Genomic DNA, 50,866 nt, shown 5'->3' with positions numbered 1-50,866 from the left:
TCCTTCCTCCCCCACAACAAACACTCTGTGAGGTGAGTGGGGCTGAGAGACTTCAAAGAAGTGTGACTGGCCCAAGGTCACCCAGCAGCTGCATGTGGAGGAGCGGAAACGCGAACCCGGTTCCCCAGATTACAAGTCCACCCCTCTTAACCACTACACCACACTGGTTCTCTATAATGACAGTTTAAGTCCCATCAGTATTGTGGAAGATCCAGATCTTTAGGACATATTAGTATTGATTTCAACTGGTCCTTGTCAGACCCCATTGCCTCTGAGTCCTACAGCTTGAATGAAAGATGTATGGAAGGCAGACGTTCTGCAAGCTGAGCCTTGGTTTCAAACTGAAAGTAAATAGACCCCTAAGATTATGGGTGGCATGCCACTGTATATTTGCGCTAGCATAAGGTCTAGCGCTAGCGCAAGGGTTTTTTATCTCTCCTCACCACCACCCCCAAGCACACCCTGTGCCATCCCCGAACCTGCCCTGGAGGGTTAGGGGGAAACTCCAGAACAGATTTAGAGAATGCAGAGGGGGAACAAGGGAAGAGATCATTTTGTTGCACTAGGAGAAATCATTGCGCAGACTGGATTTCCTAACACACCACTGAATACAAGCCTTAGGGGGAAGGAATCAAATATGCTACTTGGAAGATGGGCTAGTGTGTTGGCGCTGTTTGCATGGTAGCATGTTCTTCAAGTTTCAGTTCCACCAATCAGCATTTGCCCTGACTGATTAATATGAAATAAAGCAAGACTCAGCCACCCCAAGAGTTACTTACATCTAGTCCAGGGGCTGGGAGCCTCCTTCTTCTTAGTCTCTGGGTTGCCATTGCAGATCTCAGTAGGGAGGAAGGCGGCAGCAAAACCAGAAGGAGTTGGCTCTGCTGTGACTCTGCCAGCTGTTATAGAATCATAGAATCATAGAGTTGGAAGAGACCACAAGGGCCATCGAGTCCAACCCCCTGCCAAGCAGGAAACACCATCAGAGCACTCCTGACATATGGTTGTCAAGCCTCTGCTTAAAGACCTCCAAAGGAGACTCCACCACACTCCTTGGCAGCAAATTCCACTGTCGAACAGCTCTTACTGTCAGGAAGTTCTTCATAATGTTTAGGTGGAATCTTCTTTCTTGTAGTTTGGATCCATTGCTCCGTGTCCGCTTCTCTGGAGCAGCAGAAAACAACCTCTGTGCTTCCTGCCCTATCAGTCCCCTCCTCCAGTTTTCTCAGCCTTGATTTTAAAACAAGAATAGGAAAAAATCTGGTTATTGAAAGAGCCCATTTTTCTTACCTTTTGCATTTTAAGTTGGTAGCAGAAGACATTTTTTTGGACAAGGCAAGAGAGTTCATCCATCACAAGCTGACTGGGATGCCAGACCCAAAAATAGTCAGGGTTCTTCCTCCCTCCCCTTTGAGGTGTTAATGTAAGTGACTCCGTAGGATTGCAGCCTGTCATCCAGCTTGGCTTGGGCCAACGCCCAGTTTGGGATTGTTGCTTGTTGGATCGGGTCTCACTGTGTGCCCAGGCATGAACAGGTCCAGTACCATATCAGGTGACTGGCTGTGGGCACATCCTCCACACAGCAAATAATTTCAAATGGAAAGAGACAGAAGAAGGTGAAGAGCCAGGGCAATAGAAAGGCTAAGGACACAGACTATAAACAACCAGGACAGAACAATTGCACACCAGGCTGCCCCCCCCCCCCAAAAGGCAGCATATTGCTGGCTTGTTGCATATAGGTAAATAACCTAAGAAGTGGAGGCTGTCAGCCAATCAGGCTACTGGTTTATTGTGCCTTATGGTTCAGATCCATGAGGAGCAGTGACTGCTTCCAAACAGTTCTGCAAGCCCAGTTTGAGGTCCAGTGCTCTTGACAGGTGAATCCTTTTCAAACCACCCCCACCCACTTTTCTTTTCTCCCCCCCCCCCAAGGATGTAATGCAGGTAATATAGATGCACTCCTTTAAGGCATAGTGAAGATTCAGCAATAACAAGAGTATTGCATTATAAAATAGATGAAAAGGGGTTTGTGTTCGGTTACAATGCAAACAGTTGTACATCTGTATGAAATTCCTTTGTGTCAGGTGTCGGGTTATCTAGTTAAAAAGCCATCCCTCTCGCCATCATGCCAGCTTTTCACATGAGCTTTAAAGAGCTATTTCTACCATGCAAATTAATCATACTTAAATTAAAATAAAGTGTGAACACATACAGGTAAATGTGCAAATTTGCTATTTTCACCCATCTCTTCCAGGGCTCTTCCATTTGGCTCAGGTGTGTGTGTGTCATGTATATATCTGTCAGATGAGCTGAATCGGGCTTGCTCTTTACTGCCAAGAAAGAATTAAGTACAAAATCTTCTGTAGGAAGCAATTGTGAAGTGTGGAAGTTTCTAGTCAGGCAAATAAATTGGATTTAAGTATATTACAGTCATAATCTTTTTCTGCCTCTCTCCAGACAGCCTTTGTACATGGAGAAATGAGAATGTATTCGCAGACAAATCTTGACCTGAGGGAGAAGGCTGAGGGAATCTGGATTTTCAATAACATAAGACAATAAAGCTCAGACTTCTAACCTGCTGCAATATGGTAAAAGTATAAAGAGCTTAGCAACTAATAAAAGGAAAGGGTCTTCCAACTCATATTTGAAGATCTAGACCCCAAAAGGACACTCCATAAAGATCATAATGGGTTAGTCAGTATCTAACAGATACGATGTACCTTGTTGACCAATTGTCTGACAGTTGTCTTTTGTAGGGTCTGGATATTAATAAGTCTCGGGTTGATTTCCTTTGGGTATTAGGCCTCATAATTGTACATCTACTTGTTGTGACACTGCAGCTTGCTATATATTTATTTAATGTGATTCCTGCAGGGATTCAAGAAGAAGAAGAAGGAAGGAAGACAGAAATGGAGGAATGCTGTTGCATTTCTGTGATCATATGCACACATTGCAAATTTTATCTCCCTCTGAGGTATTGTGAATCAAAGTGATTATAGTGTAAGGGAGAGGACATGATCTTGGGGGCAAAGAGGAAATCCAGATGTTTTCCCCTAAGGTCAGAAACCATCTTCCTCCCTTTCTGTTACATGGTGACTATAAAGAGATTCAATTATCACTACATTTCCTTTACTTTTTTTTATTAATAAAGCTTGCTCTAGAAGGCATACAGTAGCTAAATAATATTTTGACAGTTAATGCTAGTGTAAAGCAAGTGTCGCTCACACAGTAAGATCAAGGGAAAACAGATGCATAAGAGATCACCTGCTGGTTTATTCAGTGAAAATGAAGCCTGCTTAAAAAACGGCTCTTCTTGACGAAATAAAGAGCCACTCTCTCCAGCTTGATCTCTGTGTTGATATACAGGCCCTTTATATAATGCAAATATTTAAAGATTACATACGCATGCATAAAACTGCAGCTCTCCTTTGTAATCTGAGACAAGCGTTGCACTTTTATGTATGCATTATGCATACAGAATCTTATCAGCAGGACCGATATACCACACCTTTGAAAAGTTTTGATGTGCTAGTTCTAGGGATAGATAGACCTGTCAATTTCAATTCTCCCTTTCCCCCCATTTTTCTAGTTAAAAACTTAGCTCTCCCCATTTTCGCATCAGTTTGTGTGTCGTTTTCGAAAGAAAGAAAAAAATCCCCATGGAAATTCACCAGCATTTTAAAGGTGCATTTTTCCAAATAAACTTGTATGCAATTTTGCCTAATATACATGTTTTTGCAAAGCAGTTTCTCCTAACAGAATGCTTTTTTGTATGTTTTTTTTACACCCATGTATATGCATTTTCAATACATTACTTAGTTGAGAACTAAATTGCAAAATTTAGGGAAGTGCAATTTTGCAAGGGTAGCTGGGTTTCGGTTATAATGTTGTTCAGTTCTTTTGTTTCAGAAAGTGAAAATGCCTTTAAATACAGTTTCTCCCCCACTTCCCTATATAGGACTCACACCAGCAGACCCACACCCAAACTACTGTCCACCCCCTTGCCCCTCGTCTCATACCAGCCAGGCTGATCTGTCCAAATCAATCTGATGAACAGAGAGGGAGAGATTTGCAAGCACAGAAGGGTTCCAACCACCCCAGAAATTGTGCTTAAACTTTTTTTCCTGTTTAAATAACTTGGACTTGAGGGGTGTGAGAGAAAAAATGCTTAGAAGTCAGATAAGGCCCCTGAACTAGAGATTAGCCACAACCACAACAGACCAAAAAAGAACTCCCAATGTCCAAAAAAACTATAGAATATGTGTACCATGGATAAACATAATCATTAGATATGTGCAGGTCACAGGCTGTCACATAGCTTAGCATCAGAGCCTTGTGGTATTTGATAGAAGGGTGTCAATAATTACTTTTTGTAGCACTGGAGAGGAAGACCAGTAAAAAAAGACCAGAGCTGCCCATCATCTTAATTAGCTGTGAGACAGCCTATACCTTTATGCAAATTTGTGTAATGGTCCTGTGTTTGAAATCCTTCAAGTGCCTGTGCCAAAACCTATTCTCCAGCTTCTCAAAACTTTTCTTTTCCTGGAAAACATGCTTCCATTTTTCAGTCTCAATCCCTGGGCACTTTAAAATTTCTTTAGAATTTTGATGGGTGCAAGTTTGAGGTTGTGGTCTGTGTGTTTCCCACTCCATTAAAGCTTTCTCCAGCACTCTGCAGCCTCCCTGGCTGCCTACACCTACTGATCTAAAAAGTTCCATGGGAGAAGTTAACTTGTGGTGCCTTCTCCTAAGAACAGGAAGCTGGGGGGGGGGGGAGGCTGACTACTGAGCGTCTGAGTTCGCTGCACTCATTAGGCACAGTATAAGTAGCCTCCCAATCTTCCCATGCTGATAAGAAAGCCCAGCTGAGGTTGTCATGGGGTTTTCAGGAACTGCAGGCACCCAGGAAGGCTGTAGGATACTGCCCATTGGAGACTTTATTTGTAGAAGGAAAGAAAGGACATTCACAAACACAACTTGGTCACCTTAAAATTAAGCTAAAGGTTAAAAAAAAAAAACCCAAACCCCAATAACCCTCACACTCATGAGAATTTATACAAAATTTCAACTAGATAATTTTCACATGCAATTACTTGCTGAATTAATTGCTGGGGAATAGTTGAGGGGGGAGGGACACAGAATGAATTTTTGGCACAGCACTTCCAGCAACACCCCTGCTCCCAAGTGAGTGAGTGTAGGATTGCAGCACTGAGGAAATAAATCTTCGTGAATTTAATGGGATTTACTGCTGAGTGGACATGCATAGGAGGAGTGCACTGTTAATGTAGTGGGTATCGCTCAAAATTACTGAAGTCTTCAGGTGATTTTAAAAACTAGATTAAAATGGAGAATTTTATCCAGAGGAGAAGGTGAAGAGATGGGAAATGCAACCTGACTGCTGGGGGGTGGGAGAGATAATGAAGCCGAGATGTGGAGTGCAGAGGTGAAATCAGAAGTTGGGTCTGTCATTACTCATGTTTATAGTGGTGATTATGGGAAGGTTTATTACTTAATTAATCTCCTCAATTGTTTTTCTAGCGAGGAAGAAACACTGACGGTCTGAAGATTTGCTAGCTTTTTCTGTTGACGATCTTTTGTTGATGAACTTTGAAGAAACAGGACTACATAAGTAATTGTCAGACTAAAAGTTCTTTCTTTTTATACCTGAAAGTGTTTGGACATACATTCTGAACAGATGAAAAATCCATATGAATAATTCCTGGGTTTTTGCATTAGGTTTCTTGGCTATCACGCTAGCACTTCTTTCCTGGTTTCTAACATTTCTTTTACACTGCATTACCTGTTGCATTACCTCTGGCTTTTTGATCGATATACTGCCATGTCATGCTAAATTTCATTTACACTCGTGGGTGTGCAAATGGCAATAAACAGATTATTTATATGGTTATAAGATTGAACACATCAATATGTGCTATTTCTCTCTGTTCCAGCACCCTACTTCCAAAATACATGCAATGTATTATTTAAGCTGCCCCATAGGTATTAATGTGTACAACATCATGACACAGATGTAAATATTGTTGCACCAGCTCCCATATATTTCAAAGGGGACTACCACACACACACACACACACACACACACACACACGCCATTGATGAGCTGTGTGTATATTATTTTGTTCTTGGGTATCCTTACCTGAGTTCAAAATCTGTGAAGAAATACCCACAATGGCAAAGACACACAGTAGTGCAGTGAGCCCATGGCAAGTCTTGAATGGGTGAATTAAGGAGTCTCCAGTGAGGCTTCAACTCATGTGCCAGAATCATACAGCTGTGGTGGGCAAAGGAATGAACTTGAGTGATACCATTCAATAAGTCAGGCCAGAGCAGATCAGATGATATACCACTGAGTCCTATAAAATGCTTCTGGATCAGACTGGATTGCTGGTCAGCATGAGCAACTGGGAGACTCGGTGTTACTGATTGCTTCCTCTCCCTCTTACCTGCCTCTCTGTTTTCCTGCCCTCTCTCACCTTGCCCTCAAACCGCACAGGAGGAGCTAGACCCAACATGCAAAGGTAGAAGCCAGAGAAATAAGTACCACTGTGATAGCGGGAGCAGGGTGGGAAAAGATCGGGTGGGGGAATTGACTGTCTTTGGAGTTTGGTCAAGAACCAAGCTATCGTACACACAAAGTTGGTCCCAAACTTTGTGTGTACAGCACATGCCCAGTGAATCATATCTCGGGTGTGCTATATCCATAACACACACACCCAACATCAGTAAAATATTCTGCCTTCCCAAAATGTGAAGCATAGACCTTCCTGTTAACAGCTTAGAGTTCCCCCTGGGATCCCCCAACTCCCAAATGCTTTGTTTCCTGACTTATTCCAATCTAGTCTATAAGGTCAAACACTATAGAGTAGAAAAGAAATGCATTGCCATTTGGCAGCCTCCTTTAGCCTTTACTGTGAGCTGTAACTTTGGACACTTTTCTTGGGATAATGGCCAATAGGCTTAGCTGGTCATAATTTCTCCGCAACCAAGTCTGCAGATTCAGGATTGCAGCTGTTTTGTGAGTGACAATGCTCAAAAATATAAAGATATTTAAACATAGCACACAAAATAAAAACATTATTGTAGCCTCATGTCCTTCACCTTTCCTATATTTGCTTTCTAAAAGGAACTGGTGGTGAGAACCTACTGCAGAGAGACTTGAATTGCCCAGTGATTGATAATAATGGACTGCTGCTAGAATGTAAAACTGTCTAATGTGATCTTAACATTTTCCAGACAAATGGGCAGTTGCTTCCACCGTCCCACTGTCGAAGGTCAATGATCCATATCATATGCACATTTAAAGAAGTACTTCCTTTCCACACTCAATGGACAATGTTAACTGCTAGCCAACACGTAAACATGCAGAACCAATTGCATTAGTAACTTTGAGACAACCTGCCCCCTTCTGCAGAGAGGTTTCCCCCCACCCTTCCTCCTGGCAAATTTTAATTTGGCAGAATGTCCTTCCTCTCTCTCAGTGCCTCATCTTCCCTTGCCATCTATAGTCAAGTCTTTGTGTTCAGTCCTTCTGGTACATAAATGGCCTGGCCAAGAAATGTAATTTGGATGCAGGAATGGGATTTCTCCCATCAGATTTCATAGAATCATAGAACTGTAGAGTTGGAAATGATTATGAGGATCATCTATTCCAGCCCCCTGTGATGCAGGAATCATCAACTAAATAACACACGACAGAGGTCAACCAACCTCTGCTTAAAAACTTCCAAGGAAGGAGAGTCCATGTTCATGTTCCTTAGAAGCCTGGGAGCTTACCCTTGGGGGGGGGGGGAAGATGGGTAATGGCTGACAAGCTGCCTGGACTTTTGCCCATCTCCTCCCACAATCACAGGTGAGTGTCGGGTACCTTGCAGAGGGTGCTCTGAGTTGCTGAGAGAAATAGCCCCAACAAGATTGTTCAGAAAATTTGGCCTGGTAACACACTGTAGGTACCCTGCACCCTGCATGTGTGGCCCTCACAGGCCTTCCATGTGCTCAATGCAACCACCTGCTACCACCTCTCACCCTGTGAGAGAGGATGAATGTGTGTGAGAGAGAGGAAGGTGGAATGTGTGGGTGTGCCCCAAGGCCACACCCACCAGCAGCTCTGGCCACACCCACTGGCCTGCAGCCCACCCCCACACTGTTGCACATAGTGCTTGAGGTCAAAAGGGTTCCCCACTCCTGAATAATTGACCATGCCCTAGGATGCTGTGCAAAGAAGCACTGTAAGGCCCCGGGAGACAGATCAATGTGGGAAAGGTTTCCTGAAGGGAAGGAGAGGGAAGCTGCTAAGTAGCATATTTTGCACAAGTTGGTTTGTTATGTGCTCTCTTATACGTGGGTGCCGCATTGTGTGGACCAGCTCCTGTATTCCTCAAGAGCAGGATGATTGCCGCTGCTTTTCCAGCTCATTTTAATGTCCTTTTTAATATTGTATCATGATTACTACTTTGTTCCCTTCTTCCAGCTAGCTTTTTCTTTCAAAATTCAGACACTTGGCTACTCCACAAAGATCCTCTAAGGCTGTAAGTAAAGAGGAGAAGATTCTCTAGTAATTGGAGGGGGGGAATGTGAAATCCCAGGTGATTTAAAAACATAACCATTTCTAATTGCGTTCAAAGACGAGAAAGTGCAGAGGAGTTCTCAATATGCATGCGTTATTTACAAGGGCTCTACAAACACCAACCCAGGAAAAAAATATATGCAGTGCGCTTATTATTGGAAAGAGGATTCTGAACAATACACAGACTGAAATAAATGTTTTGTGTAATGAAGTGTGCCTAGAAAGGGGGGGGGGGAGTAAGTACATTACCGCTTCATTGGTAGCGCTGACGGAGGTGTGGGGGTAGGGTGGGGAGTTGGATTTTTTTGGTAATTATTTAAATGGACTGCAAGCAAAGATAATGAATGCATGGTATTTTACAACATATTGATACTTTAGTAATTAACAGAGCAAAAATCAATACAAAAGTGTGCCAACATAATTAAGAATATGCCAAAGTCACTCTGCCGCTGCATTTACATTTCCGTCCCTGGTTGCAAGCCCTAGGAATGGTAACTTGCCATTTTCTGTCTGCGCTTATGAAATGTCTCTATGTAACAACAAAATATAAACTACACAGGTGCCTTTAGTCACATAAATGTTGTAGATCTTTAACGATAAACACAAAAGACCCTGGAAGACTTTTGTGATTTCTGGGGGGAATACATTAAACCCGTAGTGGAGCTTCCCTTGTGGATTGTACTTCTGTTCCAGTCTCAGTTTACTGCTGCTTTCAGTCATCATGTGATAGACAGGCTGCCATTTCATTCTCTTGAAATGAAGGTGGAAACATCAGTAAAGAGCAACCTTAACAGTGGTGGAATACACCAGGGAAGGCTTTTCTGAATGGTTCAGGAACCTATTCCAAATTTTAAACAGACTTGGGGTTGTTGTTTTTTTGGCTAAACAAAAAAAAAAAAGTGCCATTGCTTGAGATGTTACACATTAACCTTCAAGTATAAATGTAAAAAAGAAAAAGAAAGAATTTATTGCTACCTCTGGCAACTCTATTCCTAATGTTTACCAAATGGATTACAAGAAGACAGCTATGCTCGATCTGGAGCTCATGTTTTCTGACTGTTTTGGAGGGCGGGCACTCTGGAGATAGAAGATGCTGAATTGGTTGGTTTAGATCAGGGGCAGGAAAGCTCAGAACCAGAGGCTGGATGCAACTCTCCAGGACTCTCTCTTTGGCCGTCAGGGGTTAGGTCAGGCCCCTCAGGCTATGTCCACTCTCCCTAGGTCACACTCTTTATTGCCACTGCCCCCCATCTCTCTTCAGGTGCTTTAGCCATGCTAGAATGTGTCCTTGACACATTTGATAATGCCTCTTGCTTGCCTGTATGGCAGAAAGAAAATAAACTAGCCTATTGTACAGAGGTAAAATCTTCCCACTTTTGCCTCAGACCCTGCCCACAATGGGAATGTGTCCCTCTGAAAGTTGCCCAGAAAGGGAATGTAGTTCCCCAACCTTGAAACAGAAAATTGTTCTCTAAAAGTCCTTCAGATAAAAGTGTTGTCCTCTGTATAGTAGGACACTTGGCCACCTTGTCTGGTCTGCAGGCAGTATAGGAGAGATTTGCCCCTGTTGATGTTTTTAAGACTGGCTATGCTCCCCACAGGCCTTTCTGACATCTCTGGAGTGAAGGGGAGCATGGAACTACTACAGTCTCCCTCATTACTGTAATATCTCAGCACCTAGCAATTTCTATTACATTTCATGCTCAAAACAACCTTCTTAACTAGGGCTCCATTGCAGCAGAGAAGTATTAATCCCACTTAATTATGAGTAGGGATATTGGGGTTTTATGAGATAAATTAAAGAGCGACTGTGGCCAAGCAAGGAAATGAAGCCACGTATCTTGCGTTCCACCCACCCACCCTTTTCATTCAAACAACCCATCCACATCCTGGTAGGATATTATAAAAACTCACTCATTCAGCCGCACACAACACATTCTTAAATGGAAATGATTTTATTTAAATAAAAAGAGAGTCTAGAACTGTTCTCATAACAAAAACTTCTGGTTGCAGCTGGCTTTTTGCTAGATGATATGATTTTAAAGATTTAGGCTGCAATTTCATACACATTCCCTTAAATGGAAACACTATTGAACTCAGTGGGAATTACTTCTCATTCAGCATGCAGAGAATAAGCAGGCCTGGCCCTCTCATGAGCCACACACACAGAGTCACTTGGCTCAGGTGGATTGTGGCCCACCCAAATCTGCCACCTGCAGGGCTGGTTGCCCACCCAGCTGCCTACTATGACAGAATAGCCAATATGGTCTACTCACAAGAAATCTACAATGGCTCTCCATTAATGGCCACCAACTTGGATGGCTTTAGAAGTGCATTGGACAAATGCATGGAAGATAAGGCTATCAACAGCTACTAGCTACAGTGACTATCTTCTGCCTCCATGGTGATCCAACAAACTCTTGTTATTTTCTCCAGTTGAACGCTTTGTGTTTCCAATTTCCAAGGGGGAGGTGTGGAAAACCTACGCAGAATGAATCTGTTTTATTTCTCAGTACATATGGATTTCATAATGTATGGACAATGTGGACATGCCAGTTCTGCTGTGTTTTCTCTCTGCAGATGAAATGGAAAACCAAGATCTCATTTCGTGCTGACGATTGCTCCCTGACTGTGCTCCACTTGAATTGTTTTCTGCCTTTTTTTGAAAATAGCACATGCCGAGGTAACTCCTGATGGTTTCATTTTGTTCTGTACTCTGCACAAAAAACAATCAGTGGGGTGGGGACGGGGGAGCTGTAAAAGCCACATGAGAAAGCACCGCATGTGGGAATACAGGGAACATATGTGTGTGTGTATGTCTAGCAGGGAAGCTTTTATGCTACTCATGTTTCTCTGTACACAGGTTTCCTCAAGATGGTCGTGACATCCAAAGTGGTCCTAAGTCAATAGCCATATTTGAAATCCATTGAAAGGTGTTAGGAAATGCACACAGCATATCTGCTATACCTCCAGGAAATGGAAAAGTGAGGCACTTGTTCGCAATGTGCTGAATGTCTCCATTAGTACAGTGATAAATAGGCCATTTGGAGATCAGGTGCACATACTTCTCGGGTGACATCTGGATATGATTAATTCAATCATTGTTTTGGGGAAAGCAAGTAACTCAGGCAGGGATGGAGGCTGCTTGTGGAGTCATATAGAAGGTGCCTATTACCCAGGTCATCTTAGTCTGGCCTTTGTTTCTTTCAAATTATTGTGGCGGGGGCATGCTGAATTCAAAAGAGAGAATTACATTCGAAAGTAAACTTTTCAGAGAACGAAGCGGGGGGTGGGGGATGAAAGCAGCAAAGTTTTGAGACGTTTTCTGTGGTATGATTTCTGTTCCTAAGAGAGTGCTTTCATAAATATGGTGATAATTATACAGGTGGGAAGATCCTGAATTCTCAGCATTACTAATGTATTACATTTTATCTTGCCTTTCCTCCTCCAAGGCGCTCCAAGGCCTTTCTTCAAAACAACCCTGTGAGGTAGATTAGGTTCAGAAATAATTAGGGGCCTAGGATGAACCTAGGCAACCCTGATCATCATCAAGGCACTGTGTCCGCTAACCACAGCCTACACAAATTTGACCCATCTAGCACCAGAGACCTTCCACAAGCCTTTGGTGCCTACATTCAGCCTTTGAACATGTTTAAGCTGGATCCTGTGGAACTGGATGTTTGGTCTCAAGAAGCAGGAGTATCTAACCGGTGCAGCCTGTAATGCAGTAGCAATGTGTTTCTTATTGATGTATTGTATATTTATATCCTACTCTTTTCCTGCAAAGATGATTAAGGCAGTGCACATGATGTTCCCAGGCAATCTTCTCTACAGGGACTAACCAGACCCAGGTCTGCTTAGCTTCAGCAACGTCATTTTTCCAGACTGTGGCCTTAATGTAAGATCTAAAACTGGGAGGTTAGAATTGTAACAATAAAGAAAATGGAGAATGAGCTGAATTTCTGGTGAGCTTGAGAGTTTCCGGTTGACATTTGATGAGGAACAATGGTGAAAATTCTTCAGGCAGCTGTTGAAAGTACGACCAAAAATATTTTTCAACAATGGTGAAACCAAAGTGGAATTGGCAATTTCTAAACTGAACCACATATGCACAAGGATGAGAGCGATAGTATTGCAGCCTCTTTAGCCTGCCGCTAATTCCCCTTATAAATAAAGGCTTGTTCACTGAACCTCTTAATTTGTCTCCTCTTATAGTGAGGTTAAGGCTGGTCATGTCTGCTTCCTGTGTTATGGTTCTGTTCAAAGGAATGCTACTGCATGTCCTTCTCATGATGAAAATCGTAGCACAAGAAGGATTTATGATGGCCGCATTTGTATTCCTATCTGTGTGTCTTTGCTGCCTAACAGACTGATGGGATTGGTTGAAATCATAGCAAGAGATATGGCAGTGTCCATGTGAACTGGTTCTCAACCAAGCCAAAGGTGAGAAACAAATAGATAACACTTGTAAGTATTTCTACATACAAAAACACTTGTTGAAGAAACATGGAGCTATTCGGTGTTGGCAACACCAGGTCACAGAATATTGCATCATCTCTTCCTTTGGTTTTTACATGGTGATTCCAGGAAACTGAGCATTCATCCTGATTTGTTTCCAAGGAGATTAGATGAAGTTGGCTATTTAATGAATATTCATTTGTTTGCAGGGAGGTTAGATGATGTTGCTTCAAAGCAAGTGTTATCTCACACTTTCCAGTGCATTTCCCCATAACTTTCCTTATCCCAGGAAGCCCGATCTTTTGCAGAGGTGTTTTTGTTGCACAAGACCTCCCAACTGCAGCCTGACTTTGCCAGTTTGTAATCAAATCCCTCCTGAAAATAGCTGCAGTCTAGAAGCACCCACAGTTGCTTGAATTTCTTGAACCAGGCAGGGAACCAGGCAGAGGGCCTTTTCGGTAGTGCCGCCCGCCCTGTGGAATGCCCTCCCATCAGATGTCAAAACGATAAACAACTACCTGACATTCAGAAGACATCTTAAGGCAGCCCTGTTCAGGGAAGTTTTTAATGTATGATATTTTAGTGTTTTTTTGGTTTCTGTGGAAGCCGCCCAGAGTGGCTGGGGAGGCCCAGCCAGATGGGCGGGGTACAAATAATAAATTATTATTAATTATTATTATTATTGATCACTTCAGGTTGCCTCCAAACCATCTGTATTTTATGAGAGGGATCCAAATGCATAATGGCAATTTAGGAAGTGGATTAAAGCACTCTGTCACCTGGTTAAAACAAATCTACTTTGGGGAGAAGCAAACTTTTTGCAGTTAGTTTCCTAACTGCAAATGTACCAAAAAGTGTGGAATGAACGCAGTGGCGTAGCGTGGGTTGTCAGCACCCGGGGCAAGGCAAGTAATTTGCGCCCCCTAACCCGTGGATTTGCGCCCCCTAACCCGTGGATTTGCGCCCCCTAACCTGTGGATTTGCCCTAACCCCAGATGTTGCGCCCGGTGCGGCCGGCCCCCCCTGCACCCCCCACGCTACGCCACTGAATGAACGGCTGACTGATGAGGAAATTAGAAAAATCAGACAAGAAAACCTGGATGAATGCTCACTGTTGTATAACCTCCTCCCTGCTAACAAAATCAAAACAAACACTCAATAAAGACCAAACGTAGTATAACCTCTGCGTAAACTTGGTGCAAGGAAATCAGGTGTGGATGCTCAATAGCAGGTCATCTGGAGGAACCTTCCACTTTTCAGACTTCTAGAAGTGTGTTCCATTCCTTGTCAAAGCTTTAGTAGCTTTAGTATGCCTTTCCTTTATACACCAGCTAAACAGATTTCTGTTGTGGTGATTATGTAGTCATGTGCCATTTCAGAAAACTTCATTAAAAATAAGTTCTATTGTGATTTAACTGTCCCAGTGGCTTCCGGTAAATTTCAAAGTTCCAGCTGGCCACACAGGGCTTACTTTAGTAAAGTATAACACATTGTTAGGTTTTCCTGATAAAGTCTGCTCTTTGTGATTCAGCAAACCTCTTCCTCTCCACGCAACTGGCATCTTCATTGTTAGGCACCCCAGAGGTACACAAATCAAAATGGAGTGCACTCAGATGAAAAAGGTATTCCCAATCATACATGCAGATTACACATTACTCATGCAGTAAAAGAAACAAACACTGTGAATTACACAAATTTAAGTCTGAAGAGTGAACTGTGCCTTATTTGCAGCTTTAAAAACAATTTTGCTATTGTTGCTAGATTCTGCGGCCCTTCGCATCATCCATCACATAAGGCTGTCTCTAGACTACAATAATATAATGTAATATGATCTACATCCTAAGCCCATTTACTTGAAAGTAAGTTCCATTTAAATCAAATATTTACTTCCAAGAACGATGGAGATGCCAGGTGCCTGTCTTGCAAAATTATTTCACATTCATTCTCCCTTAAATATTGAAACATAAACGGCAAACAAAGAAAGGTCAGACAGCAGATGGGAAGGAATGCACATTCATGGGCCAATGGACCATGTGGAAGGGCAGGTCCCACAATAAGCAAAAGCAATAAGATGAAGTGTTCATCTACAGGTGTCTCCCCAGTTACATGGGGGTTATGTTACCAGGTACTGCATGTATACGTGAAATTGTGTATAGTGGGGAACACCATCTAAGAAGCCTGTAAACACCCTCTAAACCTCTGGAAACCCTTGGAAACCCCCTTTAAAAAGCAGCAGCACTTACCAGACTGGCATGAATGGTGGCAATGGTGGTTCTCAGTCTTCCACATCTCTGGTACCCTGATGTGCTTAGCTGTGGGTCAGATTCCAAATGGGACATATAAACATCAAAAAGGAAGGGGAGATCCCAGAGGGCCTGCTCCTTCCATCTTAATTTTTGTTAACGATGACCCAGGCCTCCAAACAGAAGCACCATTTGAGGCAGCTGCAGCCACCACCATCTTAATCTCCCCAGAATGTCTCTGTGCCTCATTGTACAGCCAAGAGACATTCTGTAGAAATCAAGATGGCAGCTCAGGCTATCCCCAGTGCGGTCAGATCTGTTGCCTTCTAATAAATACACAGTGGAGGCCACCAGGGCAGTGCTGAAGAGGCCAGAAAGCACCTTACCCATACATCCGTTAATACTTGGCACTGGTCCTGATGTTGTGGTTGGTCTTCATTAACCAGTAACACTATGGTTATGCCAACATTATGCCAACGGAACTTATGTAAACCACATCAAAAACAAATGGACAATGCAAAAACAGTCACAAAAAAGGCCCACCAATTGATTTTTGATTTTTTTCCCCTTGCTGCTTTTTATAGAAGGACCCTTGCAAATAGTGAGAAAGAACTAACCCAACCTCTCCAACCACACTGTCATTTCATGACCACTCATTTAAATGTCATAGACAAGTGTCAAGATCAGAGCCTGGAAAACAATGAAAAATATATTACAACACTGTTTGTCTTGGCCAGACCCCTATGCCAAGGTAAGGCATTCTATACCTGAGCTATTACTCACTCAAGGTGCCCTGCCTAGTCTTTTCCTGAAAATCTTCAGGGATAACAATTCCACCTAAGCTGCTGTTGTTGCTGCTACTACTACTACTACTACTACTAATAATAATAATAATAATAATAATAAATTTTGGTTGTTGTTTAAATTTATGTCCTGCATTTCAACCCAAGCACTCCCAGGATAGTAAACAACAATCCATTCAAACACAACAAATCAATAGAATATAAAAGTAATGCCAACAACAGCGTTATAAAACAGCAAAAATAAATAAGTGACTCTTTATATCTAGCAGCTAATCAAACTGCTCTTAAGTGACCCATCCCATAAACCAGCTAACGCAAACGAACAGTCATTTAAAAAAAACACAATTATTTTGGACAATCGTATGCACTCGTTTGAGTCATTGGGATTTGTGGCTGATGTAGCCAGCTATCTGTCTTGTGTTTATTCCTATGCCTGTGGGACCTGCTCCTGATTAGAGCAGAACAAGCCAGATGAACCAAGCTTTGTGTGGCATTGCAAACTATCCCAGTGTGGGTTCTGCTGGTGTGTGCAAAATATAACTTCTGCTCATGGTAAATGAGACGAGTATCCCACTTGCCATAGCAGGGAGACACCACAATAGTCAGGGGTGGGGAGAAGGACCAGGAGAAACCATATGAAGCTTCCTAATCATGAGTCAGGCCAACAGTCTATTTAGCGCTGCATAATAATATATACTGAGGACGCAGGTGGCGCTGTGAGTTAAACCACAGAGCCTAGGTAAGACTTGCCGATCAGAAGGTTGGCTGTTCGAATCCCCGCGATGGGATGAGCTCCCGTTGCTCGGTCCCAGCTCCTGCCAACCTAGCAGTTTGAAACCATGTCAAAGTGCAAGTAGATAAATAGGTACCGCTCCAGCGGGAAGGTAAGCGGCATTTCCGTGTGCTGCTCTGGTTCACCAGAAGTGGCTTAGTCATGCTGGCCACATGACCCTGAAGCTGTACAATGGCTCCCTCGGCCAATAAAGCGAGATGAGCGCTGCAACCCCAGAGTCAGTCACGACTGGACCTAATGGTCAGGGGTCCCTTTACCTTTACCTCATATTATATATTAAGCATAAGCAAAAAACTTTAAAAGAAATAATGTTTATATGTCCCTTAACCTCCCCACCCAAAAAAAATCTTCCCTTATCATGCATTTCATATGTATTTTTTTACTCTAGCTGTGGCTCTCTGTGATTACAAGCAAAGTGTCTCTCCCAGTTCTGCTACCCAAGGTCATTTAACTGGAGGTTATAGCTGAAGATCTCTGCGTGTGCTTGACCATGACAACACAACCCTATGCATGCTTACTTGGAAGCCCAATCGCTTTCAATGGGACTTACTCCTTAATAAGTGTCCTTAGGGTTGCAACCTGACTTACGGTCTCTCTAGTGAGACAATTGTGATCACCAACTCTCCATCTATTTATTTAGATGAAACTAGATTGTAGATTGGGCAGATAGTGAAGAACTTCTTCCTAATCTTTTAGCCGGCCTTCCTGTTCCCTGACACTTTTCTCAGGAGGCTATCCTATTTTCATTTCTACTATTTATGTATTTTATACAGCACAATTAATGCTGGTGGTAATTCATGTCCATGGGAGAAATAGCCGTGGGGGTTAACACTGTGAGCCCCTTCATCATATGTCCAGGTTGTACTTATGTGTAAATAAAGGAAATATCATAAAGACGCCACAATCTCCGCTGTCCCTCGTTCCAAGGAAACCAAACCCTAGGTTAAGTGCCTAGAACCCTCGAATCTCACACCACTCTGAGATTGGGTTGGCATGCAATAATACTTAAATGGTCCATTTTAGCAGGAAATGGTAAAGCATATGCCTAGTTCTCCCATATAAATCAATGGGATGTGTATATGCTGGACTTTGGCTGTTTTGTGCCCAGAGTAAACAGTTCCATACATTCACATAGACGTCGCCATCAATCTCTCTCCTGAAAAATAGTCATAATGATAATGTGATCTTTATAGTGACCACTAACCCCATTGTTAAGTGATGAACATGGGGTTGTTTTTGACCTGTGCACTCTTAACATTTTTCTTTGCTCTTATTGGTTCCTTGTTTTCACACCAAGCACTGCAAATGCTCATTGTTCTGGAAATGATCCTATAGAAAAAAATATAAATATTAGATGCATCCATATATTACAGGGTATACTATGCTCTATGGAACACTGTATTATGCTTATTGCTGTTCCTGTGATAAATAGACCTACCTTAAGAACAATTTATTCATATATTAATGTGCCTTGTGGGATACATAATCAGCTTCATTAGAGGACATTATTATGGTAAATCTCTGCAAAAACATCTTGCATAACAAGACAACAAGATCAATAAAAAACCTCATCATATGTGTATAATATTGGTAAAAGGCCGCGGATTTTACAAATGTTAATACTGGGTTCTTTTTAAACTGTGCTCACAAAAATGCTGTGGTATTCGATTGCAATTCAGGTTGTAAAAGGATGTTAAGAACTTGCACCTCAACAGCATCCCTTCACCAGTGCACTATATCAAGGAACCCACTTCATAGAGCAAGTATGTATGTGATTCCCTGCTGGTCTTCCCTCCTACCCACCCCACCCCCAACATCTCATACTTGGTAGATTAGTAGTTTGTTTGTTTTTTAACCTTATCTACTAGTGCAAATGTCCAATCAGAGCCCTTCTCTATTTTAGGCAATTTCAGATGATGTGTACCACAGTAATTTTACTAGGAAGGTAGTTAAGCAAAGTAAGCACGAATATATCAGGTTATCTACATGGCAATCAATCCAGTCTCCAAGTTGCCTTCTTGTATGAGGCTTCCTGGCACAAATGCTTCTTGGCTTCATCATTCTCTGATCACATTACAATAGGGACTGAAAGTCATGTGATTCATTGAACACATATTTTCCATAAGCTTGTTCCAGTGCCTTGAATCATGTATACATTCACAGTTATTCCAAAACAACCATCCATTATCATCCTTCACTGGTGTCTGATGTGATAGTTAACAGCTTTCTGCATTTTAAATGAAGTTCTACATGAAATCTGAATTATTATTGGGCTTAAATATCGTAACATATTATTTAAATGCAAATTCCACCTGAAAAATTCCATCTTGTTGCTACAGTCACTAGTAAACAGCCAGAGACCAAACAACCTGCATTCCTAACTCTTTTTAGACCTATGGTTGCTGGCAGTAATTTCAACCTTAATGTCTATAAACCATTAGTACCTGCAATAATCTCTGCCCTAGCCAGTTGATCCAATTGCTGATAGGGCAGTTCAATCATAAAAACAGGACTGGGGAAACTCCAGATGTTGCTGGCTTACAAGTCCCATTATCCCTGGGCCATATTCAGTGGTGGGTGGAGCCCAGTAGGACCAGAAGGTAGGTAAGTCAACAGTAGGTGGAGCCAGTGGCAATGACAGGTGGAACCAACTAATTCTAATTCTGTCTCTCTAGTCCTTCCTGCTAAGTTCCACTAGAGCAACACTGAGACTAAGATGGAGGAAGCTGACAAGCAGTGCGTTCACCCCAATGGATCAGCCTCCATTGATCATACTGACTAGTGGAATATTGGGAGTTGCAGTCCAAAAACATCTAGAGGGTTACAGTTTCCCCATTTCTGCACAAATGCTCTCCTAATACAACTCCATGTTTGCCAAGCTGTGCCCCATATCCTCCTTGCATCTCCCAAACTCTCCATATCTCCTCAGCTCATGCCTAGCCATGCCCCAATTTGCTTCATGCCACTGCTGTCTTGCATTCCCTTCCTCTTGGCCTTTCCTGCACCACCAGTCTCCTTATATTTGACTGGAACCTGATCCCTGACATTGCTGAAACATTTTCCCTTTGAACATTGGGGCTTGGTGGGAAGATTCTTTGGGGCAAAATTTTAATGTGGTGCTAAATTTGTTGTTGTTGTTGTTTAGTCGTTTAGTCGTGTCCAACTCTTCGTGACCCCATGGACCAGAGCACACCAGGCACTCCTGTCTTCCACTGCTTCCTGCAGTTTGGTCAAACTCATGCTGGTAGCTTCGAGAACACTGTCCAACCATCTCGTCCTCTGTTGTCCCCTTCTCCTTGTGCTTTCTGATCTTTCCCAACATCAGGGTCTTTTCCAGGGAGTCTTCTCTTCTCATGAGGTGGCCAAAGTATTGGAGCCTAGAAGTATTGGAGCACCAAAGTATTGGTGCTAGATTTAGGTCTAGGCTAAATCATGCTGTTCTACAATTTACCACTTGTTAATTCCCCTTTGCAAAAGCCAACTGGAAAACCTTCCCTTGAGTCATTCTGGCCTGAAAAATTTAAAACCATTTGCAAAAAAACCCCTAAAACCCACTTTTAAAATGACCAATCAGGTTTTGTCTTGAACCCAGAGGACAATCCTCAGCATGAGCAAAACTAACACACACACTGAGTTACCTAAGAAAAATTACCTGAAGGGTTAAGTCTCAGCCATTCAATATATGGTCTGTGGCCAACTGTATTGCCAGAAAAAGCCCCAGATCCCATTTTTTAAAGCAACTTTTGCTTTTCCCCATAGAAAGTTGCTTAAGTCTCTTGTCTAAGTCATCTGGAACTATTTACTCTGTTGGAATGTTTATGCATTGCACCTGTTCTCTTATTGTGCCTGTCTGGACTCAAGCCCACAGTGAGTCTTGAACTGGCAACCTCCCGAATCTCTCTGGCAGGGCTTCAGTTTGTTCTTCACACACCCACTCAGCTCTGGCCAAAATAAGAAACTGATATGAGTCCAGCCACAATAGTCAAGGAAGCCTCTTTGTACCATTAGGTCAGGCTACATACCCTGCAATGCTTATAAAAACCTCTGGGTCAGGTTTGCTTGCTGGCCTGAACAAATAGGAAACCTGTTCTGGCTAGAGACTGTTGTCACTTGGTTCCCCTCGTCCGTCTCGACTTTTCCTGCCTCACTTTCAGAGTTGAGTCTGACAGCAGCCTTTTGTGTGAGAAATCATAATATACAATGTGGCCTTTGGGCCAAATGGATTTCTTGCCCCTTCTAGTACCATGGCATTATGAAAAGGGCATCCTAATACAGCAAACCAGGTGTGACTCCTGTGTGAGAACTCTTCTAGGGCAAAATTATTGCTATTAAGAAACAGTTCAATTTGGACACAGCGCAGCAGCTCTACGGATCATCAATAAATGTCCTGTTTTTGCAACTTGAACAGGCCTGGAATAAGCAAAACAGATCTGTAGGCTGTTTATATCTGTATGGAATATAGAGACACTGCCTTTGGCTTAATGGCATGTGATCTGAATAAGACCTCTGCTCTGCACATTGTGATACCAGCACCCAGATGGCCTAAATATCAAAGCCACCTGAGCTCTTCACAGTCACAGCTTAGATGCTGGGATGCAACCTTTATTATGTCGTGAAGTTGTATCAAAGCAGATGCTTGTCTGTCCTACACAGTAGTCTCCTGGTTGGAACAAGCCCTTCTGTGCAATAAGCAGATCCACATTGATTTCCACACAGTCCTTCTTCCTACCCCCACCTTTTTAACAGACAGGCAAGACAAAGTAGGTCAAATAGATTTCCAAGCACAAATCCAAATAGAGAAGCAATTTGTGTATCAGCCGCTTCCAACAGATTCTTTGTTATTTTCATACACCTGGCGCATTGCAGCTGAATGGAGGTTTCAAACTCTTCTATCAATACGGAAGATGCTTGAAGTTTGATGGGGAAATAACTGATGATTTGCCAGTTAGGTCTCCTAACAGAGGTAGACAAGGATGCTGAGTGCCACGGATAAAGCCATTCTTTTAAAAAATGGATTTGGAAGAAAGGATTTGTTTCGTTAAATGTTTTAATGAATTTCCCACAAGGTATAGGTTAAAACAAACAAACCCTGTGGCCTACGTTAATGATCAAAAGTTAAGAAACTCTTTGGAAATAACTAAGAAAAGGGATGATAAATTATACCAAAAGACCAAATCCCTATTGTTTCGCCATTTATACACATTTAAAATGCAATTTTATATGTCATTAGTAACACGCGTGTACCCATTGGCTGTCAATGGGATTTGCCAAAGCATAACTGATGACAGGTTTGCATCCTTGGAGACTGAAAGTGTTATCAGACATGAAGTTTAAATAGTTGCTTGTGCTTCTCTCATGCTATTTATGTGAGAGTGTAATCCTTGTTAAGTGCAAAACGGGAAGGAAAAGAGAGACATTTGTCATTTGAATGAGCATTCTGGCCAGCACAGGCTTCACATCTGCATTACAAAGCAATATTTTAAAAAACACTACAAGTCTCATGTGTGAAAAGACCCAGAGGATGGAAAAGTTTTCAAGCATTGACATCTTGCCTCCAAGGGACACCGCCAGCACAAATCCTGTTGACTTCAGTGACACCGCCAGTTGAGGGCATTGTGAGGACTAAGCTGTTCTTTATGACAATTTGTATTATGCTCTGCATTCGCTTTGTCATATTAAAATAGGTTCAGTATTCTAAACGGGATATCCATTACTAGGGCATTAGGGCACTACAGCTGAAGCCTTCTGAGGCAGAATGAAAATGGCAGTGCACTTATACTAAGCTGTTTCTAGCAGACATTCAAATGTGACTTACAATCTAAGCAGTATTAGAAAAAGATACCAGTGCTCTCTACAGGAGTCACAGCAGAGTCAAGGATGTAGAGTCCACACACTTTCTCAATTAATTACCATATTTTTTGCACCATAACACTCACTTTTTTCCTCCTAAAAAGTAAGGGGAAATGTCTGTGCGTGTTATGGAGGGAATGCCTACGGGTGGCATGCCTACGGATTTTCCTCCTCTAAAAACTACGTGCGTGTTATGGTCGGGTGCGTGTTATAGAGCGAAAAATATGGTAATTTTAGTTCTGGTTTGGATTATAGGGCTCCTAGAGTTAAGGTGAGTAGCAAAAACAAAGTGCCTTCATGATAACCCTTAATGAGCTGCAGCTTATAAAAATGGCGGGAAAATAATTAAGTAGGAAATGGCGGGATGGGAATTGGGGCACTCAGTAGCACAGAACATCCCAGTTTCCCAATTTTCGCCAACAGATTGTGTGGCTACTGTATCTTGAGTGCAGCCTAACTATTCAAATTAGATCATGATAGTAAAATCTATTACTAGTCAAGTGAAGAAATGTTATGTTGGATCTTTTTACCATATGTCAAAAGAAGATCAGAGTACACAAAACTTTATGTGTATTATGATTTAGATTCATAAATCATGGAGAGGGAGACGGATTGTGAAATTTTACCAATATTGTTCTCTCTTGCCTTTGTATGACTATCTGAAGTATTAGAGTGTCATATTTAAGATATTGTTAATAATATCTATTAAAGTCTTGTGTGAGTAAGCTAGTTGTAGGCTTCCAGTGCAAACTAGGATTTAAGCATGCCTTCCAGGGAGGCTTTTATTACATCCCCAGAGAGGTCTCCGGGGTAAGAGACAGGCTAGTATTCATAAGCCAACTGCAGATAAGGGCGCACTTTTTCTACTTCATGTGATAGGCATGGTTGTCAGACAAGCTGTGCATTGTTTGAGTCTTTTTCTGTATTTGCGTGACTTATAATACTGCGGGTATTTGTGTGAAGCCCACAGTGTACTGCCAAATGATCTAGGTTGCACTGTACATGCTATGCCTAATACCAGAACTGCAGCTTGTCCCAGAATTAGGGAACCAACAGTTCCACTTATGCGAATCAAAGGATGTGGGGACAAAGCATCTCGGTATCACTTACAAATTACTGAAACACAGCGTTGAAGAGACTTGTGGGCATCAGCTCTTAGAAAAGAATTTGGTCAGCTATACTTTCCATTCACAACACAGTAAGATGACTCTTCTCTTGGCGACAACTCCTTTCCCCTTCTGCAACTCAAGTGAGCTTTGGGTCTGTGCCACAGTTTGAACTAGCCACTTAACATAGTCACACAATTTATTTATAGCAAAGTAAGCCCTCCTGTGCTTTCTGCTGAATAGAGCCGGGGCAGTTCATCTGCATGATGGAGAACCCATCAGCTGCAAGGTAGATTAGGTTTATTATCCAATGAATAGGTGACTTTGCTCTGAACATGCGAAATGGCAAGCTGACTGCAGTGCGGGACTGCTGGGTTGCCATACATATATATTAGAATATATATTGAAGGAAGAACAAACACTGCACCAGTGACAAATCTTTAAATAAACTTGTACTTGTGTTGAGCTGTCTGTTTCTTTAATCTACTTAATACATTCCCCTTGGAGAGGGAGAATGGAGCTGAAACCTTTTTAGTTTAAAATGTGCACATAAAAACACTGAATGGAGAGACATCAGTGGATCACAGTAAAGAATATTTTCATCTTCCTGCATTTTGATTGCCAATGAAATAACTAGATTTGACCCATTTTCCACAATCAAGTTCTCTTCTCAGTAACTGAAATGGAACTGAATAAAGGTTATTGGTTTGACCCAGCTAAAAATTGTCGTGCTTTCTATAGACACCATAGTCACAACCACCACTATTTAGGGCCCAGGGTCCATAGAAACTTCCTAACAAGAATAACTGTTCAGTTGTTGAATGGAGAGGTGGTGAGTTCTTATTTATTGCAGGGCGTTGACAGCCATCTGTCAGGGATGCTGTAGCAGCATCCTTCGTCCCAGACCTGCATTCAGCAGCGGGTTTAGCTAGATGATCTCCAAAGTCCCTTCCAACTCGATGAGTCTACAAAACATAAATGGCGACATCAGAAAATTGTCATTCCTGTGCCCTTAGTAGTAAACCTATGAATCACTAAAGGGAAATTATGTACTGATCCATTTAGAAGTGGAAGCTGTAACTATTTCCTTTCCTACACCTAGTATTTTTGGTACGGTCTGTCACCACTGTAGGTCAACCATGACTAATTAACAACTGTTGGGATTTTAGATCTGAAGAGGTAGCATTCATTAAGCTTCACTCAGTGGTTTAAAAATAGTAAAACGTAGCTCTCGGCTATTAAGATTAACTAAAAGGGGAGAGGAAAAACAAACATGGTATTAGACAATCAGCAAGATACCCAAACTTATCCCTTTGGTCATCTATTGTCTATTTGGTCCCCCTAACATTTCCTATCATGTCCATGCATTCTGTGGTTGCTATGCATTCTTCATAGCCATGGCTTTGTCAACTCTAGAAAGCAAGTTTTAAAAAACTTGTGCATATGTTTCCAATTAGGAAGCTTTTTCGGTCCTTTTGGAAAACTTACAAAAGTCCAGCCAGTAGATGGCAGGCCGACAAAGCCTGATAAGATCATCCAAAACAATTTTCCTTTAATCGAAGAGGCGAAACAATAATTTCATTCAGAATTTTCTCATTTTAAAAGTTAATAAACATTTCTGTATTTTAACTACTGCAACAGGAACAGTTTAAAGTGCTACAGATATAAAAATATATATGATTAGACCCTAAATGGCCCAAGCCAGACAATTCCACTCTTGCCAAAATGTTCTGTTTTGCAGAAGTGAATAAAACAGGACATAATAAAGTGCAGATAATTTCCTTTATAATAATATTCTGCTTGTCTAATAATATTCAGCTTAGCCAAGTCACATAAGTCATTATTATTGCCACCAGTATAGTCTTTACAGGAAAAAGCAGGTACTAATAAATTGTATTCTGTCTTAACCTGCTTTCTGATTATTCTTCCAGGGGTTATATATACTGTATATGGAACTATAATACACCAACTTTACAATTATATTGAACATGTGTAACATGACTATGTCGTAATGCTTAACAGCTCAGGAAGTGGTGAAGAAATGGTTCTATTTAAATAGAGCTCTTTCGGTTCTAATAATCTGTAATATAACTTTAAGTATCAGTTTCTGAAGAGAGCAAGCTAAAGATTCTTATGGTGAATTCAGATGTTTGTTGAAGTGCTGGTAAGTTACCTCCCTTGCAAGGCTGTTGTATGTTGAGTGCTGTGAATACTTTGAATGTGCTACATAAATACAAAGGCTGAAATTCTATACCAAGGGAAAAGCCACATGGAACTCGATTGTTTTATTTATAATTACTGCATTTAAATCCCACTATTCCTCCAAGAAGCTCAAGGTGGTCTATACTGTTCTCCTCTTCCCCATTTTATCCTTACAACAACCCTGTTAGGTGGGTTAGGCTGAGAGTGAATGACTGGCCCAAGGTGTACCCAATGCAACACTAAGTAAGCTTCTCTTTGGCACAAGGATTTCCACTTGTGCTACAGGACTTTGCACCCTCTCCTCTCCTCGTGCACATTCCCTGTTGTGTCCCTCCTCAAATCTGCTCCAGAGCGTATGGGGAAACCCAGGACAGATTAAGGGGGCATGTAGGGGGCATGTAGGGGGAAGACGGGAAACCACAGAACCTAGGACTTGCCGATCAGAAGGTCGGCGGTTTGAATCCCCGCGACGGGGTGAGCTCCCGTTGCTTGGTCCCTGCTCCTGCCAACCTAGCAGTTCGAAAACACGTCAAAGTGCAAGTAGATAAATAGGTACCGCTCCGACGGGAAGGTAAACGGCGTTTCCGTGCGCTGCTCTAGTTCGCCAGAAGCGGCTTAGTCATGCTGGCCACATGACCCGGAAGCTGTACACCGGCTCCCTCGGCCAGTAAAGCGAGATGAGCGTTGCAACCCCAGAGTCGTCCGCGACTGGACCTAATTGTCAGGGGTCACCTTTACCTTTACCTAGGGGGAGGACAGAGAGCAAAGCCCCATAGCACTAATGGAAACTCTTGAGCTGCTGGAGCATTTACTTAGCACTCCGTTGCATACAAGCCAGTGCCTCTTACTTCTGCACAGACATGTAGAGGATTGTACTACAAGTGTTATTTCTCCATCTTTCTCCATTAACAGAGTTGCCTACGTGGGTCCAGGGGTAGATGGCAAGTCATTCAAATAACTAGCAGTCCTATCTCTTCTCCCCAAATCCACTCATGGCAGCTTACCATGTAAGGCTGACTGAGGAAGGAGGGGGATCCTGTGTTTCCCCTGTACCAACATCAGGTGTGAGAGGAGCAACAGAACCAGAGATAAGGAGCAGGGCAGAAAAGCAGCCCTTCCTCTCTTGATATGGACAGTTCCCCTCAAAGTTCTGAACAGGCAGGAGCTGGGCTGTCTTCCCATTGAACATGAAGCCAGTATCTTAGAGTCTAATCTATGAGCTGGGATGTGCACAGTTCAACCCTCTGCTCTCAGTCATGAACTCAGTGGGCAGAGCTAGTAAGCCACTATTTTATCAGCCCGAGCCACAACCCCCAGCCTGCAAAATCGGCATAATAAAGGCCTCCTGCGCAAGGTTATTGCAAATATCACTGAGACAATGTAAGTGAACACTTGAAATGTGTTACAATCTTCACACCCACTTCCCTGGCAGAAAGGTCCATTGAATTAAATGAGTCTGAGCTTCTGAGCAGACATACAGAATTGCACTGTTATCATCCCATCTTCCTCCACCTACAGAGCTGATTCATTACTGGCTTGGAGCAGGAGCAGATGAAACATACACTAGGTTGGCGGCACAGATGGAAGTAGCTTGGATGACCAGTTACAGAAGAATACAGGCCAGAGAGAGTGCATAATTTTGGCAAACACAGTTTGCCATCCAAGGGTGAGGAAGGTTTACACCTGCACTTACACGAGTGCTAAAGATAGCAGAGCCCTGCTCTCCTTTGCTTCTGCTCACCCTAGAAGCGTCTGGGAAATGGTATGTGCTTCAGTGACTTAACTTCAGTGCTCTGGTGTAGACTGTGGCAAAGGTCAGTTTGACCCATGGGTCGCTGGTGAAGTGCAAAAGCACCCTAAGACCAATTGTGTGAGAAATTTGAGGGTTTCTTCATAGTAGATTCCTACTAGAACAATATAAAAACAGTGCTGGGTTTTCTTTCTCACACTGTATAAAGGTCATATTTCATAGCTTATGGCCTCACAGCCATGAAATTACAGCCCTCTCATTACAGCTTCAAGGAATTCCAGCTATAATGGCTACCTATCAATCTGTGGTTTGGGAGACAAAAGAAACACAGCATTGTGGGCAAAACCACCATTAGCTGGAATGTTCCTTGGAAGTGACGAGTCTCCAGAAAAACTTCTTGCTCCTGCACTGATGGAAATATAGAGGCTTGGTCCTTAAACTGCTTCACCCAAGTAAGCGCTATTCATTTCAGAAAGACCTGTGCCAAGGGAGCATTTGAGTATAGGGCAGATAGTTAAAAGGCATTAATCTTTTCTGGTCAACAGTGAGAATTGTGCTATAGCCATTTTATACATGTGAATTTAAGCAGCCCATGTATAGGCAGGGCAAGAGTTTAAGGAAGTGTACACTTTATGTTTTCTTCCAATATTGCATGTACACTAAAGAAAATTAAAGCTTACTCTTCTTGTAATAATAATTTGCAATGAATTTGTATCACTGCAGAATCACATTGTAGCAATCAGTTACTGAGATCAAGAAAATGTAAAGGTAAAAGGTAAAGGTACCCCTGCCCGTACGGGCCAGTCTTGCCAGACTCTGGGGTTGTGCGCCCATCTCACTGAAGAGGCCGGGGGCCAGCGCTGTCCGGAGACACTTCCGGGTCATGTGGCCAGCGTGACATCGCTGCTCTGGCGAGCCAGAGCCGCACACGGAAACACCGTTTACCTTCCCGCTAGAAAGCGGTCCCTATTTATCTACTTGCACCCGGGGGTGCTTTCGAACTGCTAGGTTGGCAGGCGCTGGGACCGAGCAACGGGAGCGCACCCCGCCGCGGGGATTCGAACCGCCAACCTTTCGATAGGCAAGCCCTAGGCGCTGAGGCTTTTATCCACAGCGCCACCCGCGTCCCTAAGAAAATGTACGTCCTACTAAATGTCTTTAAGGATGCAACCGAACACTTCTAGCACATACAAAATAATCTCTACTTCTCTGAGAAGGACTTGGGGAACTGCCTTTCACCCCTTCCATCCCTCTTTAAAGATGTTATATGTGCTTCAATTCTTAGGAGAAAAATGTTGTGTTACTAAACCAAGGTTGCATCTGTAGTACGTTACAGTGTACTGACCCAGGATATCATACCAGTGCTGCTCCCTTCATTGAAGTAGTACAATGCAGTACAATGCAAAGCCACAGATGAGCACATTACTGTGACAGGAGAGAAAGGCAGTTTTATGGAAAACTGAACCTGTGGCTTTCAGAGGTATCTGTTAGTACTATATGGCTGAGCATCAGTGATATGCAATTCTAGAAAAGGCTAACTTCCTCGATCCATTTCAACCTGGACACAGCTCAGGGGTTGTGATGAACCTACTTCAGTTTTGTTTAGGAACTGTCAGGAGAAGTTAGCCTTTGATAACTGGAATCACTGCTTTATTTCTATTCCCAAATGACAGGGCTTTTTCAGCATTGTTGGGAAATTTCTGTTTTGCTACATACCGGTAAGAAGCTGCCTCACTCAATATTGCCTGCACTACACGGCAGCATCTCTCCAGCTTTCAGAAAGGAGGCAGTTCCAGCTCTACCTAGAGATTTGAACCTGGGATCTTTTGCATGCAAAGCAGAGGCTCTGCCCCTGAGCTGTGGCCCTTTCCCAGAAGCAATTAACCTATTCTGTAAAGGTCCATCCATAGCATTTGATATTCACATGAAACACTTAAGCAAAATCACACACTGATGGCATTATACAGATTCTGTTCTTAACCACGCCAGTATAGCTGGAATACAATGCCACCACCCACCTACCGGATGGAGCAAGGCACTGGAATCATATTATACTGATTCTTGCTCAGCTACTCTGGTTGCCGGTTCACTTCCAAACATGAGCCAATGTACTTGTTGTGACCTATGAATCCCTAAGGGGTTTGAGGGGGCCAAATGACATATATGCAGTTCTTGGCGGGGTGGAGTGTATCTCACATGCAGTGCAGCCACAGAGTTTGCAATCTGAAGTTGAAGACAGGCATATAAGACTTCCACTTTCTTCCATTTTCCCCCAATGAAAACTATTCCCTAAGTGGCTTTTTATCACCACTGGGGAAAAGATATCCCCACTTTGGACATCCACTTCAAACTAAGTATTGTCACAGTATTTGGTAAACGTCCCTGTACTATATATACTGTGCAGTTCCACCCTTAGGGGGTGCTTTTCCTGCATAACTCCCCCCCCCCTTTTTAGAGATTTATAAATTGGATTCCCCTGGGCTTGATCATTTGGAGTGGGGTCATACCCTCCAAAGGGTTGCCACAGCTCTTGAAGTTTTGTCTGCAGCGATACCAGGGAGGCCACCATGTTATGAAGCTTCAAGCACAGGATTAAACATATTTTATTTTGCCAACCTTCTCAGATCCTGGGTCAGGATTGTTTTGCCTGGTGTTATTTGATACAGCAATTCTGTGCATGGTTGTATCAGTCTTTACATGTATATATATAAGTACATTCAGCATTGTAGTCTTCATGGGCATAGCCAAGGGGGGGCAGGGAAGGGCAGCTGCCCCCCAATCAATAAAAATCAATTAAAAAATACATAGCTAGCTGAGGTTCTGCCCCCCAACAAAAGACCTGCCCCCCCAACAAAAATCCTGGCTACGCCCATAATAGTTTTTATCTGTTTAATTTTTTCTGATGTGTTATACTGTTACCTTATGCTTTATTTTTGTACAGTTTTTTGGGGGGGAAAGTAAGCGATTATCATTTATATTTTAATAGTTATGTAAGCTGCTTTGAGTGCTATTTTAGGCAGAATGACAGCAGAGAAAGTTATACTCCTCACTCACCTATTTTATGAGACTGTTTTGAGGAGGAAAAACTGGGTGATTCCATGTACTCAACGGAGAATGACTGAAATGCAAATGTAAAAAACTGAAAATAAGTAATAGATTTTTTTTTTTAAGTAACATTTAATTCACCTGCTGTATCTCTTTCTGGTGCCAGAGGAGTTATTTTTACTGTTTCAACAAGTGAAAAGGACTGCTAGCCCCATGAGTTTCCCTTCTCATCAATGTGCATTGTTCCTTGCAGAACTGGTACCACAATGACACTGGGCTGAATCCAGACATCTCCTTCCATTCACAATATGGATCAGGAGAGGAGGCAGCTGAGGTGTTAGGCAAGTGTTTGGAGGCAGTGATGGGCTGGATGTGGGCCAAGAAATTGAATCCTGAAAAGACAGGTGTGTTATGTGTTCCAAGTTATCAAATCCAGGAGGTGGGAAGAGAGTGTTTTCTGGATAGCGGTTACATTCCCCTGAAAGGAGCAGGGGTTCAGGAGGCCTTGGTAGTTAAGAGTGCCTATTTCCAGCTATGGCTCGTTCACCAGCTATGATTCCTTTTAGGCAGAGATGACTTAGCCATGGTGTTCCACGCTCTAGTTAAACTTCCAGATTGGATTATTGCAATCCTGGGTACACGAGGCTGACCTTGACTCAGAACTTGAACTGGTCTAAAATGCAGTTGGCCAGATTGCTAGCTAGGGTTGCCTTTAGAATTCACATAATCCATTTTAAGGCAGCTGCACCAGATGCCTGTATGTTTCTGGGCCCAATTTAAGGTGCTCATGCTACCGTTTAAAGCCCCAAAAGACTTAGGCCCCAGATAGCTGAAAAGGCCACCGCCTCCCTAGAGACCCTGCTTAGTGTTAAGATTTGCATTGGAGGCCCTCTTAGTAGTTCCACCTCTCTCAGAAGTTGTGGGGTAGTGCCTCTGTGGGATATTTACAATGCAGTCAAACCAATGATGTATGTTTGCTAGACAGGCACATGATAGGGGCTGAAGCTCAAAGAGTTTTCCTGTAAGTTTGCTAGAGAGAACTCTGAGAGCCATTGTGCCCTGTTCTCACCTCTTTCCAGCAACGTGAGAACATATGCCGAGTCTGAGGCACAGGTCAGACTCCATTTTAAACTGGACTAAAGTATGTCGTCATAACTGGATTACCATTTTAAGCCTGCCTGAACAAAGCTGCTGCGTCTGTTACTCTTCAACAAGTATTCTGAGTGAGTAAACGTCATTTTTACCATTTACAAGATTGTTTATGTGGTTATTGTTTTCAGGGGGGAAATACCAGGAGAATCCAGTCTGCCTTAAAACATCCTGAATGACTTAAACTAAAAGACTAAAACTAGCCTATCTAAGCTTCCCTTCTAAGCTGCAAAGGAATGCACTCTGCTGAACTCACAAACATGAGGAAGGAAGGATAATATATAATAAATATATCCTCCCCTAGCATACACATCCCTACAGCCTCCAGAAAAGGCATTCTCTGTGGTAGCCCCTAAGTTGTGGAATTCCTTCCACACAGGTGTGTGTCTGGCAAATTCACAAAATAACTTTTGGCGATACTGAAAATGCCCCTTTTACCCTAGGCCTTTGACACCTGAGATGTGTGTTTTCAGAACTCACCCGTTTCCTGTGACTGTAATCCATTTTAAATATTTTTAATTCTGATTTTAATTTGCTGAAAACCACCCTGGGATCTGCTAGTGATAGGTGGGTAATAATTAATAGTACAACAAATACAACAAGCAAACCAATGCACCATTGGGAATAAGCTCTATGGAATATAGCACAACTCAGTTGTGAGTAAATAATACTGTAATAATAATAATACTGGAAAGGCTGTAAGGCTTTTCTAAATAATATGGAGATCAATGTTTAAAATTTAACATTCTGAAGTTAACAAAAAAGTTTCTATCACATTGCAGTTTCTCTTGAAATTTCCAGATAATTCTGACATAGTGAGCATATTCTGCTAGTAATATTTGAATGCAATACATTAATTCTCTTTCATCATCTGAGCTGTCTCTAGAAGCAGACCATAAAACTACCCCACTAGCAAACAAGCCTAGAGCAAACATTTACAGTATTTCCCATACTCATTTTAATTTTTGATACACAAAGAGATCAGATCTTTATTTTTTGTTATGCCTGACAGAACTCTATGTCTGCTGGTGAAGTTTGTGTGTGTGTGTGTGTGATTTTTGGCTTTCTCTGTCCCTGGTGAGCACTGCTGCCACATTTTAACTTGAACTCATGGTCACCTGATACTTGACCTCTCACCCTGTGACCTCATTTCCAATAGGGCTTTAAGCTGGGGGATTCAAGACTGTGGCACAAAGACAGTTACTTAAGGAAAGCAGGCCACTGTTTCAGTCAATGTCCTCTTATATCCCTGACACTTTTCACTAAAATATTTAACCTTCAACACTAGAGGAGATGACATTACTTTTATTTTTCTTGGTTTTGAGAGTATGACCTTTTCTGTCATGATTCTTTACTCACTTCCCATCCACCACTGAAGAAGAATCTGTAAAGGTATACCCCAAAACAGAAGGAAGCATTTAGTGAACAATTAAAATTAGGGGAACTTAGGAAGATATTTTGTGGTGTTAATCATAGTGTATCTAAAAGGGCTTTGGGTAGTCTGCCTTCTAACCCTTTCATCTTCTCCACACTTCAATTTGTATGCGATTGTAAGCCTATGGACAGGGTTTGTTTCTCTGTTCACTTTTTCAAAATCTCAACGTGCTATTCAAAAAAATATAGTGATTCCATTTCTAAATCAGGGATAAAGAGCTGTTCAAAATGGCACAGATCATGTATTGTCTCGCAGCCATTAAAAATGAAACACTATGAAATGTAAACAAAAGTAAGAATTCTCTGCAAGAAAAATAATGCACAGGTGAATGAGGAGAGTATTTGGCCACCGTTGTGCACTTAATTGCACTTCACAATACATTTACAGCCTGCCTTACCAGTAAAGGAGTATCAAGTATCTGTGCTGCCATAAGGAAGACTCCAATTTGGGAGCAGACAAGTTGCTTCAGGGCTGGTGGAAGAGCAAAAACTGCAAAGGTAAGATGCTGGTACCAGGGGGAAACTCGACTGTTCAGTTCTGTAGTATCCCTGCAGAGTTGGAGTATGCAGTTTTTTCCATCTCAGCACTGAATGAAGCCGTTCTGACACACTGCAAGGTAGAAGGAAGAATAAGATTAAAGCACAAAGACAGAAAACTGCTGATAGAGGGTGAGGCACACGAAAGCGACGAAAAAGGAATGGACAGGTTACCCCATTGACTTCCCCTATGCCGGCTGTATTTGCTGCATAGACAGAAGTGCTAACACATGTGAATTTAACCTGATGGTGTCATATTTGTACAATGAGGAATGTCAAGGCTGAAGCCCACTTGGAAGCAGAACCGCCAAGCAGAGCTTAATTTCTGAAATAAGAAAGTGACTGAGCTCATGCTCTCTGACCTGGAAGTCCTTAACCCAAATTGCAGTTGAGGGGTGGGAGTAATACCAACGGCCGGTGGAGAAGAAAAGACAGACACTTTGCATATGCTGTCTTGCTCTCTTTTCACGTTTTACGACTGAGGCAGGGGGAAAGTTCTGGGTTCAGATTTAGCTCAGCTCCTCACCCAATAAGCCCTGCTCCTTCATCTCAATTTGTTTTCACAAGTTACTTGTTTTAGGCTAGGCTAGTTTATGAATGATCTCAATAAAAGGTAGAAAACAAAGTAAAGTCTGTGGACAATATAGCTTTTTAATTTGATTCCCCCCTCCTCTCCCCCATACACACAGACACATACTTTAACCATCATTTTTGCAGATAGCCTCAGGTGTGTAACCAGTTGCCGTGCTGATTCAAGAATGAGAGGAAAGCAGTCTGTGTACACACTACAGCAGAGCTTTCCAAATTGTGTCACGACACGTTAATGTGTTGTCTGCAGTGTGTAAGTGTGTAGCATGAACACTCCCCACGCAGGAAAGGGGTTAGTTTAACTTCCTGTTTGCTAGTAAAACTGAATTATTGTGTCATGAAATGATGCCTGTCTAAAAAGTGTGCCACCAATATGAAAAGTTTGGAAAGCTCTGTGCTATACCTTTAAGGAATTATGGATGCTGTAGTTGGTTAAGTGTTGCTGAGAACTGCTGGGTGTTGCTTGTGAGAGGTAAACTGCAGAACCCATAATTATTTGAGGGAAAGAATGTGCTTTTAATGTTCTGTAAAGGTATGGTATGTACAAAGCCTACCAGTACAGACAAAAAAAAAAAAAAAGACAATCAATAGATTGGGGAGAGGAGAACCACATTCAATAAATCGCAGTGTACACTTGACATAGGTATCAAGGGATGCTGTCAACAATAACAACATGCTTTGAAGTGTTCAAAGCACTTCCGTATGATAATTTTGCGGGGGGGGGGGGCGGCCTGAAACTGAGAAGCAGTGGTTTACTTGGGCAATCTAGTGACTTAATGGTGACTGGTTCTCAGTCTCTTAGGCTGCTATGCTACATTAGGTCTCCATAGAATACAATTCAACTGCTCCCATCTCTGTCTCTATCTAGAGACGTTTTGCATCTCTAGCTCTGATTGGTGGCAATACAAGTGACTCTTCTGGAGCAGTTGTGTTTCTTTGGATCAGGGCCATACAAAGAAAACCGCACACTGGGGCTCAATAACCTTATCACAATGCCTTTCAACTCTAGCAACGGTTGCATGTATGAGCAAATGTTTTGCAATGGCTTTGGTCATGCTGCCTCTTCTACATCTTTATTAAGGCTGTCTTTAAAAAGAGTATTTAAAAAACCTGACTGATTTTTAACAAGAAAGGGAGGAAGGCTGAAAGTAAGGAACATGAAGGGAAGAAATAAGAATCTGTGTTTACTCCTAAATGTACAGAGTTCCCAAAGCTTGTTTCATAGGGGCAAGAAGAAGAGAAGCCAATGAAATTCAAACAAAACCTTCATGATTTAAAGCGTTTGAGGATTTTAGTTGTGCCAGACAAACAACTAAATTCCTATGGAAATAAATAAATTTTGCCAGCTTCTTCCCAGTGTCTTATCCATTAGTGGAATCCTATATTCCACACAATGTTTCTACAAACTCTGATCATAGCATGAAATGTTCTTATTTGCTCTTAAAAATAATGATGATTGTAATCATTTCTGTTGCTGAAACATTCAGTGGAAGCACTTCATGGGCTCTGAGATGTTGGTTCCATGAGAGCTGGAACTAAATATATGTGCTACGGAGAAAAAGACCCCATACCTCTCTACCTTATTTGAGCTGCCAAGCCCACTAATTAATATGCAGAAGCTGTGAGGGTGTATGGCTAGGTTTATCCCAAAAGGATGCTGGTGAACTCATCTCCCTGCCATTTCAGAAGTAACTCATTAGGGAAGTGGCTTTCGGGCAGGAAGGAACTAGATGAACAACAATGTGGCTTCTGTTTTGCTCTTCAGTTTTGAAGTAGGACCAACTCAGATTTATTTTATGATTATCTCCCTTAGTTGGGGAGGATAAATGGATAGAGTAGCAGTCAGAGACACCCAAGTGCTCCCTATCATTTTTCTCCACTATTTATTTGGCACATTCACCTGGAAGCGTCACCAAACCCTTGCAAAGCATCAGCCATAGGACTCTTGGCTGAGTCAGGAAGATCTGGGAGGTTGTTTTGCTATCCCATCCAAAAGGACAGAGGAGTAGCTCAGAGGAAAGAATGACCATAGCTCATGCTTTTACCTGCAGAAGTCTTCAGGTTCAGTCTTTAGCACCTCCTGGTAGGGCTAGGAAAAATCCCTGCCTGAACCCTGTAGAGTCACTGGCCAGTCAGTTTACACAGGAAACTGCAGTGTGCACAGAAAACTTCCACAGTCGGGCAATTGATCCATCTAGCTAACTGTTGTCAATGATGACTGACAGAGGCTAAAATTGTCTCTTGCCCCTCTATACATATTTGGTTCTGTCAGGTTAGGTCAATCACTGTATTCTGTAAGCTGTTTCTCCACCACCCACACCACCGCCAACAAATTGTTAAACTGATGTTAAACTGTTATTGAACATATTGCATAAGGTACTTGAGTATATTGTTATGGACCCATATCTTAAATATCTGTTCACTGCAGTTCTGTTCTGGGGGTCTTTACTGAAGATGACTACACACCACAGACATTATTGCAATGGACACTGTTGGTTTAACAATGACAATACTGCCTTGCTTACTTGGATGAAGTTTGCAAGAATTGCCCAGTTATCGTGGAATGATTTTATTTCTCATACAAATATTAACACTTTATGGATTAAATTTTTGATTTGTTGTTTCTTTTCTTTATTATGTTTGCCCTTTTTTTGATAATAAATCAATTTTTAGAAAAACAAATTCATGGAGCGCAAGGCTCTCAATGGCTACCATGCCTGTCAGATGCACAGTGCCGCATTGCTGGGAATCACAGGTATGCAGAGCCTTGTTGTGCTCATGTCCTGCTTACAAGCTTTCCACAGGCATCTGGGTGGCCACTGTGAGAACAGGACACAGGGTCTTGATGACCCATTGGTCTGATCCAGCAAGCTTGTCTTATGTTCTTTTGTCCCTCGTGGGCTTTTTGCAGGAAATGTAAATTTAGACTTAATCTAATTACCAGAGGAAGATGTTTGATGGAGGGTGCCCAGTGTAAACTTTCCTGGAATTAATTAATATCTGACTAAGGGCATGGAGATGGATCCTTGAATTAGATATGGCCAAGGTTTCATGGCTTAAGAAGGCATACACTCATATTATTGCTGCCGTAGTGAGGAGACTCCTAACCACAGCCACTATTGGAGTGGAGGGGGATATTTAGCAGGAACCACTGGGGCTTCCTCTGGTACTGAACCTGATACTACCACAGCTTAGTCTGATTCTTTGCAACACTAAAACTGAACATCCTAATACTGCTGCACTGGACAACAAAAAATGGTTGATCTCGCATGATTTTGTAGCCAAAAGTCTCTAGTGGAATCCATCATTTACTATTGTATATTGCAGTGTTCATATGAGCCAGTAGGAATCAGAAGACCATTTCAACAGATACTGTGCAAACTTTCTGCAAAACCAAGTTCCTACACCTGCTTTTCTCACCATGACAAGAGTTTCCAAATGCCAAACTGGAGGCACATTTCTGGGACGAAAATGGTGACTATTGCACTGTTGTGGTTTTTATAACAACTTTGTCACTATGAAGATAGGATCATCCATGGAATTAACTGGGTAACATTTACTTCTCCTGCCTGCCTCCATTAAAATTAAGAAAGAAAATATTCCACCTTTATGCCAATGACCTACAACTCTTTACATAAACTATCTTCTTCTTCTCTTGCCCCAGTCTCTGCTCTGCTTCTCATCAGACACTTCAGGTTACAGACTCCGCTTACCCAGAAATAGTACCTCAGGTTAAGAACTTTGCTTCAGGATGAGAACAGAAATCGTGCGGCAGCAGCAAGAGGCCCCATTAGCTAAAGTGGTACCTCAGGTTAAGAACAGTTTCAGGTTAAGAACGGACCTCCAGAACGAATTAAGTTCTTAACCCAAGGTACCAGTGTATCTAAAATATAACTCCACTAAAACTGAGCTTCTGGTTTTCTTATTACTGCAACATCACCTTTTCTTGTTCTTGATCATGCTAGTGTTTGTAGACTTATCAAGGCCGGAATCATGTCTTCTTCTAATTCTTCCTTTCCTCTTCCTCCACTCTTCCAGGTCTTGTTATTTTCAGTTGTTTAATATAGACCTTAATTCATTATTTTCTTTCTGCAGGCTTTACCAGCATTTTAGCCCATTCTCTCATTTATTCTCATTGACTATTACAACCTTGTACTTCATCTTTCAACATCTGTTATTAAATAACTTCCCTCTCTCTCTCCTGTGTGCTGCCGCTCATTTGATATATTCTACTTGCGGCTCAGTTTGCATTACTCAGTTTCACTGTTCTCATCACCAGTGTCCTCTCACTCTCTCCTTGATTTCAAATCAAGACGCCTGTGAACATTTTCAAATGTCTTACTGGTTTTGCTCTTCTGTAACTATTTTGTTTTCTTTCTCTGTTCCTCCTCAGGATCTTAGACCTACCTACAGATATCAGCCTTAAACCTAAGACTGCCCTCTTTATTCCCCACAAATGTCCTTTGTCCACACACACACACACACACACACACACACACACACGTGTGTGTGTGTGTGTGTGTGTGTGTGTGTGTGTGTGTATTGTTTATTTTCCATTTAATTATATACATTCACATCATCATTACCCACTTTACCGCCCTGGCTCTTTAGAGCCTATCAACTTCCTTCCCTCCTGCCTCATGGCTATCAAAATTCACCTTTATATCATTGCATATAATGTCCTTTGTTCCCACCTCCCTGCAATTCCTGCCTTATATCCTGCTCTCTTCTTCTGGCTCTGCGTTCGAACCCCTCCTTTAAAAAAAACATCATTTCACCCCTTTACTTCCCTCCACAATGTGTCTTGTCTCTACATTAGATTGTAAATCTGTGCACAGGTTTTAATTAACCTGGCAAATTTTAGGTGTATCATAAGTTATTGTTTCTGTTACAGCTGTTGTTGTTGTTTTGTTGCTTATTATTATTTGCAGAACAAACTGGAAGAGGATGAAATCAGACTGCAATGGTCCTTTTCCTGTTATACCAAATTTTCACCTGTCTTAATGGCTGGTGAAAGAGAATGCCTACCATTTCAATGCACCTGTTCCTCTCCTCTCATCTCTCTGGGTCTAATAGGTTCCCCTCCTTAGAAGGAAAGTCAATGAGTGTCATAGAAAGACATATGCCCCTTTATTGTCACATGGTAGGTCTAATTAGAATCACCCTAGGGAGAGGTGGCTAAACCTGTTCCAGATTAACCTGGGTGTTTGGAAGAAGCAAGATTTGGCCGCCTCTCTACAGTCTTGCTGACTCTATCTGCAGCTTGGGTGCATTATAACACAGACCCAAATGGAGTCCACTATTGTAAGCACAACCCCGCCTTTTTATCTAAAAGGTCCTACTCTAGGTCTCCTTTCTTTGTCACATCAGAATGTGACAAAGAAACAGAACCCAGGAGCATGTGGGTGTTCATCACCCCCATATTTTCAGCTAATACATATCAGTCCTGTAGTACTAGGTTTCAAACAACCTCAACTTCAGTGTTTCTGTAACTGCATACCACATATTATATAAATTTCACATATACCAGAGCAGAAATTACGGTAAGGTGGTCATGAAGAGAAAACTGTTCCAAAACAATAGTCTTATTAATAAGGAATAAAACAATATGAGTCAATGAGGCTTCTTCCTGTGTACTGCAAGACTGGTGGTACCTCCTTTTTCCCAGTAACTAATGCTAATTTATGATTTTATCAGTTTTCTTAATTTTGTTAGCAATCCTCTGCCCACTTACTTAGATGTTCTACTGAACACATTATAACTTCTGAAAATCAGTGGCTTGGGTTGAACTGCATGTCAGAAAGGCTGGCGTATCCTCTTGGATAAAGGAAAGGTGGAGATGGTTCTTTTCGTCTCAGCCTGAGGTGGATAATTCTGAAAAACAAATATGAAGCTTGGGTTATGTAAGTTATATTAGGAACTATGCCTATTTTTCCTAAATGGCCCACCCTCAGGCACCCACACTTCAGCATGAAGACCTAACACCCTGGGCTCTCTCTCAGTCCCTGAACCAGAAAAGGGAGAATTCACACATACACAAAGACAGACTCTCTTGCCCGAACACACTCTCCAAGTTAAATTAATTGCGCTGTCTCTCAGATCAGCTGACTCTTCAGCCATGTAATTATTAATACTGGGGTGGGTAGGGTGTGTTTTTTATTGCTTTCTGATGAACTCCTACTACCTCTGCTATACCTTTGAAACAGTGTGATTCTATACATGTCTACTCAGAAGTAAGTCCCACTATACTCAGTGAGGTTTATTCCCAAGTAAATGAGTTCAGGACTGCAACCTTTAATGGTCACTTTCAGTTTCTATCTCCCCCCCCCTCTTTTCTGTCCCCTTGCTGAGAAAAGTTAAGACTAATGTAGCAATTCATTACTTTAGGGGGGGAATTATAATTAAGTTTCCTTACAAAATTAAAATTCTTGAACTACAAAAATAGATTTTTTAAAAATAATAATCTGACATTAAAACATTGGCAAAATGTCAGTGTCTTATTCTTGGGGTAAGGGTTCTGAGCTGGTTTTGGGGGGGGGGGTATTAAAAAAAGATTCCTCTCGAATACCTGTAAAAAAAAAAATCTCAGCAGCCGGAGCGTTTTGGAGGAGGGTTTCCCCAGAGTCACCTTTTTGTTTTAAAATGTACTGAGTTCTTTTTCAGGAGAGAAACAGACAACTTTGTATTCTCTGTCTAAGCTCTTCACCTTCTCCTACAATAAAAATCGATTTGTACCCATCACCCACGATCTAGAAAATAAAAAACCCAATATAATTCGTGTATCTGTTACTTTATGAAGTAATAGAACCTTTGTGTTCCCCTTTGTAACAAAATGTGCTTTGGTGTCGATTTCCATAATTTGTTAATGACTAGCTGGGTGTGTTTTTTAAGTAATCATTTTGTTTTTAGATTCTGGCTGTACTGCTCCTTGCTGAAGCTGGTGCAAAAGAGAAATACGATACATCCCAATCCAGACCGCTTATACCGAAGTATTTCAGTAGAATTTGTCCCAAAATGTGAAAAAAAAATGTGTGTGTGTGTTTAAATCCCACCTGAGGTTGTGACTTCTTAGCGCCTTCTGAAGACCCAGAGCGGCTTATATCACACTACTTGCTTATCATTCGTGTGTGGATCTGTCTTAAATATCCTTTACACCTCGGTCTTTTACGCGTTAGCTGAGAAGTTTAAAACAACCACCACCCCGCATTGACTGATTGAGGTTCTCCCCTAAGCGCCTTTCCGTCTTTTAAGATTCCTGCCTTTATAATAAGCGTGGAAATTGTCAGCGGCGGCGCATTCAGTTCCAACGCACTGTGGTGGCACACAATACAGTAGCCATTTAAGCGCGCGGGGGGGGGGGGGGACACAGATCTACCGAGCTTCTTAGAGCCTGCTTTACCTGGAAGTAACTCCCATTGACTTCAGCGGGGCTTACTTCCAAGTAAGCACGCGTTATCGACCAGAGAGCCACGGTCGCTCTCCAACCCAGCCTTGGCATAGTAACCTCGGGTTCCTCTGTTTTTGCGGAGCGCAGTGCTATTCACCTTTCACTTATCGTCCGATTTGGCTAGATTAGAGGGAGGAACGTTTTGTTACCGGCGTGAACTGTCTCCCCTTCTTGCCCCCCCCCCCTCCTTAGAGGATGACCTACGTGGATGGGCACTGTTTGTGTGTTTGTTTTTTAACAAGCGCCTAGGTTGCCAGATCTGGCCAGATCCCACCAGTTGCTGGCGCGGGGCAGTAAAGACCAGCGCCGCCAGCAGCCTCTCTAGCGTAAAGCGCCTGACAGATAGAAACGGACGCCCGAAGGCAGCCAGCTTTGGGGGCTCATCGCAAAGTATTTTCCCCTCTGCGCCCGAGCGTCTTCAGGTGCAAGCGTGAAGGGAAACGTGCCGCGATCCCAACTGTTGTATTCTTATGTTGCTGTGGTTTGGGGACACGCATACTATTTCTCCCGGGAAGGTGGCACGTTGGCACGCGTGTGCGCTCGCCCCCTCGCCCTCCTCGCTTTCAGGGCGATTCCCGTGTTTGGACCCGTCTCCCACTTGTGTAGAAAACCCGAGGTTAAGTTTCCACTCATAGTGATCGGGGTGAGTGGCCAAGCCGTGGGAAAGCGGGAGAAAGATGTGCCTGGTTTTTTATGGTTAAATTAATTACTACTACTAACTATTATTATTATTAACCTGGGCGAAAAACAAACAAGCACCCAAACGGGAAGGAAACGTGAGCTGTATTAGTGAACATCTGAAGAGGAGGGGAGGAGGGAGGCATGGGAGAGAGACGTCTTCTGGACTGAGGAGTTGGGTGTCAAGAGAAAAGCGCGGGGTGAAGGCTTTGCGGTGACTTTCGCGAAAAGAAGACTGCTTTTCTCTCCCTTCCTCCCGCCCTCAATTAAAAGGAGCCTAGAATAAGGCCAGGTCGTGGCCGCCCTTTCCCACCGAGGCTTCCCAAAGCAGCTTCGACGCCACAGTCCCAAGTCCCCTTCTCCAGATTCACGCATCCAGGGAAAGAGGGGGACCCCGCGCCCACCCGTCCCCAAAGCTAGTCATGCTGCATGCAGTCACTGATCTGGCCGAGAAGCTGGACCCTGTCTGGAGAAGCAGAGCAAGAGGGAAAACCCGACCCTTTGGCCACCCGGGTTGTCAGGGCGAGCACGACCCTTTGGTGAAAAGGTGTTAAACCTAGCTTGGCTCGGCGGCGCCCTTGGCAGAGAGCCTCCGGGGCTCCTCGGCCGCCGCCTCTTCTTCCCCCTCTGGCCAGCCGCCAAGGGCTTGGAGATGCCACCTCTGCGAAGTGCGACTCCCCGCCTTTGCCCGAGGTGGCCTCTCGAGGGGAGCGACCCACATCCGAGGACGCAGCCGCGCTCTGCCTGCCTCTTCCCATCCCTTTAGCTCGCTGCCTGGCTGCTGGTTTGCGCCTTCCAACAGGACAAGCTCGCTCTCCCACCAAACTTTCTTCAAGACTGTTGCTCGCTTTGCCCCCCCCCAACTCCGGACTCCCCTCCATCCAGCCTTCCTCCTCCCCCTCCTCCTCCCCCAAGTCCCATTCGCTTGTCGCTCCCCCCTCCCTCCCGTTTCAACCAGGGGGGGCGCTTGCGCACTGCTGCGCTCTCTCACATCCCTTTGCCCCGTAGAGCTTTCCTGAGATTGTCGTCGGGTAAGTAATGTATTAAATAGCCCAGATCACACACACTCCTCAAGTCTAGCTTTCCGTCCACAATAAACACTCCTAGCCTCCTTTGTGAACCCAAACAAACCTGTCTATTGCCTAATTAGCCGTGAAAGGTAAGCGATTGGGTTTTGCGAGTCCCATTACTACCAGCATTGCGCTCGCTTGCTTGCTTGCTCCCCCCCCCCTCACTTCTCTTTCTCTTCCTCCTTTCTCTTCCTTTCTCTCCGAGGGGGTCCTCCAGTCTCAGGTGTGTGTGTGGTCCTGATTCTGGAAAGAGACAAAGTTGCCCGAGGGATGGAGGGGGTGGTGCAGCTGGGTTGGTAACTCGGCACAAGGGAGGAGGGAGAAAGGAGAGAAAGAAAGCCACTCTCGCTTCCTTGCTGCTCTTGCGCTGACTCCAATTAGGCGAGGGGGCAGATTGATCAGGCAGGGCAGCGCGCCTGATGTTGCTGTCAATTTCACTTGATCCGCAATTGGCTCCATGCATCAAAGGGGTCTGAGGACAAGAGGCGTCCTAAGCCACTGCTTGACAGAAGCTCCTCTTGCCACTCAGCCAGCGGTTTTGTCCTTTTACGCACCGTGTAGGGTGCTCCTCCGTGTAACTTCGGGTGGATTACTTGCGGGCTTGTGTATATCTGTGTGTGCCTGCGCGCGCGCCCGCGCCCCTGTTTGTTGGAAGGTTGTCAGAAAGTTCTGTTTTGTGTTGTCGTTTCGGTACCCCTGTTGGGATCCGGAAAGGAATGTTGGCGCTGCTCGTGTTGTTTCGGGGGAGTTGGGAAGGTGATTTGGCTTGAAAGGTGTAACTTTGTTTTCCATCCAAATTATAGCGCCAGAGTGAAGCACTTTTAAGGGTCTGGCAACGCCAAAGGTGCTTGAACTGAAAAAACACGGTGGAAGCAATTAAAACTCCTCCTTTCGGATTAACAACCAAAAATTGATCGATCTGTCAGGAATACTGTTGATTTATGAAAGGTGCTTATTTCCTTGGTATGGAGAATTTTATGTTCTCTAGGTGAAACTGAGTTCACCCAGCTCCACAGTAGATTGATGTTTTAATAAAAATAAATAAAGAGAAAAAGCTCGCCTGGCCTTTGGGGACATCAACTCTCAAATCGCAGTTAGACTAACAAATCAAATTGTATTATTTTTACATTTCATACCTTTTAATCTAATGTCTAAAAATGGCAACGATTTTCTTGTGCGGAAAGTGTTGAAGTTGTTTTGTGCGCCTTTTCTTTTTCTTTAATGCTGCGCTCTTAAAAGTTCAAATAACAAAGCAATCAATGTTTCATAAGCAAAATGGCACGGAGAAATAGCTGGGTAATTTTGATAAGTGACTTAAACAGCAATCAAGATCTAAAGAAGGATCTAATATGAGCAAACGCCAGGGATTTGCCATGGAAACGCAAAGTGTCCTCTAGGTGGCAGACTGCACCCGCTATTCAACCTTTACAAACTCTTTTCTTTTTTAAAAAATTCTCTCCCCCTTTTCTCCTCTCCCCCCCCCCCCCTTAAAGCCAAAGGGAAATTTGGGTTGCGAGGAAAGGAGTGTGGGGTGTGTGGGTGTGTGGGTGTGGAAAAGGGGATGAATCCCAGCACTTGTTGTTTACCCAACACAATCTGCGATTATTTCTCAGACCTAAATAAGCTTTGAAACACAACAAGCCGCAATTTTCAGGGTGAAGAGCGGAGTTAAAATTAACCCTTCGGCTAACCGCTGAAGTGTGTACTTGTGCGTTTCAAAGGAGAGTGCGGTGGGGGGGATTCCAAGTGTCCCACTTGAAAGGGAGAGAGGAGATTGATCAAGCATATGCAAATCAAGAGCCACGCTAAACGCGCGCAAGAGAAATCTTGCCCCTAACAGTTATAAGGAAGGAAAGTTTAAATATCTGCCATAAATCACATTTTGGGGGGAGGAGAGGGGGCGGTGTGGGACAGTTCATCCTTTCATCCACCAAGGCAGCTTGCACAGCGCTGGCGCAGCTGAAAGCAGCACAAATGCGCGCGGACGGCCAGTTCTTCTCCCCCCCTCGTCCTCCTCCTCCGCCCCCCCCCCTTTGCAATGTAAATTTCAGCGGGACAAATTGCTTATTAATAGTCTAGAAGAGGAGCCCGTTTCTTTCTTTCTTCTTTTCTTTCTCTGTTTTTATTTCTGCATGGCCCCTAGCTATGCTCTGGGCAGCCCAACCGCCCAGCAGTTCTCTCCTCATTTCAATATACTAAAGAAAATGCAAATCACCCGCGTGCGACACACACACACTCGCACGCATGCCCTTCCCTCTTCCTCCTCCTCTTTTTTTTTATGCCAAAGTTAAATTAGCAACAACTTTAAGTGACTTTATTAACATGGCACAATGTACGAAGCGGGGGTGGCGGGAGGGAAGTAAGCAAGTGTTCTTGCTTATAAACCGTGCTCTTTTTAAGAGTAACAGCATTCCGTGTTTATTATTGTTATCCCGATTCTCTCTTCCTGGGTTAGATCGAAACTCCCAGTGCAACAAACAAATGACATCTCGCCCAGCTAAACTGTCCAGGAGCCATCAAAAAGCCTCTCTTAATAGGCTGGTCCGGGGAAGTCTGTCATGTAACTTTGCTCGGTGGTGGACCAGCTTTTAAGGCTTTAATTATTGAAAAGGATGCGCAATCGTGGGCTAGGGAGAGAGAGAGAGAAGCCCCGAGAGAATGGAGGGTCCTTGTTTCTCCACTGCTTTGCAAGATTGTGGGGTGGGGTGGGGTGGGGTGGGGTGGGGGACACGTTAGAGAGTCTCCTTGGCCCTGGGAGTAGCTGAGCGTGGCCAGGTCTCTCAGCGCAGTTGAACTGCTGCTGGAGGATCCTCTATCCAAATGCTCCACTTCCTTTACGCTCGACAGGGAAAAGGAAGTCGCCGAAAAATTGTGCCAGTCGGCTCTGGAGCATTATATCCTCTCTGCAATCTTGGAAATATCTGGGAACTGGAGGTGTCGCACCCTCCCCGCTCCCAAATTAGGCGAAATCGCCTTCAAGAGCGCACCGTGTTTTTGAAGGAAATGTGCCCCGAGTCCCACCCAGCTCTGGTCCTCGGCAGGACAAGGGTGCGCGCGCGCGCGCGCGCGCACCGGTTCCCCAAGCACATGAGGTTAAACTCAGGAAAGAGCAGGAAAGAGTTAAACTCTCTATTATTCAGGCGAGGTCTTGTTAGGCTGTAATCTGCATTTTCTAACTACTGCGTAATAAAAAAAGTGAGAAGTTTGGAGACACCTTTCTTGATTATACCTTTGGCGATACTTTAGGTTTTACATTTAATTTGCATTTTGTTCTTAGTGAATATTGAAGTCTTGAGTGGAGGATTGAATTTTATTAGGACATCTGGACTGACAATATCAAATCAGACACCAGCGTCCCAAAGCATGCTAAAATTTCAGAGTTAATTAGAACGAAGTGTGTTTAATTAAAGCCAATTATAATATCTGAAATGATCGGATCGATCCTTGTTTGTTCAGTCGGAGTCGGTGGAGATTTTGATGGTAGGATAATGAAGACGGGTCGGCTCGCAAACTTCTTTGCAGGGAAGGGAGGTGGCGTTTTGTTTGTTTTTCCTTTTGTTTGTTTACGAATAAACACAGGCCCGGCGGCGCAGGGAAAGGGAGAGGACAACAAAGGGCCATTTAAATAAATGCCGACGAACTCTCTGGCTTTGCTTTTCCTGGAACCGCTGGAGGTCTTTAGGAAACGATGCGCTTTCTCGACCCCTAAAAAGCTGCGAAACTTCCTCCCTTGCCCGATCCTGCCTGCTTCCAGGAACAATCCCCCACGCCGCCGCCGCCAGCCCTCTCTCCCCTCCCTATATTGGATTGCTCTTTTTCCCCCCTTTCCCCTACAGCCTTCATTCATTCATCGCAAAGAGAGTCTTCCGGGCAAACAACGTTCTTCCAATTTGACGTGCGTTTTCTCCCTCTCTCTCCGTGAGGTTTGCTTAGTTTAAATCAATGCTTCTGGTCTCTGTTCTCCGCTCCGTTCCCCAATCCTTTCCCAGACACGGAAGCGTCCTGTCCTGTCCCTCTAAACTAAAGGAAGACTCTTCCAAGCCCCAAATGTGACGGACGTTCCCTGGTTTCTTCTTCCAGCTGAACGCGCTTCCCGGGGTTACTTTCCACACTGACTATTACCTTCGCTCCGGAATCCCCGTTTTCCCCTCCCCTCTCTTTCCCCCCGGTTTCCAGAGCTGCCCTCCTGCTCCGGGAGCCTCTTTACTCTCAAGTAGCGGCACCCTCCCGCCTTTCCCCCTTTTTTTGTCTACTTGGGAAGGTTGTTCCAGGCTAACCATCTCGGTGCCATTTCACCCGCGTTTAGTTTCCCAAGGCGGATGCCCTGCTTGCAGATGCCAAACTAAGGACCGCTGCTAGGAGGGAGTTCGTTGGGAGAAGGTGGGAAGAGAAAACTCTCGCTTCCTCTTAAATCTGAAACGTCGCGTTTATACTCAGCGGATCCGAGAGGCCTAAGAAACTTCAGAGCAGCCTCCCGAGTGGAGAAAGCTGTTTCTCACCACTGCCACTCAAAAGAGGGGCAAATGAAGCCCAATAAGACCGTGGAATGTAGAAAGGGAGGGAGAGAGCCAGAGAGCGAGAGAGATGCTACTTTTTGTCCCCTCGACTGACGATCTCAATCTTATTTGCGCTGAAAATCTCGTCTCCCCACCCAAGGAGGCGCTGTTCGTCAAACTTCACCACCGCCGGGCGGCGAAGAGACGCTAGAATTTCTTTACTTAGAGAATTATATCTCTTTATTCAGGGAGATTTTGGTCTATGTGTGTTTCCTGAAACTCGCCTAATAATAGAGTTAAAAGGTCTTTTCTCAGCGCGCCCGCCCCGCACCATCCCCAGTCTTTGCAATCTAACCAAAAGGAGGTAGGCGGGGATGAGAAAGGAAATCATCAAAGCAGCTCGTTCACAGAAAGAGAGAGAGAGAAGGGGAAAAAACCTTGTTGCTACAAAACTTACGTTTTGCTCCAGTTAACCAGCGCGTTATTGTCCGCCTCACCTCCTTAAGACACTACGAAGAAAAAGCTTAAACGTGGTTTCCTCTCCCCACGCCGGTTTGAACAGAGCTAGTTAAGACCCCCCTCCCCCACTTGATGTGTGTTTGTTTGGTATACATAGCACCCGCCTTGCGCTTGGCAGGTGTGAATGCTAACCTGAATGAAGCCAATCGAAGCTCAATACTATATTTTGCCTGGTTTTGTATGGGTAGGCTAGGAAGGCGAAGCGGGGCATTCCCAAGACCGTGCTGACGTTCACACGTGCCTGTCCGGAGTCTCGCTCCGGAGCCAGAAGCGAACTCTGCACCAGAGCCTGGCAGGTGGCTTTGCACAGGCGTGTGTGTGTGTGTGTGTGTGTGTGTGTGTGTGTGAGAGAGAGAGAGAGAGAGAGAGAGAGAGAGAGAGAGAGAGAGAGAGAGAGATTTCCAATTCCTACACTGCCACTCGCCGCTGTAACTTTGCCCTTTTGGGCTGGCGTGCCTGGAATCTGTTTGGAGAAGGAAACGGTGGTGGATTAGATTCGGGAGGGAATCAAAGTCCAGGCGAGGAGGACGGTCCAATACCTTCCAGGTCCAGGTCCCTGGGCTCGCCTGCCTCTCAGCTGGACGGTCACCGGAAAGAGGGGCCGCCGCCAACCTCTGATCTGCCGCCGCCGCCGCTGCTGCTACAGTAGCAAAAAGAGGACAGGGCGGCTTGGAGCCAGAGCTGGATGCTGTGGAATTAGGTCCCCTGGCCCAAATCCCTCTGCACTGACCCCAAAGTGCCGGCCTTGGCAGGGGAAGGATCTTTCAAGGAGTCTCTAGAGCAAGCTTCTCTCTAAACAAAAAACAAAAAAAACCCCAAAACAAAAAAACCCACCACCAATGCCCAGTTAGTTATGCGGGCGGAAGCCTTCGGCACATCCCAGGCGCGCGCCAAATCGCGTTTACCCTACGAATCTTGCTGTAAGAGCAGCACAATCCGGAGTCAGGACCTCCGAGGGGCGCGCACGGCGCCCCGAAATACTAGCCACCGACCTGGGAAATTAGTCGACCCTTGGCACCCCCAGTGTCTCTCCCGCAACACACACACACACACTCCCAACCCAAATTGGTCTGGGAGAGCCTTGCCAAGTTTAAACAAATAGCTGAACTACAAATGTGCGGCTCTTCGAGAAGCGAAGAAACAAGAGTTTGCTGAGATTTGTTTCGGTGAAGCCGGGCATAAATTACTCCGAGTGGAACCGAACACGTCCTTAATCAATTGCGCCTGAAAAACACTAAAAATGAAATATGGGTGTTGGCAAGTTGGCTTCGATTCTTCGCTTGGCCATCCGAAATAAATAATACTCGTTCGAATAATAAGAATGGACAGAAGGGTGAAATTAAACACGAGCGCGCGCGCGCGCGCATGGTGATTGGCGTGACCACAAGCTGATGGCACCGTTCCTTCTCTCTGAACTTTTCCTCCCTCCAAAGTTTCTTTGGCAAAAGTGGAAACTTGCACTCAGGCGCGCATAAGCACACCAAATTGGAGTGGGGGGGGAGTAGAGGGGGGGGACGACGAGCAGCGTGGAACTTGAGCACCAGGCAAAATAAACAGGGAATACACGTGGGAAAATTGGGAAGGTTTGAACCACTGAGGTGTAACAGTTCTTTCTTATTCAGGGTGGTGGCAGGGAGATAATAAGTGAAGTGTTTGCGATAATAGTCTCGGGAGAATCATCCCAAAGGAGAGAGAGCGTGCAAGTGTGCGTGCGTGTGTGCGTGCAATTGTGCGCGCGAGTGTAAGTAAGTGTGTATAAGGGCGTGCGCACACAAACACGCGTATATGTGTATACACACGCGCGCACTCCGAGGCCGGGCAAATTATCAATTTGAATCTGTGGGATCCGTATAAGGTGTGCGATTATGGGTCATTATGCTGTGTGTTGTTAGGGAACACAGAAAGGGGGGGAGAAGGGTTGAGATCTTAAACATGATTTATGGTAGACTCTGCGATTCCTTTTCTCAGGCTTTTAACAGACGGGGGCTGTACAATGGAACATGTTGAAAGGCCAGATCGGACGTGTCCTCTCCCCCACCCCCTCACACCCGGCTTCCCCCCGCCACCCTTGTAAGGGGTGGGGTGCGGAGAAAGAGGAGCCTTGGGTGGTGGTT

The 50,866-nt window shown here is 43.7% G+C and overlaps 1 long non-coding RNA gene across 1 annotated transcript; it reads right to left on the bottom strand.

Moving 5' to 3' along the window:
* Positions 1-21,976: 21,976 nt before the first annotated feature.
* On the bottom strand, positions 21,977-49,143 carry LOC144328013 (uncharacterized). The gene is made up of 4 exons (XR_013393224.1): positions 48,691-49,143; positions 40,277-40,416; positions 33,816-34,027; positions 21,977-24,802 (listed from the first exon to the last, which is right to left on the bottom strand). It is a non-coding gene; the product is annotated as an uncharacterized LOC144328013 (long non-coding RNA).
* Between the last annotated feature and the right edge of the window lie 1,723 nt (positions 49,144-50,866).

The sequence above is a fragment of the Podarcis muralis genome, chromosome 6 (genome assembly GCF_964188315.1).
Source record: "Podarcis muralis chromosome 6, rPodMur119.hap1.1, whole genome shotgun sequence".
NCBI lineage: Eukaryota > Metazoa > Chordata > Lepidosauria > Squamata > Lacertidae > Podarcis > Podarcis muralis.
This window is presented reverse-complemented; position numbering and strand designations above follow the sequence as displayed.